Genomic DNA, 72089 nt, shown 5'->3' on the forward strand with positions numbered 1-72089 from the left:
ATTACATTGTCCCAGGGGGGACATCACTGTCATGTGACAGACATCATAGATCGCTGTGACAGATCAGCGATCTGTCACAGGCAATGCTGAAGGCTTCCTCATGCCGGCGCTTTGCAGGCATTGAGAAAACTAGCTCCCTGCAGGCCCCCGAAGGTCCCCACTGCCATTTTGGATCCGGAGACCAGCAGGGAAGGAGACCCCCGCAGCAGCGCTGCACATCACACTACTGTGGGGGTCACAGGGTAGCACGGAAGGAGCCCCCTCCCTGCCGATGTTTCCCTAAACCCCAGGTACACTACGATCGTGTTTGATTGCAGTGTGCCAGGGGTTAACGTGTCGGGGGCGGTTCGTGACCGCCCCTGACACATAGTGCCGGGTGTCAGCTGTGATAATCATCTGACACCCGGCCGCGATCAGCGTCACTCACCACGTGAGCACCGCCAATCGCTATGATGTACTATCCCGTCTATGGGCATAGGGGCCCGGGTCCCATGGATGGGATAGTACGTCAGATGGCAGAAAGGGGTTAAGCTTATAAGAGTGCAGCAAATACAGTGGCATGCAAAAGTTTAGGCACCACTGGTCAAAATTTCTGTTATTGTGAAGTTAAGCAAGTTGAAGATAAAATGATCTCTAAAAGGCCTAAAGTTAAAGATGACACATTTGTTTTGTATTTTAGGCTAAAAAGTAATACACATTGTAATTTTTTCACATTTTAAAAATTACAAAAAGAAAAATGGTCCGATGCTAAAGTTTGGGCACCTTTGGAGATTTGTGTGCTCAGATAACTTTGACCAAGGTTTCAGACCTTAATTAGCCTGTAAGGGATATGGCTTGTTCACCCTCAATGTTAGGAAAGGCCAGCTGATGCAGATTCCACAGGTTTAGAAACACATAGCCTCCTCTAACCTTGTGCGAAAAAACAGCCACCATGGGTTATTTTAAGCAGCTGCCTAGCACTCTGAAAATGAAAATGGTGGAGGCCCACAAAGCAGGAGAAGGCTATAAGAAGATAGCAAAGCGTATTCAAGTTGTTCTTTCCTCAGTTCAATATGTAATTCAGAAATAGCAGTTTACAGGAACAGTGGAGGTCAAGATAAGGTCTGGAAGGCCAAGCAAAATTTCAGAGAGAGCTGCTTGTAGGATTGCTAGAAAGGCATATCAGAACCCCCACTTGACTGCAAAAGACCTTCAGAAAGATTTAGCAGATTCTGGAGTTGTGGTAATTGTTCTACTGTTCAGAGACACCTTATCAAATATGGCCTTCATGGAAGAGTCATCAGAAGAAAACCTCTCCCGCACCCTCACCATAAAATTTAGCATCAGAGGTATGCAAAAGAACATCTAAACAAGCCCAATGCATTTTAGAAACAAGTCCTGTGAATCGTTGAAGTTAAAATAAAACTCTTTGGTCGCAATGATCAAAGGTATGTGCAGAGAAAAAATTGCATAGAATTTCAGGAAAAGAACATCTCTCCATCCATTAAGCATGGGGATGGATCAATCATGCTTTGGAGTTGTGCTGCAGACAATGGCACAGGGAACATTTCACAGGTAGAGGGAAGAATGGAGTCAATGAAATTTCAACAAATTCTTAATGCAAACATAACACCATGTGTAAAAAAGCTGAATTTGAAAACAGGATGCTTCTACAAATGGATAATGATCACACACATCAAAATCCACAATAGACTACCTCAAAAGGCGATAGCTAGAGGTTTTTCAATGGCCCTCATAGTCCCCCGATTAGATCATCATTTAAAATCTGTGGCTAGTCCTCAAAATAGCAGTACATGCAAGACGACCCAGGAATCTCACAGAAATGGAAGAATTTTCCAGGGAAGAATGGATGAAAATCCATCAACCAAGAATTGAAAGACTCTTGGCTGGCTACTAAAAGTGTTTACTAGCTGTGATATTTTAAAAGGGAGTGCTACTAGGTACTAACTATGCAGGGTGCCCAAACTTTTGCATTGGCCTATTTTCCTTATTGTAATTTTTGAAATGTAAAAAATGACAATATATAATTTTTTTGGCCTAAAATACAGAGAAAATGTGTCATCTTTAACTTTACCCCTTTTAGAGATCATTCCATCTTCAACTTGCTTAACTGGTCACAATAACAGTAATTTTGACCAGGGGTGCCCAAACTTTTAAATGCCACTGTATTCATTGCCTTAAGAAGCAGACACACGCAAATGCCCCATAACTGCAGGAAACCCGCTGCTGCAGCTAACAGCGTGTCCGCTATTAAAGAGAAATGGATATTCACTGTTCTCCATGCCCATGGGCATGGAATGCAGTGAATATTCATTTCTCTTTAGCAGCGTGCACAAGAGTTAGTTGCAGCCATCGGCTTCTGCCTCCTGTGACCCACTGCTCCGCCGCTGTCACTACCCCACCACAGCCAGAGCAGGTACATCCGGATTATAAAACACCCCTCACATTTTCCTCCACATTTTTTAAGGAAAAAAGTATGTCTTATAGTCCAAAAAATATGGTAACTTGGGAGGTCTTTTTTGCAACACTTGTTTAAATTATCAAATTGGAGATACATACATGCCACACTAATATTTTGGACAGGCTGATGTTGCATCAACCTTTATGTTCATCTCTAGGGAGGAGCAAATATGCTCAGAGTGTCACTTGGATATCACTCAAGTATCTGAGTACTCGGATGTGCTCTGTGAGCATTACCTGCTGCTTGATTTCAAACTGAAATCCTGGCCCCACGTGTTTGCAACCTATTACACAGCCAATAAGCATGAGGGGATTGGCGGTGAGTCACTGTAATCCCATAACCATCTTGGGAGTGACAATACTGTGATTGGCTGGCTGTATGACATCAGAGGTTATAAAAGGACAGGTGCCACCAGGCTCAGCACACTAAGGTCATTGCACAGCTCTGTGACAGCTCTTAATGGAGGGAAAGAGTGCTTGTTCTGGCATGTATGCACAGTTTAAAAAATCAGAGCACTGTAGTGTTGATACTAGTGCTGAAGCTGAACCATTATACTAACAGTCCTTGTAGGGGCTAATTTTGTGTTTTGCTATGTGTATCAGATACATTCTGCATTTAGCTTAAGGAGGGAGAGAGAGTTGAAGGAGCAGGGAAAGTGACTGAATACTGTCTTTAGGCAGGGATTACGGTTTTGCAGTCCGTTTGTAAATACAGCGGTGGCAAAAATTAAGAGACCTCTGCAAAATTTTCAGTTTGTCTGATTTTTGAGTAAAATGTAAATTGCTCTTTCTTTCTATAAACTACTGACAACATGTCTTCAAATTTCCAAGCACTAAATTTTGTATTTATTTTCAGAAAATGATTAATGGTCAAAAGAACAAAACAATTCTGTGCTTGGAAAAACAAGTTCATAATCTTTTAGAAACAATAATACTAATGTTTTAACTAAATCAATATTTTGTGGAATAACCATGATTTTTAATCACAGCTTTCATGCGTCTTGGCATGCTTTACAACAGTCTTTCACACTGCTTTTAGGTGACCTTATGTCACTCCTGGTACAAAAACGTAAGCAGTTCTTCTTTGGTTGATGGCTTGTGACTATCCATCTTCCTCTTGATTACATTCCAGAGGTTTTCTATGGGGTTCACGTCTGGAGAATGGACTGCCCATGACAGGGTTTTGATGTGGTAATCCTTCATCCACACATTGATTGACCTAGCTGTGTGGAATGGCGCATTGTCCTGCTGGGAAAACCAGTCTTCAGAGTTGGATAACCTTGTATGTGGCTTGATTCATGCGCCCTTTGCAAAGATTAACCTGCCCAATTCCAGCCTTGCTGAAGCGTCCCCAGATAATCACCGATCACCAAATTTCATACTGGGTGCAAGACACTGTGGCTTGTACGCCTCTCCAGGTCTCCATCTAACCATTAGATGACCAGGTGTTGGGCAAAGCAGAAAATTAGACTTATCAAGCAAGACTCTCCTTTGCTTCTCAATAGTGAAAGGCTTTTTTCTAGCTTTACATGACTATAGCCCTGCCTCTAGGAGCCTGTTATGAACTTTTCTTGCCATGCACTTCACCTCTGCTGCCATTTGCCATTCCTTTTGTAGGTCACTTGATGTCATCCTGCTGTTGCTGAGTGACATTCGACTAAAAGGATGGTTATCCCGGTCAGTGGAGAGTTGTTTTCGCCCTCTGCCAGTCTGTAGTTTTGTTGTCCCCAATGTTTGCTGCTTGATCTTGTTGTAATGGACAGCCATCTTAGAAATTTTAAGGTTGGAGATAACATGATGCTCACTGTATCTCTCTGCTAGTAAAGCCAGAATTGAGCCCTTTTCTCCTCATTCAAGACTTTTCTTTTCAAGTCCTCTGGCATGGTTAAAAGTTATGTTTTCATTCCTATTACTTTTGGGATATTACTAGCACTTGCTTTGCCATCCAGCTTGTCCTATTGCAATAGGATTGTGAACACCACAGCAGGGTTTTTCATTACTTTGTTAAATAAGATTTGGTTCAGGTGATCACTAGTGTTGAGCGATACTATCCGATACCGTGAAGTATCGGATTGGATCGGCCGATACCCAAAAAGTATCGGGTATCGCCGATTCCGATACTGGTAACCCTATTCAAGTCAATGGGACAGAAATATCGGAATTAAAAAAGCCCCTTTCTTTACTTGTACATCCAGTTCGGGAGGGGGGGAAGAGTGCAGGCGGACACTGTGCATGTCTGTGTGTGCGGGCGGGGTCTGTACGGGCCTCTCGGGGGTCTGTGCAGGCCTCTCGGGGGTCTGTGCGGGCCTGCCGGGGGTCTGTGCGGGCCTGCCGGGGGTCTGTGCGGGCTGCCGAGGGTCTGTGCGGGCCTGCCAGGGGTCTGAGCGGGCCTGCTGGGGGTCTGTACTGGCCTGCCTGGGGTCTGTGCGGGCCTGCCGGGGGTCTGTGCGGGCTGTCGGGGGTCTGTACTGGCCTGCCGGGGGGTCTGTGCGGGCTGCCGGGGGTCTGTGCGGGCCGCCGGGGGTCTGTGCGGGCCTGCCGGGGGGTGTGTGTGCAGGCATCGTCCGATGGGACTACAAGTTCCATCGGGCTATGCCTGCTACAATGACAGTGATTGACACATTAGCCAATGATGGGACAGTGGTAGTCTAACACATCCGGCTAATGTGTTGAATGTAAAAAAAAAAAACATACATACTACATACAATACATTCATACAATACATACATACTACAAACTACATACATACTACATATATACTACATTCATACAACATACATACATACTGCATACTACATACATACTTCATATACACTACAACTACATTCTTACAACATACATAATACATACTACTTACATACTTCATATATACTACATTCATACAACATACATACATACTACATACATACTAAATATATATTACATTCATACAACATACATACATACTACATACTACATACATACTTCATATATACTACATTCTTACAACATACATACATACTACATACTACTTACATACTTCATATATATAGTACTACATTCTTACAACATACATGCTACATACTACTTACATACTTCATATATACTACATTCATACAACATACATGCATACTACATATATACTACATTCATACAGCATACATACATACTACATACATACTTCATATATACTACAACTACATTCTTACAACATACATACATACTACATACTACTTACATACTTCACATATACTACATTCATACAACATACATACATACATACTACATACATACTAAATATATATTACATTCATACAACATGCATATATACTACATACATACTTCATATATACTACATTCTTACAACATACATACATACTACATACTACTTACATACTTCATATATACTACATTCATACAACATACATACATACTACATACATACTACATATATACTACATTCATACAACATACAAACATACTACATACATACTACATATATACTACATTCTTACAACATACATACATACTACATACCTCTTACATACTTCATATATACTACATTCATTCAACATACATACATACTACATACATACTACATATATACTACATTCATACAACATACATAATACATACTTCATATATACTACATTCTTACAACATACATACATACTACATACTACTTACATACTTCATATATACTACATTCTTACAACATACATTCATACTGCATACTACTTACATACTTCATATATACTACATTCATACAACATACATACATACTACATACTACATACATACTTCATATATACTACATTCATACAACATACATAGATACTACATACATACTACATATATACTACATTCATACAACATACATACATAGTACATACTACATATATACTACATTCATACAACATACATACATAGTACATACTACATGCATACATACATACTACATACATACAACATACATAAAACAAGCTACAGACATACAACATACATACTACATACAATACATTCACACATTCATACAATACATACACATAGACATACAATACATATAACATAGAGTACATACTCACCATCACTTGTCACTTTGATCCCCGAAGCCAGTGTCATCTTTAAAAAATATTAAAATAACAAACAACCGATATACTCCCTGATCCGCAGAAATCCACGAGTGTCCCACGACGATCTCCCATGGAGAACAGCAGCATCAGCTGATGTCACCGCTCTCTAGGGGCCCCAGGAATACAATGATGGGAGGTAGGTATCCTTCCACACTGTATTCCTCCGCCACTGTAAAAAAATAGTCCCTAGTCTCACTTTTGGCATTGCTGAGAAAGTTCCCACGCAGCTTTTGCCATAAAGTGAGACCAGTGAACTATAGTAACCTCTCAGTGATGCAGTGCAGGAGATCGTCATGGGACACGCGTGAATTTCTGCGGATCAGGGAGTATATCGCTTGTTTGTTATTTTAATAATTTTTACACTGAGATGACACTGGCTTCGGGGATCAAGGTGACAAATGATGGTGAGTATGTACTCTATGTTATATGTACTGTATGTCTATATGTATGTATTGTATGAATGTATGACTGTATTGTATGTAGTATGTATGTAGTATGTATGTTGTATGAATGTAGTATATATGTAGTATGCATGTAGTATGCATGTTGTATGAATGTAGTATATATGTAGTATGTATGTAGTATATATGTTGTATGAATTTAGTATATATGTAGTATGTATGTAGCATTTAGTATGTATGTATTGTATGAATGTATGAATGTATTGTATGTAGTATGTATGTATGTTGCATGAATGTAGCATATATGTAGTATGTATGTAGTATGTATGCATGTATGTTGTATGAATGTAGTATGTAGTATGTATGTATGTTGTATGAATGCAGTATATATGTAGTATGTATGTAGTATGTATGTATGTTGTATGAATGTAGCATATATGTAGTATGTATGTAGTATGTATGTTGTATATATGTAGTATGTATGTAGTATGAATGTAGTATGTAAGTAGTATGTATGTAGTATGTAGTATGTATGTTTTTTTTATTTTTTTTACATTCAGCACATTAGCCGGATGATGGGACTACTACTGTCCCATCATTGGCTAATATGTCAATCACTGTCATTGTAGCAGGCATAGCCCGATGGAACTTGTAGTCCCATCGGACGATGCCTGCACACACACAACCCCCGGCAGACCCGCACAGACCCCCGGCAGCCTGCACAGACCCCCGGCAGGCCCGTACAGACCCCCGGCAGGCCCGCACAGACCCCCGGCAGCCCACACATACCCCCAGCAGGCCCGTACAGACCCCCAGCAGGCCCGCACAGACCCCTGGCAGCCCGCACAGACCCCCAGCAGGCCCGCACAGACCCCCGGCAGCCCGCACAGACCCTCGGAAGCCCGCACAGACACCCAGCAGGCCCGCACAGACCCCCGCAGGCCCGCACAGACCGTGCATCATGATGCGCACAGACCGCGCATCATGATGACATCATTTCAGCAGCCAATCACAGCCACAACACTGGCTCATTGCATTATGGGAACTTCCGATTCCGGTATCCGATACTGTAAAAATATCGGTACTCAGTATCGGAATTCCGATACAGCGAATATCGGCCGATACCCGATATTTGCAGTATCGGAATGCTCAACGCTAGTGATCACTAGTGTTGAGCAATACCATCCGATACCCTAAAATATCGGATCGGATGGTATCGGCCCGATACGAAAGAAGTATCGGTATCGGCGATTCCGATACCGGAAGTCCCATTCAAGTCTATGGGACTTTCGGTATTGGAATAGGAAAAACCCTTTTCTGTCCTTGTACAGCCTCTCGGGGGTGTGTACGAGCCTTCTGGGGGTCTGTGCCTGCCTGCCGGGGGTCTGTGCTGACTGCCCGGGGGTCTGTGCGGACTGCCGGGGGTCTGTACCGGCCTGCCGGGGGGCTGTGCCGACTGTCCGGGGGTCTGCGCGGACTGCCGGGGGTCTGTACCGGCATGCCGGGGGGCTGTGCCGGCCTGCCGGTGGTCTGTGCCGACTGTCCGGGGGTCTGTGCAGGCTGCGGGGAAGTCCCATCGGGTGATGCCTGCTACCATGACGGTGATTGACACATTAGCCAATGATGGGACAGTAGTAGTCCCATCATCCGGCTAATGTGTTGAATGTAAAAAAAAAAATACATACTACATGCTACATACATACTACATACATGCTACATACATACTACATATATACTACATGCATGCAACATGCATACTACATATATACTACATGCATGCAACATACATACATACTACATATATACCACATGCATGCAACATGCATACTACATATATACCACATATATACTACATGCATACTACATATATACCACATGCATGCAACATACAGTATATAGAACATATATACTACATGCAACATACATACTACATATATACTACATAAATACTACATGCATGCAACATACATACATACTACATGCATACTACATATATACTAAATGCATACTACATATATACTACATGCATACTACATATACACTGTGTTCCAAATTATTATGCAAATTGGATTTAAGTGTCATAAAGATGTTATTTTTTGTTTTTCAAATAAACTCATAGATGGTATTGTGTATCAGGGCTCTTTGGATCACTGAAATCAATCTCAAATGCCTGTGATAATTTGTTTACCAGGTGAGCTCAATTAAAAGAAAACTACTTAAGAATGATGTTCTACATTATTAAGCAGGGCACAGGTTTCAAGGAATTTAGGAAATAAAAAGGATCTCTCTGCTGCTGAAAAGCATCAAATAGTGCAATGCCTTGGTCAAGAGATGAAAACATTAGATATTTCCCAAAAATGTAAACGTGATCATTGTACTGTTAAGAGATTTGTGGTTGATTCTGAGCACAGACATGTTTGTGCTGATAAAGGCAGAATGAGGAAGGTTTCTGCCAGGCAAGTTCATTGGATTAAGAGAGTGGCTGCTAAAAAGCCATTACAAACCAGCAAACAGATATTTAAAGCTGCTGGTGCCTCTGGAGTCCCTCGAACCTCAAGGTGTAGGATCCTTCAAAGGCTTGCTGTGCTGCATAAATCTACTATTCGGCCACCCCTAAACAGTGTTCACAAGCAGAAATGGTTGCAGTGGGTCCAGACATACATGAAGACTAATTTTCAAACAGTCTTGTTTACTGATGAGTGTCGAACAACCCTGGATGATCCAGATGGATGGAGTAGTGGATGGTTGGTGGATGGCCACTATGTCCCAACAAGGCTGCGACGTCAGCAAGGAGGTGGAGGAGTCATGTTTTGGGCCGGAATCATGGGGAAACAGCTGGTAGGGCTCTTTAAGATTCCTGAAGGTGTGAAAATGACCTCTGTAAAGTATATAGAGTTTCTGACTGACAGCTGTCTTCCATGGTATAAGAAGCAGAAACGTGCCTTCAGGAACAAAATCATCTTCATGCATGACAATGCACCATCTCATGCTGCAAAGAATACCTCTGAGTCATTGGCTGCTATGGGCATAAAAGGAGATAAACTCATGGTGTGACCACCATCTTCCCCTGACCTCAACCCTATAGAGAACCTTTGGAGTATCATCAAGCAAAAGATCTATGAGGGTGGGAGGCAGTTCACATCCAAACAGCAGCTCTGGGAGGCTATTCTGACTTCATGCAAAGAAATACAAGCAGAAATTCTCCCAAAACTCACAATTTCAATGGATGCAAGAATTGTGAAGGTGATGATATCAAAGAAGGGTTCCTATGTTAACAGGTAACATGGCCTGTTAAGCTATTTAACTCCAAAATATCCTTTTTGTTCAGTGAATGTGACCTCCTAATGCTGCAAATTCCACAAATGAGCATTTTCAGTTCTTTAAAATATATCAAATGTTTAGAAATTCTACTGTGCCTAATAATTTGGAACAGTGCAATTTGAGCTTTTATTCATTTTGGAGATTATACTGTTATTATTGGGAGGTTTCTTCAATAAAATTTGATGTATACTCTAACCGGTGATGACTTTTATTAGACTGACTGTCATTTGTACCGACTATTTAGGAAAATCAGAGAAAAATATCATTTGCATAATAATTTGGAACACAGTGTATACTACATGCATGCAACATACATATATACAACATATATACTACATGCAACATACATACTACATATATACTACATATATACTACATGCATGCAACATACATACATACTACATATATACTACATGCATACTACATATATACCACATGCATGCAACATACATATATACAACATATATACTACATGCATGCAACATGCATACTACATATATACCACATGCATGCAACATACATACATACTACATACATACTACATATATACTACATGCATACTACATATATACCACATGCATGTAACATACATATATACTACATATATACTACATGCATGCAACATACATACATACTACATATATACTACATGCATACTACATATATACCACATGCATGCAACATACATATATACAACATATATACTACATGCATGCAACATGCATACTACATATATAACACATACATGCAACATACATACATACTACATACATACTACATATATACTACATGCATACTACATATATACCACATGCATGCAACATACATATATACAACATATATACTACATGCATGCAACATGCATACTACATATATACCACATATACAGTTGTGGCCAAAAGTATTGACACCCCTGCAATTCTGTCAGATAATACTCAGTTTCTTCCTGAAAATAATTGCAAGCACAAATTATTTGGTATTATTTTCTTCATTTAATTTGTCTTAAATGAAAAAACACAAAAGAGAATGAAGCAAAAAGCAAAACATTGATTATTTCACACAAAACTCCAAAAATGGGCCAGACAAAAGTATTGGCACCCTCAGCCTCATACTTGGTTGCACAACCTTTAGCCAAAATAACTGCGACCAACTACTTCCGGTAACCATCAATGAGTTTCTTACAATGCTCTGCTGGAATTTTAGACCATTCTCCTTTGGCAAACTGCTCCAGGTCCCTGATATTTGAAGGGTGCCTTCTCCAAACTGCTATTTTTAGATCTCTCCACAGGTGTTCTATGTGATTCAGGTCTGGACTCATTGCTGGCCACCTTAGAAGTTTCTGGTGCTTTCTCTCAAACCATTTTCTAGTGATTTTTAAAGTGTGTTTTGGGTCATTGTCCTGCTGGAAGACCCATGACCTCTGAGGGAGACCCAGCTTTCTCACACTGGGCCCTACATTATGCTGCAAAATTTGTTTGTAGTATTCAGACTTCATAATGCCATGCACACGGTCATGCAGTCCAGTGCCAGAGGCAGCAATGCAACCCAAAAACATCAGGGAACCTCTGCCATGTTTGACTGTAGGGACCGTGTTTTTTTCTTTGAATGCCTCTTTTTTTCTCCTGTAAACTCTATGTTGATGCCTTTGCCCAAAAAGCTCTACTTTTGTCTCATCTGACCAGAGAACATTCTTCTAAAACGTTTTAGGCTTTTTCAGGCAAGTTTTGGCAAGCTTCAGCCTGGCTTTCTTATGTCTCGGGGTAAGAAGTGGGGTCTTCCTGGGTCTCCTACCATACAGCCCCTTTTCATTCAGACGCCGACGGATAGTACGGGTTGACACTGTTGTACCCTCGGACTGCAGGGCAGCTTGAACTTGTTTGGATGTTAGTCGAGGTTCTTTATCCAACATCTGCACAATCTTGCGTTGAAATCTCTTGTCAATTTTTCTTTTCCGTCCACATCTAGGGAGGTTAGCCACAGTGCCATGGGCTTTAAACCTCTTGATGACACTGCGCACGGTAGACACAGGAACATTCGGGTCTTTGGAGATGGACTTGTAGCCTTGAGATTGCTTATGCTTCCTCACAATTTGGTTTCTCAAGTCCTCAGACAGTTCTTTGGTCTTCTTTCTTTTCTCCATGCTCAATGTGGTACACACAAGGACACAGGACAGAGGTTGAGTCAACTTTAATCCATGTCAACTGCTGCAAGTGTGATTTAGTTATTGCCAACACCTGTTAGGTGCACAGGTAAGTTACAGGTGCTGTTAATTACACAAATTAGAGAAGCATCACATGATTTTTCAAACAGTGCCAATACTTTTGTCCACCCTCTTTTTTATGTTTGGTGTGGAATTATATCCAATTTAGCTATAGGACAATTCTTTTGTGTTTTTTCATTTAAGACAAATTAAATGAAGATAATAATACCTAAGAATTTGTGTTTGCAATCATTTTCAGGAAGAAACTGAGTATTATCTGACAGAATTGCAGGGGTGTCAATACTTTTGGCCACAACTGTATACTACATGCATGCAACATACATATACAGTCATGGCCAAAAGTTTTGAGAATGACACAAATATTAATTTTACAAAGTCTACTGCTTCATTTTTTCTAATGGCAATTTGCATATACTCCAGAATGTTATAAAGAGTGATCAGCGTAACAGCAATTACTTGCAAAGTCAATATTTGCCTAGAAAATTAACTTTATCCCCAAAACACATTTCAACATCATTGCAGCCCTGCCTTAAAAGGACCAGCTAACATCGTTTCAGTGATTGCTCCATTAACACAGGTGTGGGTGTTGATGAGGACAGGGCTGGAGATCAATCTGTCATGATTAAGTAAGAATGACACCACTGGACACTTTAAAAGGAGGCTGGTGCTTGGCATCATTGTTTCTCTTCTGTTAACCATGGTTATCTCTAAAGAAACACGTGCAGTCATCATTGCACTGCACAAAAATGGCCTAACAGGGAAGAGTATCGCAGCTAGAAAGATTGCACCTCAGTCAACAATCTATCGCATCATCAAGAACTTCAAGGAGAGAGGTTCCCTTGTTGCCAAAAGGGCTCCAGTGTGCCCAAGAAAGACCAGCAAGTGCCAGGACCGTCTCTTAAAAGTGTTTCAGCTGCGGGATCGGGCTACCAGCAGTGCAGAGCTTGCTCAGGAATGGCAGCAGGCATGTGTGAGTGCATCTGCACGCACAGTGAGGCGGAGACTCTTGGAGCAAGGCCTGGTCTCAAGGAGGGCAGCAAAGAAGCCACTTCTCTCCAGAAAAAACATCATGGACAGACTGATATTCTGCAAGAGGTACAGGGAGTGGACTGCTGAGGACTGGGGTAAAGTCATTTTCTCTGATGAATCCCCTTTTCGATTGTTTGGGACATCTGGAAAACGGCTTATTCGGAGAAGACCAGGTGAGCGCTACCACCAGTCTTGTCTCATGCCAACTGTCAAGCATCCTGAAACCATTCATGTGTGGGGTGACTTCTCAGCCAAGGGAATGGGCTCTCTCTCAGTCTTGCCTAAAAACACAGCCATGAATAAAGAATGGTACCAGAATGTCCTCCAAGAGCAACTTCTCCCAACCGTCCAAGAGCAGTTTGGCGATCAACAATGCCTTTTTCAACATGATGGAGCACCTTGCCATAAAGCAAAGGTGATAACTAAATGGCTCAGGGAACAAAACATAGAGATTTTGGGACCATGGCCTGGAAACTCCCCAGATCTTAATCCCATTGAGAACTTGTGGTCAATCATCAAGAGACGGGTGGACAAACAAAAACCTTCAAATTCAGACAAAATAAAAGCATTGATTTTGCAAGAATGGACTGCTATCAGTCAGGATTTGATCCAGAAGTTGATTGAGAGCATGCCAGGGAGAATTGCTGAGGTCCTGAAGAAGAAGGGTCAACTGCAAATATTGACTTGCTGCATTAACTCATTCTGTCAATATAACCTTTTGCTACTCATAATTAGTGTTAAGCATTCCGATACCGCAAGTATCGGGTATCGGCCGATATTAGCTGTATCGGAATTCCGATACTTAGTTCCGATACTTTTTTCATATCGAATACCGGAATCGGAAGTTCCCATAATGCTAGGAGCCCGCTCGATTTGATTCAGCCAATGGGGATCCTCAGAAGTGTGGGCACATCCTGTTAGGCATGTAGGCATGTTAACTACTGGCATGGCTGTGATTGGCTGCTGAAATGATGTCATGATGCACTATAAAAAGCGCTGCAGCCGCCATTTCTGGTTACTCTGCTGTGAATTCAGTTAGGGACAGGCTGCTGTTGAAGACTGTGAGGGACAGTTAGAAATAGCGATTCTAAAAACAATATTGTGCTTTATCCAGGCTACATAAACCACCACTGTAGCTTTCTTTTGCCTAGCAGCAGTGTTCACAGCTGTCTGCAAGGGCTGTGTGAGTGCAGACCCACGCTGTGTAGTGTGTCCTGCAGGCACGTCTGCTTGTAGGCCGGCCAGCGTGTGTCTCTGCCTCATACACATTTTTCTTTTATTGATGCTTTTTTTTTCCTCCTGTATAGTGTGCTTCCATACGTATCCATATACGTTGGTTGCAAACACTAAAGGAGTGGACAGCGGAGCCTTTCAGCAGCCTTTCAGTGCTATAGCCAATTTCTCTGCACTGTTTTTGGCTGTCTGATAGGTCTCTCTGTGTGTGAGTGCAGCTCACGTTGCAGTGTGTTCTACAGCCACCGCTAGCTGTAGTCCGCTCAGCGTGCGTCACTGCCTCATACATAGTCCTTTTTTTGCAGCTAATTTAGCCAGATTTTTGCTCCTATATTAGTGTGCTTCCAACCGCATCCATTGTCATTGGTTGGTTGCAAACACTATATAGGATTAGATAGAGGAGCCTTTTTGCTGGCTTGTGCCCTTCAGGGCCAGCCAGACTAGTATCACCCTATTTTTTGGAGCCTCATCAATTGCATTGTAGGTTAGCCTCCTGCATTGTAATCGCTCCAAAAAGTTTGTGATACTATAGCTTTCAAACTTTGGTCACATCCTTTTCTCCCCCCCCCCCCAAAAAAAAAAAAAGGAAATAAAGTTCACCAAACACTCCACTTTACAGTTGTCTAGGCCACATTAGATCATATTAAAGTGTAGTACACACACTCTTAGCCAAATTAGTGTTTCTTATACTGGTTAGCAGGTGTTCAGGAATAAGAACACTAAGCCACCCCTTTTTTACTTTTCTGCCTATCTTTATCAGTCTACCAAGATGAAGAAGGCAGGGAGTAAGGCACGTGGTCGTGGCCATGGAGTTTCAGCAGGGAGAGGACGGGGGGATTCAGCAGGGAGAGGACGTGGGGATTCGGTGTCTGCTGCGGCCACCAGTGACCCGGCATCCCCCACTTTTACCAGGCAACAGTCCTTCATGCGCAGCTTTGTAGGACCTCGCCGTACCTCACTGCTGCGTGACGAACAAATTGAAGCCGTTGTCGGATGGATGGCAGCTAACGCATCCACTTCAATGACTTCCGCATCCTCCCAAGGCCAGAGCACTGAAGAGCAACCATCTGTCTCTTCACCACCTGCCAAATTGCCCAGGCAGTCTGAGAGCCCTGGACAGGAGCCATCTCAATCTTTACTTCTGTTCTCAGAATCTGTTGGCTTGGAAAGAGGTGGCCAGCCAAGCAGCATTCTAGAGCGTGAAGAAGAGGGAGTATGCAGTGATGCGCAACTGCTTTGTCCCTCTGAATCTGAAGAGGCGGGTGGGCCAGTGCCTATTGTCAGCACACCTCAGTGCTCATCTGATGATGATGAGACTCAGTTGCCAATTTCTGGTGCGTACGGTGCTGGCGAGACAACCCAGGACCAGTCGGTGCTTGAAGAGGGGAGTGGAGATGATGAGGTCCTTGACCCATCATGGCGTCAGCCACAGGAAGGTGGTGGGAGCAGCTCTGAGAAAGAGATTCCCCGAACGGCCAAAAGAGGAGGGAGAGGGCGGGGGCAGACTTGGTTGCCTGTAGCCTCCACTTTGGCACCCGTGAGGAGCAATCCTCTTCCAAAACACAAAACGGGCGCTCCCAGGACTTGCAGTGCGTGGTCTTTTTTTGACACAGTTGCAGATGACATTTGCTTTGTCAAATGCAAGCTGTGTCATCAGAAAGTGAAACGAGGGAAAAATGTGAGCAACCTCAATACCACAAATATGTGGAAACATGTGCGTACCAAGCACGAGGTGGAGTTACACAGACACACTGAAGATGTAGGCCAACCTTCAGCAGCACCTACCACCTCTTCAGCTCGTGTTGGGGCCTCTTCCTCCAGCTCACACACAGCTGGTTCGGCTTCCTCACTGGAACGCCATGAAAGAACCACTGCCACTGCTGTCCAGAGACCCAGTGAAATTCCACCCACTGAACCACGTTCGCAGTCATCAGCACACTCCCAGGCCACTCACCAGCAATCGGTAGCACAGGCATGGGAGAAAAAGCGGCCATACTCAGCAAACCATCCCCGAGCACTGGCTCTGAATGCCGGCATTGCCAAACTACTGGCCCTTGAGATGCTGTCATTCAGGCTGGTGGAGACTGACACCTTCCGGAACTTTATGTCATTGGCAGTTCCACAATACAATGTGCCCAGCCGCTTTTATTTCAGCAGGCAAGCCGTCCCTGCCCTGCAAAAGCATGTGGAGGGAAAAATTAAAAATGCGCTACTAAATGCCGTCAGTAGCAAGGTCCACCTGACCACCGATGCGTGGACCAGTAGCCATGGACAGGGACGATACCTTTCCCTCACTGCCCATTGGGTCAATGTTGTGGAGCCGGGTACAGATCTGGAGAGTGGCTCTGTACGTATTCTGCCAACTCCAAGGATTGCAGGAATGCAGTCTGTACATATTGAGTCCTCCTCCTACTCTAGTTCCTCGGAATCACCACTGCGTGAGCCTGTTAGGCCAGATATGAGCACAGGTGTGGCCAAACGTCAACAGGCCGTCCTTAAATTAATTTATTTGGGGAATCGGAGCCACACAGCACAGGAGCTCTGGAATGCCATCAAGCAGGAGAGCGATGTGTGGTTTGTGCCAGCGAATCTCCAGCCAGGTTTGGTAGTGAGTGACAATGGCCGAAATCTAGTGGCAGCTCTGGGCCTAGGCAACCTCACTCACATACCATGTCTGGCACACGTGCTCAATTTGGTCGTGCAGAGCTTTCTGAGGGACTATCCGGATCTTGATGCACTGCTGCACAAGGTTCGCCTAGAGTGTGCTCACTTGCGGCGTTCCAGCATGGCAAGATCGCGCATTGCATCTCTGCAATGACGATTCCGCCTGCCAGAACATCGCATCATATGTGACCTCCCCACCAGGTGGAATTCAACGTTACATATGTTGGAGCGGTTGTGTGAGCAGCAGGCAGCAGTAATGGAGTACCAGCTGCATCAGGCGCAAACAAGTCGCACTGTGCGCCGGACACACTTCACCACCACTGAGTGGGCCACTATGAGGGACATCTGCCAAGTTTTGCGTGCCTTCGATGACTCCACGCGGATGGCCAGTGCAGATGATGCACTAATCAGCATGACTGTCCCCCTCATCTGTCTGCTTCAAAAAACCTTACAAGCACTAAGTGAGGAGGTTTTTGAAGAGGTCGAGGATGAGCAGTCAGAAATGCCATCTGCTTCTGGCAAATCTGCGCAACGTGCTTCCACACAAAGGCCCAGGCAGGGGACACTTAGTGAGGAGGATGACGAGGAGTCAATGGAGGAGGAGGAACACATCTCTCCAGAGGAGGGAGGTACACAAGGCTCTAGTAGTCAGTGTGTACAGCGAGGGTGGGGTGATGCTGAGCAGGCAGAGATGCTGCATGAAGCTGGGGACAGCGCTTCCGGTCCAGTTGGCAGTCTGCAGCACATGGTTGATTTCATGCTGCAGTGCTTGATAAATGACCGCCGCATCGCCAACATTCTCCACACGGCTGATTATTGGGTGTACACCCTCCTAGATCCTCGCTACCGGGACAACTTACAAAGCCTCATACCACAGTTGAACTGGGAGCGAAAAATGCGGGTGTACCAAGAAACACTTGTGCAGGCCATCATGTTCTCCATTCCCCCAGCAAGTGTTGCTGGTAGTGCTTTTCAAAGCAGCCATGTGGGTAGAGGCAGTGGAGGAAGCTCTGCACAAAGAGGTAGCAGAGGCAGTGCCGCAGGACAAGGCAAGGCCAGTATGGCCCAAATGTGGAAAAGTTTTGTGGGACCGCCACAAACGGGTACACCATCACAGACGGCTCCAGTCAGCAGGAGGCAACGTTTCCGTCAGATGGTGACAGACTACTTGTCTTGCCCTGTTAGTGTACTCCCAGACGGCTCTTCCCCGTTCAAGTATTGGGTCTCTAAGCTGGATACATGGCCAGAGCTTAGCCAGTATGCATTGGAGGTGCTGGCTTGCCCTGCTGCCAGTGTATTATCGGAACGTGTCTTTAGTGCTGCAGGTGGTGTGGTAACAGACCGTCGCACGCGACTATCCGCCGATAATGTTGACCGGCTTACTTTTGTGAAAATGAACAAGGCCTGGATCTCACCTGAATTTGCCAGTCCTCTTCCAGAATAAATAATTGGCTGGCAACAGGATCCAGGTCTCCTGTTGTGTTCATGTTTCTATGACCTGAACTTTATTTCCTGGGCAACAGCAACGCCCGTTGTTGCTCAGAAGTGCTGTGCGCACAGACAAAACACTCGCTCATGTGTAAGTGGGGTTCGGTAACGTCAGCTGATCCCCTGCTGTGTGTACGGCAAACTCTCCTGCTGCCTACAACTTCTGACTACCTCTGATTTAATATGTTCTCTGATTTGCCCTCTGTCTCCACTCTGTTTTGAGTATTTCCTTCGGCCTACAACACCGCCTGTTTCTGCTCTCAAGTGCCGTCTGCACAATCCACACTTGTTCCTGTGTTACCTGGGTCCTGTAACATCTGCTCATCTCCAGAGGTGAGCACGGCAATGTCTCCTGCTTTGTCTACATTCCCACTACTTGTAGTGGAAATGTGGACAGAGCAGGAGACATTGCCTGACTCACCTCTAGGGAGAAGCTGCTGTTACAGAACCCCAGTAACACAGGAACAAGTGTGGGTTGTGCAGACGGCATTTCAGAGCAGCAACTGGCGTGGTTGGAAGCCAGAGGAAATACTCGAAACAGAGTGAAGACAGAGGCCTAATTGGAGTACGTTGACAGTTAGTAGTAGTCTAGAAACAATCGCAAACTGCCACCAAGTAGGCCTCGGCCTACTACCTGATTTTCCCTGGGCTCCGACACCGCCAGTTGGGCTCAGAAGTGCTGTCCGCACAGACAAAACACTCGCTCATGTGTAAGTGGGGTTCGGTAATGTCAGCTGATCCCCTGCTGTGTGTATGGCAAAGTGTCCTGCTCCCTCCACAGTCAAACAACCTCAGATTTACACCTGGCTCCAAGTAGGCCTCGGCCTACTACCTGATTTTCTCTGGGCTCCGACACCGCCAGTTGTTGCTCAGAAGTGCTGTGCACACAGACAAAACACTCACTCATGTGTAAGTGGGGTTCGGTAACGTGAGCTGATCCCCTGCTGTGTGTACGGCAAACTCTCCTGCTGCCTACAACTTCTGACTACCTCTGATTTAATATGTTCTCTGATTTGCCCTCTGTCTCCACTCTGTTTTGAGTATTTCCTCCGGCCTACAACACCGCCTGTTTCTGCTCTCAAGTGCCGTCTGCACAATCCACACTTGTTCCTGTGTTACCTGGGTCCTGTAACATCTGCTCATCTCCAGAGGTGAGCACGGCAATGTCTCCTGCTTTGTCTACATTCCCACTACTTGTAGTGGAAATGTGGACAGAGCAGGAGACATTGCCTGACTCACCTCTAGGGAGAAGCTGCTGTTACAGAACCCCAGTAACACAGGAACAAGTGTGGGTTGTGCAGATGGCATTTCAGAGCAGCAACTGGCGTGGTTGGAAGCCAGAGGAAATACTCGAAACAGAGTGAAGACAGAGGCCTAATTGGAGTACATTGACAGTTAGTAGTAGTCTAGAAACAATCGCAAACTGCCACCAAGTAGGCCTCGGCCTACTACCTGATTTTCCCTGGGCTCCGACACTGCCAGTTGGGCTCAGAAGTGCTGTCCGCACAGACAAAACAATCGCTCATGTGTAAGTGGGGTTCGGTAATGTCAGCTGATCCCCTGCTGTGTGTATGGCAAAGTGTCCTGCTCCCTCCAAATTCAAACGTCTTATCTTAAACTGCCTCCAAGTTGGCCTCAGCCTACCAAATGACTATCCCTGGGCTCCAACATTGTCAGTTGTTGCTCGGAAGTGCTGTCCACACAGAAAAACACACTCGTTCATGTGAAAGTGGGGGTCGGTAACGTCGGCTGATCCCCTGCTGTGTGGAGGGCAAACTGCTGCTGCCTCCAAATTGTAACTACTTCAGATTTAAACATTCTCTGATTTGGCCTCTGTCTCCACTCTGTCTCTAGTATTTCCCCTGACCTCCAACACTGCCAGTTCCTGCTCAAAGTTGCCGTCCACGCATTCAACACTTGTTCCTGTGTTCCTGGTGTCTGTAACGTGAGCTGATCCCCCAATGTGTGTCCGGCACTGTCTCCTGTGCTGTCCACCTTCCCACTGCAAGTGGTGGGAATGTGGACAGAGCAGGAGACATTGGCAGACAAACATCAGGGGATCTGCTGACATTACAGAACCCCAGTAACCCAGGAACACGTGTGGATTGGGCAGACGGCTGCTGTACGCATAAACTGGCGGTGTTGGTGGTCATGTGAAATCCTGGAAACAGAGTGGAGACAGATGCCTAATTGGAGCACGTTGACAGTGTGTTGTAGCCTACAAACAATCTAAAACTGCCACCAAGTAGTCCTCGGCCTACACCATAATTCTCCCTGAGCTCCAACAACGCTAGTTGGTGCTCGGAAGTGCTGTCCACACAGAAAAACACACTCGTTCATGTGAAAGTGGGGGTCAGTAACGTCAGCTGATCCCCTGCTGTGTGGAGGGCAAAGTGTCCTGCTCCCTCCAAAGTCAAACAACGTCTTATCTTAAACTGCCTCCAAGTAGGCCTCAGCCTACCAAATGACTATCCCTGGGCTCCAACATCATCAGTTGTTGCTCGGAAGTGCTGTCCACACAGAAAAACACACTCGTTCATGTGAAAGTGGGGGTCAGTAACGTCAGCTGATCCCCTGCTGTGTGGAGGGCAAAGTGTCCTGCTCCCTCCGAAGTCAAACAACGTCTTATCTTAAACTGGCTCCAAGTAGGCCTCAGCCTACAAAATGACTATCCCTGGTCTCCAACATCGTCAGTTGTTGCTCGGAAGTGCTGTCCACACAGAAAAACACACTCATTCATGTGAAAGTGGGGGTCGGTAACGTCAGCTGATCCCCTGCTGTGTGGAGGGCAAACTGCTGCTGCCTCCAAATTGTAACTACTTCATATTTAAACATTCTCTGATTTGGCCTCTGTCTCCACTCTGTCTCTAGTATTTCCCCTGACCTCCAACACCGCCAGTTCCTGCTCACAGTTGCCGTCCACGCATTCCACACGTGTTCCTGTGTTACTGGGGTTCTGTAACGTCAGCAGATCCCCCAATATGTGTCCGCCACTGTCTCCTGCGCTGTCCACCTTCCCACTGCAAGTGGTGGGAATGTGGACAGAGCAGGAGACATTGGCAGACAAACATCAGGGGATCTGCTGACATTACAGAACCCCAGTAACCCAGGAACACGTGTGGATTGGGCAGACGGCTGCTGTACGCATAAACTGGCGGTGTTGGTGGTCACGTGAAATCCTGGAAACAGAGTGGAGACAGATGCCTAATTGGAGCACGTTGACAGTGTGTTGTAGCCTACAAACAATCTAAAACTGCCACCAAGTAGTCCTCGGCCTACACCATAATTCTCCCTGGGCTCCAACAACGCTAGTTGGTGCTCGGAAGTGCTGTCCACACAGAAAAACACACTCGTTCATGTGAAAGTGGGGGTCAGTAGCGTCAGCTGATCCCCTGCTGTGTGGAGGGCAAAGTGTCCTGCTCCCTCCAAAGTCAAACAACGTCTTATCTTAAACTGCCTCCAAGTAGACCTCAGCCTACCAAATGACTATCCCTGGGCTCCAACATCGTCAGTTGTTGCTTGGAAGTGCTGTCCACACAGAAAAACACACTCGTTCATGTGAAAGTGGGGGTCAGTAACGTCAGCTGATCCCCTGCTGTGTGGAGGGCAAAGTGTCCTGCTCCCTCCGAAGTCAAACAACGTCTTATCTTAAACTGCCTCCAAGTAGGCCTCAGCCTACCAAATGACTATCCCTGGGCTCCAACATCGTCAGTTGTTGCTCGGAAGTGCTGTCCACACAGAAAAACACACTCGTTCATGTGAAAGTGGGGGTCGGTAACGTCAGCTGATCCCCTGCTGTGTGGAGGGCAAACTGCTGCTGCCTCCAAATTGTAACTACTTCATATTTAAACATTCTCTGATTTGGCCTCTGTCTCCACTCTGTCTCTAGTATTTCCCCTGACCTCCAACACCGCCAGTTCCTGCTCACAGTTGCCGTCCACGCATTCCACACGTGTTCCTGTGTTCCTGGGGTTCTGTAACGTCAGCAGATCCCCCAATATGTGTCCGCCACTGTCTCCTGCGCTGTCCACCTTCCCACTGCAAGCGGTGGGAATGTGGACAGAGCAGGAGACAGTAGCAGACACACATCAGGGGATCTGCTGACATTGCAGAACCTCAGTAACCCAGGAACACATGTGGATTGGACAGACAGCTGCTGTACTCATAAACTGGCGGTGTTGGTGGTCACGTGAAATCCTGGAAACAGAGTGGAGACAGATGCCTAATTGGAGCACGTTGACAGTCTGCTGTAGCCTACAAACAATCTAAAACTGCCACCAAGTAGGCCTCGGCCTACACCATAATTCTCCCTGGGCTCCAACAACGCTAGTTGGTGCTCGGAAGTGCTGTCCACACAGAAAAACACACTCGTTCATGTGAAAGTTGGGGTCGGTAACGTCAGCTGATCCCCTGCTGTGTGGAGGGCAAAGTGTCCTGCTCCCTCCAAAGTCAAAATACCTCAGCTTTACACCTGGCTCCTAGTAGGCCTCGGCCTGCACCATGATTGTCCCTGGGTTCCAACAACGCTAGTTGTTGCTCGGAAGTGCTGTCCACACAGAAAAATACACTCGTTCATGTGAAAGTGGGGGTTGGTAAGGTCAGCTGATCCCCTGCTGTGTGGAGGGCAAACTGCTGCTGCCTCCAAATTGTAACTACTTCATATTTAAACATTCTCTGATTTGGCCTCTGTCTCCACTCTGTCTCTAGTATTTCCCCTGACCTCCAACACCGCCAGTTCCTGCTCACAGTTGCCGTCCACGCATTCCACATGTGTTCCTGTGTTCCTGGTGTTCTGTAACGTGAGCTGATCCCCCAATGTGTGTCCGGCACTGTCTCCTGCGCTGTCCACCTTCCCACTGCAAGTGGTGGGAATGTGGACAGAGCAGGATACATTGGCAGACAAACATCAGGGGATCTGCTGACATTGCAGAACACCAGTAACACAGGAACACGTGTGGATTGGGCAGACGGCTACTGTACGCATAAACTGGCGGTGTTGGTGGTCACGTGAAATCCTGGAAACAGAGTGGAGACAGATGCCTAATTGGAGCACGTTGACAGTCTGTTGTAGCCTACAAACAATCTAAAACTACCACCAAGTAGGCCTCGGCCTACACCATGATTGTCCCTGGGCTCCAACAACGCCAGTTGGTGCTCGGCAGTGTCTTTTGCACGGGGACTCCCTGTTGCCCAGCCTGGTTCCAGCACGCCTGCTGTTTCCGGGTAGTGTCAAGGTCACTATGCCACCAATCCGTTGTCCTGTCGTCTTGAGGCCGGGTTAGCCGACTCTACGGTGCCTGCAGTTTAGGTGACTCCTATGAGGGCTGCGGGAACTGGCAATGAAGGCTGGATCCGTAGTGCCAATGGGACATGGACCCCCTGTAGGACTGTGGGTTTCGGTAACTGCGGCCGGCTTGCGGCCTGGCTACTTTGCTTTGAATGGGTACCTTCTGCTACCCACCCGGGTTCCAGCACTGCCTGCTGGTTCTCGCCAGAGCCTTTGGCCTAGGTGCCTCCATCTCGGTAACCGAAGTCCAGCACCGTCAGCTGGTCCTTGGTAGTGCTTTCTAGCACAGGTACCTCCTGCCTAGTAACCGTGGTCCAGCACCGTCAGCTGTTCCTCGGTAGTGCCATTGGCTCTTGTAGCTTTTGCTACCCATCTGGGTTCCAGCACCGTCAGCTGGTTCTCGGCAGTGTCTTTGGCACGGGTACTCCCTGTTGCCCAGCCTGGTTCCAGCACGCCTGCTGTTTCCGCGTAGTGTCAAGGTCACTATGCCACCAATCCGTTGTCCTGTCGTCTTGCGGCCGAGTTAGCTGAGTCTACGGTGCCTGCAGTTTAGGTGACTCCTATGTGGGCTGCGGGAACTGGCACTGAAGGCTGGATCCGTAGTGCCAATGGGACATGGACCCCCTGTAGGACTGTGGGTTTCGGTAACTGCGGCCGGCTTGCGGCCTGGCTACTTTGCTTTGAATGGGTACCTTCTGCTACCCACCCGGGTTCCAGCACTGCCTGCTGGTTCTCGCCAGAGCCTTTGGCCTAGGTGCCTCCATCTCGGTATCCGAACTCCAGCACCGTCAGCTGGTCCTTGGTAGTGCTTTTTAGCACAGGTACCTTCTGCTTAGTAACCGTGGTCCAGCACCGTCAGTTGGTCCTCGGTAGTGCCATTGGCTCTTGAAGCTTTTGCTACCCATCTGGGTTCCAGCACCGTCAGCTGGTTCTCGGCAGTGTCTTTGGCACGGGTACTCCCTGTTGCCCAGCCTGGTTCCAGCACGCCTGCTGTTTCCGGGTAGTGTCAATGTCACTATGCCACCAATCCGTTGTCCTGTCGTCCTGCGGCCTGGTTAGCCGACTCTACGGTGCCTGCAGTTTAGGTGACTCCTATGTGGGCTGCGGGAACTGGCACTGAAGGCTGGCTCCGTAGTGCCAATGGGACATGGACCCCCTGTAGGACTGTGGGTTTCGGTAACTGCGGCCGGCTTGCGGCCTGGCTACTTTGCTTTGAATGGGTACCTTCTGCTACCCACCCGGGTTCCAGCACTGCCTGCTGGTTCTCGCCAGAGCCTTTGGCCTAGGTGCCTCCATCTCGGTATCCGAACTCCAGCACCGTCAGCTGGTCCTTGGTAGTGCTTTTTAGCACAGGTACCTTCTGCTTAGTAACCGTGGTCCAGCACCGTCAGTTGGTCCTCGGTAGTGCCATTGGCTCTTGTAGCTTTTGCTACCCATCTGGGTTCCAGCACCGTCAGCTGGTTCTCGGCAGTGTCTTTGGCACGGGTACTCCCTGTTGCCCAGCCTGGTTCCAGCACGCCTGCTGTTTCCGGGTAGTGTCAAGGTCACTATGCCACCAATCCGTTGTCCTGTCGTCTTGCGGCCGGGTTAGCCGACTCTACGGTGCCTGCAGTTTAGGTGACTCCTATGTGGGCTGCGGGAACTGGCACTGAAGGCTGGATCCGTAGTGCCAATGGGACATGGACCCCCTGTAGGACTGTGGGTTTCGGTAACTGCGGCCGGCTTGCAGCCTGGCTACTTTGCTTTGCATGGGTACCTTCTGCTACCCACCCGGGTTCCAGCACTGCCTGCTGGTTCTCGCCAGAGCCTTTGGCCTAGGTGCCTCCATCTCGGTATCCGAACTCCAGCACCGTCAGCTGGTCCTTGGTAGTGCTTTTTAGCACAGGTACCTTCTGCTTAGTAACCGTGGTCCAGCACCGTCAGTTGGTCCTCGGTAGTGCCATTGGCTCTTGTAGCTTTTGCTACCCATCTGGGTTCCAGCACCGTCAGCTGGTTCTCGGCAGTGTCTTTGGCACGGGTACTCCCTGTTGCCCAGCCTGGTTCCAGCACGTCTGCTGTTTCCGGGTAGTGTCAAGGTCACTATGCCACCAATCCGTTGTCCTGTCGTCTTGCGGCCAGGTTAGCCGACTGTACGGTGCCTGCAGTTTAGGTGACTCCTATGTGGGCTGCGGGAACTGGCACTGAAGGCTGGATCCGTAGTGCCAATGGGACATGGACCCCCTGTAGGACTGTGGGTTTCGGTAACTGCGGCCAGCTTGCGGCCTGGCTACTTTGCTTTGCATGGGTACCTTCTGCTACCCACCCGGGTTCCAGCACTGCCTGCTGGTTCTCGCCAGAGCCTTTGGCCTAGGTGCCTCCATCTCGGTATCCGAAATCCAGCACCGTCAGCTGGTCCTTGGTAGTGCTTTTTAGCACAGGTACCTTCTGCTTAGTAACCGTGGTCCAGCACCGTCAGTTGGTCCTCGGTAGTGCCATTGGCTCTTGTAGCTTTTGCTACCCATCTGGGTTCCAGCACCGTCAGCTGGTTCTCGGCAGTGTCTTTGGCACGGGTACTCCCTGTTGCCCAGCCTGGTTCCAGCACGTCTGCTGTTTCCGGGTAGTGTCAAGGTCACTATGCCACCAATCCGTTGTCCTGTCGTCTTGCGGCCGGGTTAGCCGACTGTACGGTGCCTGCAGTTTAGGTGACTCCTATGTGGGCTGCGGGAACTGGCACTGAAGGCTGGATCCGTAGTGCCAATGGGACATGGACCCCCTGTAGGACTGTAGGTTTCGGTAACTGCGGCCAGCTTGCGGCCTGGCTACTTTGCTTTGAATGGGTACCTTATGCTACCCACCCGGGTTCCAGCACTGTCTGCTGGTTCTCGCCAGAGCCTTTGGCCTAGGTGCCTCCATCTCGGTATCCGAGGTCCAGCACCGTCAGCTGGTCCTTGGTAGTGCTTTTTAGCACAGGTACCTTCTGCTTAGTAACCGTGATCCAGCACCGTCAGTTGGTCCTCGGTAGTGCCATTGGCTCTTGTTCCTTCTGCTACCCATCCGGGTGCCAGCACTGTCTGCTGGTTCTCGCCAGAGCCTTTGGCCTAGGTGCCTCCATCTCGGTATCCGAGGTCCAGCACCGTCAGCTGGTCCTTGGTAGTGCTTTTTAGCACAGGTACCTTCTGCTTAGTAACCATGGTCCAGCACCGTCAGTTGGTCCTCGGTAGTGCCATTGGCTCTTGTTCCTTCTGCTACCCATCCGGGTGCCAGCACTGTCTGCTGGTTCTCGCCACAGTCTTTGTCCTAGGTGCCTCCATCTCGGTATCCGAGGTCCAGCACCGTCAGCTGGTCCATGGTAGTGCTTTTTAGCACAGGTACCTTCTGCTTAGTAACCGTGGTCCAGCACCGTCAGTTGGTCCTCGGTAGTGCCATTGGCTCTTGTTCCTTCTGCTACCCATCCGGGTGCCAGCACTGTCTGCTGGTTCTCGCCACAGCCTTTGGCCTAGGTGCCTCCATCTCGGTATCCGAGGTCCAGCACCGTCAGCTGGTCCTTGGTAGTGCTTTTTAGCACAGGTACCTTCTGCTTAGTAACCGTGGTCCAGCACCGTCAGTTGGTCCTCGGTAGTGCCATTGGCTCTTGTTCCTTCTGCTACCCATCCGGGTGCCAGCACTGTCTGCTGGTTCTCGCCACAGCCTTTGGCCTAGGTGCCTCCATCTCGGTATCCGAGGTCCAGCACCATCAGCTGGTCCTTGGTAGTGCTTTTTAGCACAGGTACCTTCTGCTTAGTAACCTTGGTCCAGCACCGTCAGTTGGTCCTCGGTAGTGCCATTGGCTCTTGTTCCTTCTGCTACCCATCCGGGTGCCAGCACTGTCTGCTGGTTCTCGCCAGTTTCTCAGCCTTCTTGTACCTTCTGCTACATTTCCAAGATCAAGCTTTTTGAAATTGTCTTTGGTAATCCTTATTGATCTCCATGACGACGACCCTGATGATGACGACCCTGAAGACCACACCAAAGAAGACCAGAAATATGACCCTAAATAATAAGACCAAGAGGACAAAGAACATGAAGACAACCACCAAGATACAGAACAAAAGACAGAAGAACAAGAAGCAGAATAAGCTGAATCAGAAGAACAGAAATTAGAAGAACATTAAGCATAAGACTAAAAATCAGCATAGAAGAAATCAAAATTATAAGCAGAAGAAGACTAAGCAGTAAATGGGGGTGAGTCCGTTCCTCCTCATGGTGCCCCTGGAAAATGCCTGCTGCTGCAGGCCAAACTGAACGCGGACAAATCCTGTTGTAAATCTTTTGTGACAGGCAGAACGTAAGGTGTAATCTTATAACTTTTATAGATAAGTACTACAGGAATGCCTGTCACCATAAGAAAATGAAGACAAAGAAGAATAGGAAGAAGATGAAGAAATAGCATATTAAAATTAATAATAGCTGAATAAGAAGAATATGAAGAATGGAAAAAAAAATTAATGGGGAGAAGATGAAGAAGAAGAAGATGAATAAGGTGAAGAAAAAGTTTATGAAAAAAATGCTACTGCTGCGGATCATGAAGGAGAAAGTGTGGGAGAAGTACAAAAGAAGGTGAAGAGCATGGAAGTTGTGAAACATACAGTACATATCTGACAAAATATAAAAAAGGTTAACATAGTCAATATATTTTTAACTCCGAACGTATTGAAAAAAAAAATTGGAATTAATGCTATGCCATATGATTTTAATTAACCACTATGCTTTTAATGTCTCCTCCACCTCCCACAATACATTCTACATGATTCTTATTTGTTTTCAATTATGTAGAATTAGCCAACAAGGAAATAAAGGGCTTTTTTTAATTCCGATACCGGAAGTCCCATTGACTTGAATGGGACTTCCGGTATCGGAATCGGCGATACCCGATATTTTTTTCGTATCGGGCGATAACATCCGATACGATATTTTTGGGTATCGAATGGTATCGCTCAACACTACTCATAATATGAATGCAATTATATTTCTGTATATGATAAAAACATCTGACAAACACACATAAAAACCAGAGGGCAGCAGATCATGTGAAAATATAATATTTGTGTCAATCTCAAAAATTTTGGCCATGACTGTATACTACATATATACTACATGCAACATACATGCTACATATATACTACATATATAGCACATGCATGCAACATACATACTACATATATACCACATATATACTACATGCATACTACATATATACCACATGCATGCAACATGCATACTACATATATACCACATGCATGCAACATACATATATACTACATATATAATACATGCAGGCAACATACATGTATACCACATATATACTACATGCATGCAACATGCATACTACATATATACCACATATATACTACATGCATACAACATACATATTTACTACATATATACTACATGCATGCAACATACATATATACCACATATACTACATGCATGCAACATGCATACTACATATATACCACATATATACTACATGCATGCAACATGCATACTACATACATACCACATATATACTACATTCATGCAACATACATATATACTACATATATACTACATGCATGCAAGATACATACTACATATATACCACATATATACTACATGCATGCAGCATACATACATACTACATGCAACATACATACTACATTCATACTACATATATACCACCCGCATGCAACATGCATACTACATATATACTACATGCATGCAACATACATACTACATATATACCACATGCATGCAACATGCATACTACATATATACTACATACATACTACATGCATGCAACATACATATATACTACATACAATACATTCATACAATACATACATATAGACATACAGTACATATAACATAGAGTACATACTCACCATCACTTGTCACTTTGTTCCCCGAAGTCATTGTCATCTGTGGAATAAATATTAAAATAACAAACCACCAGTATACCCTGATCCGCAGAAGTCCACGAGTGTCCCACGACGATCTTGCGTGGAGAACAGCAGAATCAGCTGATGCTACCATTCTCTACGGGCTCCAGGAATCCAATGACGGGAGGTAGGTATCCTTCCGCACTGTATTCCTCCGCCACTGTAAAAAAAAAAGTCCCTAGGCTCACTTTATGGCATTGCTGTGTGAGAAATTTCCCACGCAGCTTTTGCCATAAAGTGAGACTAGGGACTTTTTTTTTTACAGTGGCGGAGGAATACACTGCGGAAAGATACCTATCTCCCGTCATTGGATTCCTGGAGCCCGTAGAGAACGGTAGCATCAGCTGATGCTGCTGTTCTCCACGCAAGATCGTCATGGGACACTCGTGGACTTCTGCGGATCAGGGGTAAGTATATTGGTGGTTTGTTATTTTAATATTTATTCCACAGATGACAATGGCTTCGGGGAACAAAGTGACAAGTGATGGTGAGTATGTACTCTATGTTATATGTACTGTATGTCTATATGTATGTATTGTATGAATGTATTGTATGTAGTATATATGTATGTTGCATGCATGTAGTAGATATGTAGTATATATGTAGTATGCATGTTGCATGCATGTGGTATATATGTAGTATGTATGTTGCGTGCATGTAGTATATATGTAGCATGCATGTTGCATGCATGTGGTATGTATGTAGTATGTATGTTGCATGTAGTATATATGTAGTATATTATGTGGTGTAATGACCACTGTGTCCACGAGGGGGCGCTGTGTGGATGTCCCAAGAGTGTGAGTGGTTGAAGAGCCATTATGTATCTCAAGGTGGGTGACCTTGAGATAGAGACATATGTATGTTTATGAATGCTATTGTAAAGTATATATGTCTGTGTGAAGGACCTGTGGTGAGGTCATAGTCATGTGACCCGGTGGGCGTGGCTATGGACCATATAATGTGGCCAGGTTAGGTCACATGGAGTGAATGCTGGGACCTGATTGGTCCAGTTTGGAAGGTCCCGTGAGGAGAAGGATCTCCTCACTAACAGCAGCCTGTGGAGCGGCTGTGTGTGTAATGGCGTCCAGTATCTGAGAGTCCCTGAGGAGTGAGTGGACTTCTGCGGCCTGGAGAAACAGCCATATGGGAACCCTGACGTGGGTGAGATAACCCTGGGGCTAAATAGCCTGTATAATGGACGCTCTCCTGTAATGCTGTGTATATTGCTGCTGGAGGTTTATGAAGGATGAATAAACCTCATAGACTATGATTTGTTGGAAAATCCTGTGCCGGATGTGTTTTTCGATCGCTGCAAGCGAGAACCCCTTACTTACATGACAGCGCTACCTCACATATGGTGGAGAATGCGGGCAATATTGTAGCCTTGTTGCTAGGGGCAACGGAAAAGGACTGCAGATTCGGTTGCTGGGGGCAACGCTGAGCCAGGAGGGCTGACGGTCTTAAAGCCATGTGATGTGCTGACAGGAGTCAGTGGCAAAGACTTATAGGATACCTCTGCGGTAGAGAGGTCCGAGAACCTGCGCGGCCAGCAGGTGCCGGTCGGGAAAGAAGGAAAAAAAAAAAAAAAGTGTTTTACTGACCTGGGTCAGTGGTAAAGACTGTGTTCCTGGAGGGTTCAGTGAGCAAGGTCCTGGAGGGTCAGTGTTGGGAAGAGCCCTGGAGCACATGGTAGGACCTTGGACCTGGTGAGGCTTAAGTGTTGGGCAGTCTCAGGCCGAGACGGATGTCCTGAATAGCACCCGCTGAGCCCCTGGACCTGGTGAGGCCGGTGTGTGGGGAGACCCTGGGAGGAGGGTCGCTCCCTGAATCTCACCCGGTGCGCCCTGTGTGTTGGACGGTCTCAGGTGGAGACAGGAGCGTCCTGAATAGCGCACAGTCAGGACACGTGAGTTTTTTTTGTGGTGTGTTTTTTTTTCTTTTTTCTCGACTCAGCCTGCGGTGGCTCAGTGGGAGTCAAGAAGGTGACAAGCGGCTTGATGTGGCTCAGTGGGGTCACGAAGGTGACAAGCGGCTTCCGGTGGATCGGCGGGTCCATGAAGACGGCGCAGCAGGAGCTGCAGTGACTCCAGCCGCTGTGTGTGTGAACAGCAGCCGGTGGTGCCAGTGATCAGTGACAGCAGGAGCTGTGGTGGTGCCAACAAGGACTTGTCTGGTATCGTGAGAGACATAAACTGTGTGGTGTGAACTGTGGTCTGAGAAGACCGGTATAACAGACATGGGGAGATCCCGAAAGAGGGTGGAGTCCCAAAAGGGGGCGGTGACCCAAATTGGGGTGGTAGCCCAAAAGGGGATGGAGTCCCAAATGGGGGTGGTAACCAAAAAAGAGGTGGAGTCCCAGAAGGGGGCGGTGACCCAAATTGGCGTGGTAACCCAAAAAGGGGTAGAGTCCCGGGAGGGGGCGGCAACCCAAAGTGGGGTGGTGGTCCAGAAAGGGGCCAAGTTTGAAGAAGTGACAGCACTGGGTGACTCAGTGGGTATGTCTGGGAAACTGCAGTGTACGTGTATGTCGTTTCCAGAATGTGGGATATACTTTCCGGAGCATGACGGGCCGCAAGTGTGTACAGTGATGCTGCACCGGGAAGGAATCTCGGGACGGTTGGACTCCAAGAGTCAGGTGACTCTGATAGGAACTCCTCTCACTTTCTGTCTGACCGAGAAAATGGCCCAGGTTCGCTGTAAACATGGGGTCACGGTGAACTATATGCTAGACAGAGTGGTGTTTGAGGGGCCTGGAGGCAGTGAGTGCCAAGGTGGCGGGATACCACCAGACTTGGTGTATACCTTGGAGGGCGGCCGGGACTTTGTCATGTTGGATGACCTATGGTACGAGGAGGGAGACGTTCCTATAGTTGGGCTAACAGATATTAAGACGGTGACGGTTCCTGACGGGGAGAGGTCAGAGGTGGAAGTGACTGGGAAAAGGGGTATGTCAGCCCAACGGACGGACCTGACATCTCGTGACAAAACTGACGCTGACCTGGTGGGTAAGACGGCGGAAGTAGTCACACGGTTAGTGAGTAACTGGAGGGATGACTTAATCTCTGGGGGTGACTGTGGCTCTGAGAAAGAAAGGGAGCACAGAATAGAAGGGCTAGAGAAAGAAGTCTCTGAGCTCAAAGGCCACATGGTAACGTGGCAAGGACTGAATAAGGCCCTCAGAGAGGAGGTGGATGAATGTGTCAAACAAGAAAGAGGCCTGAGACAAACAGCTGAGCACAGAGTGGATGAGCTGGAGAAGGAAGTCTCTGAGCTCAGGGGTCACCTGTCAGCGTGTCAAACTATGAACAAAGCTATAGTGAAGGATATGGAGGTGCTCAGAGAGGCCCAAGAGAAGCATCAACAGGAGATTCTCAGGAGAGAGGATGAGCGTCGCTACCTGGCAGAGGAGCGAGATAAAGTTCTGCAAGAACTCAGTGGAGTAGTAAAAGGTCTTCTGTGGGAGAAGAAGTGGATGGGCGAAGACGTACAGCGGCCGTCCCCGACTGATAGCAAGGCAGAACTGACAAAGCCCATCTTGGAAAAGGGTCCTGAAGACTGTAAATTTCAGGAAGATGGTGAGCCAAGAGCTGCACAAGACAGTCATCCGGTCATGACAGATATCTTGAGGGAAGTGTCCGTGGGGAACCCAGAGCCATCTGTCCAGGATGAGAGCAAGTCCACGACCTTCAAGGTTGTAATTGATGTACCAGAAGACATGCAAGAAGCCTGTGCTGAGGAAGGTGTGCATGAGGCTTTCAAAGAGGCGGTCAAAGCGTGTAAGGTGCACTGGGCACCTGAGACTCGGCAGTTGGTGATAGTATCAGCTAGGGAAAACACATCAAACCGAGTAGCTGTCCTGAAAGAGATGCATTTGCAGTGTCTACGTGTCAAACAATTGGTTAGGCGGAGTAATATGAAGGCTGCTCGACGCCAAGAGATAGCAAGAGAGGCTATGGATCGGTTGGGTTTGAGGAAAGATGTGGTTCCGGTACCCAAAGCTCTGATTGGGAGAATCATTGGAAGGTCCGGGAAGGTGATGCAGGACCTTGTGAATGTCTCCGGTGTGGTGAGGGTGAGGATCCCTCCTGATGACGAAGACCAGGTGTCTGGTGAAGTGGGAAGGATTCCCATGATGGTGGTTGGCTCCATGGAAAGCCTGAGGAACTTTCAATTGCTCTTGGAGTATAGAGTGGGGTACCTGCAAGAGATTGAACAGTTGAAGCTGGACCGCCAGCGGATTAATAAAGAAGTGCGGAATACCAGGTGGCGGCCGCCTTCATACCAAGATGTAAGGACCCCAGGGGTACCGCCAAGAAGTGACATGGCAGATGGCCGAAGAATGTCAGCGAGTGGCAATTCGACAGACCGTACGAGGTTGAAGGGCTGTAGTTCCTGTGAGACGTTGACTGAGTCAGACTCGTGCCAGACAGCAGGATCGACTAAGACTTATGACCGCACCAACCGAGAGAGACGGTCAATGAGAGAAATATCAGGTGACAAGGGGCACTGTAACAGTGTGGTGACTAAACAGTGTCTGATGATGCAGACAGACCGTGACTGGAGGGTCAAAGACAATGACCGGTATTATGACCGCTGGGGGCGGGGGAGGCCTAATGTAGAGATGAGGCCGTATGACAAATGGAGACAGTTCTCTCGACCTGTGGGGCAAGGTGCAATACGTGCCGGGTCTCGAGACCCTGGTGTGATGTTGTGTGTTCAACCCCACAAGTTTGAACATAGGGGGGAGGTATGTGTTGTAATGACCACTGTGTCCACGAGGGGGCGCTGTGTGGATGTCCCAAGAGTGTGAGTGGTTGAAGAGCCATTATGTATCTCAAGGTGGGTGACCTTGAGATAGAGACATATGTATGTTTATGAATGCTATTGTAAAGTATATATGTCTGTGTGAAGGACCTGTGGTGAGGTCATAGTCATGTGACCCGGTGGGCGTGGCTATGGACCATATAATGTGGCCAGGTTAGGTCACATGGAGTGAATGCTGGGACCTGATTGGTCCAGTTTGGAAGGTCCCGTGAGGAGAAGGATCTCCTCACTAACAGCAGCCTGTGGAGCGGCTGTGTGTGTAATGGCGTCCAGTATCTGAGAGTCCCTGAGGAGTGAGTGGACTTCTGCGGCCTGGAGAAACAGCCATATGGGAACCCTGACGTGGGTGAGATAACCCTGGGGCTAAATAGCCTGTATAATGGACGCTCTCCTGTAATGCTGTGTATATTGCTGCTGGAGGTTTATGAAGGATGAATAAACCTCATAGACTATGATTTGTTGGAAAATCCTGTGCCGGATGTGTTTTTCGATCGCTGCAAGCGAGAACCCCTTACTTACATGACAGCGCTACCTCACAATATGTATGTTGCATGCATGTAGTATATGTGGTATATATGTAGTATGCATGCTGCATGCATGTAGTATATATGTTGCATATATGTATGTTGCATGCATGTAGTATATATGTATGTTGCATGCATGTGGTATATTTGTAGTATGCATGTAGTATATATGTGGTATATATGTAGTATGTATGTTGCATGCATGTAGTATATATGTAGTATGCATGTTGCATGCATGTAGTATATATGTTGTATATATGTGTGTTGCATGCATGTGGTATATATGTAGTATGCATGTAGTATATATGTAGTATGTATGTAGTATGTATGTATGTTGCATGCATGTAGTATATATGTAGTATGTCTGTTGCATGTAGTATATATGCAGTATATATGTATGTTGCATGCATGTAGTATATATGTGGTATATATGTAGTATGCATGTTGCATGCATGTAGTATATATGTTGTATGTATGTTGCATGCATGTAGTATATATGTGGTATATATGTAGTATGCATGTTGCATGCATGTGGTATATATGTAGTTTGTATGTATGTTGCATGTAGTATATATGTAGTATTGCATGTTGCATGTAGTATATATGTATGTTGCATGCATGTAGCATATATGTGGTATATATGTAGTATGCATGTTGCATGCATGTGGTATATATGTAGTATGTATGTTGCATGCATGTAGTATATATGTAGTATGCATGTTGCATGCATGTAGTATATATGTTGTATGTATGGATGTATTTTGCATGCATGTTGTATATATGTAGTATGTATGTATGTTGCATACATGTAGTATATATGTAGTATGCATGTTGCATGTAGCATATATGTAGTATATATGTATGTTGCATGCATGTAGTATATATGTGGTATATATGTAGTATGCATGTTGCATGCATGTGGTATATATGTAGTATGTATGTTGCATGCATGTAGTATATATGTAGTATGCATGTTGCATGTAGTATAAATGTAGTATGCATGTTGCATGTAGTATATATGTAAGTTGCATGCATGTAGTATATATGTAGTATGCATGTTGCATGCATGTGGTATATATGTAGTATGTATGTATGTTGCATGCATGTAGTATATATGTAATATGCATGTTGCATGTAGTATATATGTAGTATATATTTATGTTGCATGCATGTAGTATATATGTGGTATATATGTAATATGCATGTTGCCTGCATGTGGTATATATGTAGTATGTATGTTGCATGCATGTAGTATATATGTGGTATGCATGTTGCATGCATGTAGTATATATGTTGTATGTATGTATGTTGCATGCATGTAGTATATATGTAGTATGTATGTAGCATGTAGCATGTATGTAGTATGTATGTAGCATGTATGTAGTATGTATGTAGCATGTAGTATGTATGTTGTATGTATTTTTTTTTTTTACATTCAACACATTAGCCGGATGATGGGACTACTACTGTCCCATCATTGGCTAATGTGTCAATCACCGTCATGGTAGCAGGCATCGCCCGATGGGACTTGTAGTCCCATAGGACGATGCCTGCACAGACCCCCGCAGCCTGCACAGACCCTCGGACAGTCGGCACAGACTACCGGCAGGCCGGCACAGCCCCCCAGCAGGCCGGTACAGACCCCCGGCAGTCCGCACAGACCCTTGGACAGTCATCACAGACCATCGGCAGGCCGGCACAGCCCCCCGGCAGGCCGGTACAGACCCCTGGCAGTCCGCACAGACACCCGGACAGTCGTCACAGACACCCGGCAGGCCGGCACAGCCCCCCGGCAGGCCGGTACAGACCACTGGCAGTCAGCACAGTCCCCCCGGAAGGCCCGAGATGATGGTGCATCATGATGCGCACAGACCGCGCATCATGATGATGTCATTTCGGCAGCCAATCAGAGCCACAACAGTGGCTCATTGCATTATGGGAACTTCCGATTCCGATATCAGATATTGAAAAAATATCGGTACTCGGTATCGGAATTCCGATACAGCGAATATCGGCCGATACCCGATATTTACAGTATCAGAATGCTCAAACCTAGTGATCACCTAATCAGAAGCACATTAAGTAGAATGAGGTGTACTCTGGTTGGAATTCAACTGACACTGGAATGGAATGGCCGTCAGACATGTAGAGAAGCTAATTTTTATAAAACTGTGCAGCAGTCTATTAATTTTTGTCAGAGCTGTATGTTTATATTTAAAACAAAATATATAAAACTTTTTTTAATTTTTCACCTTGTTCGAGTATATGACATCAACTTTCGCTGCTCCGATAACCTATCTACTACTCTGCAATGCTTTTGCATTGCAGGGCATTAGAAAAGTGAATCAGACACGGGCAGAAGGCATATCAGCTCCTACTCTGAGCAGGAGCTTAGAGACCATCGTACCTGGGTGACCCCACGGCAATCTATTGGCCCAGGGTCACTGTTATGAATGGGTCACCGAAGAGGAAAACAAGACCAAGCTAAGTCACAGAAAACCAGAGAGGTTGGTAACTATGCAGATTGCAGACCCCTGATCCTAACCACACAACTAACAGCAGCCGTGGAGCATACCTACGATGATTCTAGACGTCTCGTCACAGCCGGAGGACTAAATAAGCCTAAAGCAAGAAAAGGGGAAATCTAAACTGCCCCAGAGCAGACCCCAAAGGAATAGACAGCCCCCACACATGTATTGATGGTGAGGCAAGATGAAAGCACAAATACAGGTAGGAAAATAGGCTGAGCAAACGATGGGGCCCACACTAACTAGAAAGGACAGGAAAGGAAAGATACTGTCTGCAATCATGCCAAAAAACCCTGCAAAAATGTCCAACACTTCTGATAGCAAAAAATACCCTGAAGTCACTAGACTTCTCCCACTATATCAGCACTCTGGCATATTCTAAGAACAGAGCAAAAAGAGGCCAATCTAATAAGGGACAAAAAGCAAACTGGCACATACAATGACATAAGAGTGGAAATTCAGCACAGCCCCAGCCGGGGCTGGCTGACCAACCAAAAAACTGAATAGACCAAACCAAATCAAATGTGAACATAAGCAGAGACAACTTAGCTTGAGAAGGCAGGAACTGAGCTGGAAACTAAGACCTCAGGAGGCAGGAAAAAATCACCAGCATGGGAATAGGGAGTCGGCTGTCTTAAATCCAGTCTGAGACTTCAGATGTCCACTCCTCATCCTCATTATCAGGTGGCAGGTCTCTGTTAATTAGATCAGCTTCAGTACCTCCTGCCACCACCAGAGGGAGCCCGGAAAGAGAACTCACAACTCCTCTGTCAGCACAACCAGCTCCCTCACCAGAAATCAGAAGCAGACAAGAAAATGAGTTCACAACAGGTCACCATGGAAACCACTGGCACAATGCAATCTCAATTGCATTGTGCCATTCGGAGCAAAGAGTGAGCACTCGCCCTCTGCTATGCTGATCAATGTCACTGTCACTATTAAGAGCGGCATCAGAGGGGTTAAACACCTGGAATTAGCGTTAGCACCAATCATGAGCACAGCTCTCAAACAGCACGGGCTCCTGCTTTTGATCACGCCCACGCTTGGATTGAAGTTTCATACACCTCTCACAATGGTGTACCTGTATAGTGGGTGTTATGAAGGTGTTAAGCAAATTCTCACAAAAAAAAGTTCTAGCTGTCAATAGTTTAAAGTACTGGTATACTCTACTACATAAAAAAGTTATCATATCTGCAACATTATTTTGTTTCACATACTGAGAGCAATCTATCTACTATAAATTATGTTAAACTTTAGTGGAATGTAAAAGTTTTTGCACCCCTGATCAAAATGACTGTTATTGTGAAATAAAGCATGAAAAAATAGTGAAAAATCATTTTGCCACCAAACACACAGCTTTTTGGTAAGACTAAAAATAATGAAAAAAGTACACATACTAGGTATTGCTATGTCAAGAACGATCCAAATTGTAAAACTGTCACATTTTTTCTGACACTCGAAAAATCGAATAAAAAGCAATCAAAAGTCATATGTAAATAAGTATGGCATAATTAAAACTATCACAATGTTCAGTAAAAAGATAAGCTTTCAGATGGGTCTGTTGGCAGGAAAATAAAACATCACAGCTCTCAGAATATGTTGATGCAAAAAGAAATATGTATTAATATACTCACATATTGCTGTTCTCTTGGCTGTCCAGAACAGTTCTTTTTTGCTTTTCTGTGAATTAACTGCAATTCTCACTAGCTGGCTCATTATATGCTCTACATGAGCTGGGAGTTTTTTTTACCATGTAAAACTATGGAGCTTTGTTCCGCTGCTTCATGGGCTTTCATTGTAAAACCACTTCCGGATCAAACAGTGTGCTTCAAGACCAAACTAGTCTGCAGAGCAGTGATGTCACTGAGAAGCTGAGCATAACGATGCTGGTCTCTGGAGAAAGCAGTGGTAGGTGAGTATATTAATACAGTACACTCACGCTACATAACATAGAATCATAGAATCAAAGAGTTTGAAGGGACCTCCTGGGCCATCTGGTCCAACCCCCTGCTCAAAGCAGGATTCGCTAAATCATCCCAGTCAGATGTCTGTCCAGCCTCTGTTTGAAGACTTCTATTGAAGGAGAACTCATCACCTCTCATGGCAGCCTGTTCCACTCATTGATCACTCTAACTCTCAAAAAGTTTTTTCTAATATCTAATCTGTGTCTCCTCCCATTCAGTTTCATCCCATTGCTTCTAGTCTTTCCTTGTGCAAATGAGAATAAAGATGAGCCTTCTACAATGTGACAGCCCTTGAGATATTTGTAGATTGTAGCTATTAAGTCTCCTCTCAGTCTTTTCTTCTGCAAGCTAAACATTCCCAAATCCTGCAACCTTTCCTCATAAGACAGGGTTTGCAGACCGGTCACCATTCTGGTTGCTCTTTTCTGAACTTGCTCCAGTTTGTTGATGTCTTTTTTAAAATGAGACACCCAAAACTGGACACAGTATTTCAGATGTGGTCTGACCAAAGAGGAGTAGAGGGCAATAATGACTTCACGTGATCTAGTCTGTATGCTTCAGTTGATACATCCTAGAATTGCATTTGCTGCTGCATCACACTGTTGACTCATATTCAGTCTGTGATCTATTAGTATACCCAAGTTTTTTTCACATGTGCTGTTGCTTAGCCCTATTAATCCCATTCTGTATTCTCTATTCATATGCTTTTTTCATTTTTAATGCCCATATGTATTACTTTGTATTTTTCCCTGTTAAAAAACATTCTGTTAGTCGCTGCTCCAGTTTATTTACATCTTTTTTGATCCTCTCTCTCTTCTCTAGTATTAGCTATCCCTCCTAGTTTTGTGTCATCAGCAAATTTAATCACATAAACACATACATTTAACCCCTTAAGCCCCAAAGGTGGTTTGCACGTTCATGACCGGGCCAATTGTTACAATTCTGACCACTGTCCCTTTATGAGGTAATAACTCTGAAACGTTTCCATGGATCCCGGTGATTCTGACATTGTTTTCTCGTGACATATTGTACTTCAGTTGTAAAATTTCATTCAAATAACTTGCGTTTATTTGTGAAAAAAACGGAAATTTGGCGAAAATTTTGAAAATTTTGCAATTTTCCAACTTTGAATTTTTATGCCCTTAAATCACAGAGATATAGCACACAAAAAACTGAATAAGTAACATTTTCCACATGATTACTTTACATCAGCACAATTTTGAAACCAAAATTTTTTTTTGTTAGGAAGTTATAAGGGTTAGTTGACCAGCGATGACATATTGTACTTCATGATAGTGGTAAAATTTAATTTCAATAACTTGCACTTATTTGTGAAAAAAATGGAAACTTGGCAAAAATTTTGAAAATTTCGCAATTTTCCAACTTTGAATTTTTATGCCCTTAAATTACAGAGATACAGCACACAAAAAACTTGATACGTAACATTTCATACATGTTTACTTTACATCAGCATAATTTTGGAACCAAAATTTTTTTTGTTAGGAAGTTATAAGGGTTAAAATTGACCAGCGATTTCTCATTTTTGCAGCACCATTTTTTTTTTACAGACCACATAACATTTGAAGCCACTTTGTGGGGTCTATATGATAGAAAATACCCAAAACTGACACCATTCTAAAAACTGCACCCCTTAAGGTGCTCAAAACCATATACAAGAAGTTTATTAACCCTTTAGGTGCGTCACAGGAATTTTTTGTATATTTAAAAAAAATGAACACAACTTTTTTTCACAAAAAAATATTTCAGGTTCAATATTTTTTATTTTACCACCAAGGGTAACAGGAGAAATTGGACTGCAAAAGTTATTGTGCAATTTGTCCTGAGTACGCTGATACCTGATATGTGGGGGGAACCACTGTTTCTGCGCATGGCAGAGCTCAGAAGGGAAGGAGCGCCGTTTGACTTTTTCAATGCAAAATTGGCTGGAATTCAGATCGGACGCCATGTCGCGTTTGGAGAGCCCCTGATGTACCTAAACAGTGGAAACCCCCCACAAGTGACACCATTTTGGAAACTAGACCCCCCAAGGAACTTATCTAGATATGTGGTGAGAACTTTGAACCCACTAGGGCTTCACAGAAGTTCATAACGTACAGCGGTACAATTAAAAAATCATATTTTTTCCACAAAAATGATCTTTTCACCACCAATTTTTATTTTCCCAAGGGTAACAGGACCCTATAAGTTTTTGTGCAATTTGTCCTGAGTACGCTGATACCCCACATGTGGGTGTAAACCACTATTTGGGTGCATGGCAGAGCACGGAAGGTAAGCAGCGGCATTTCACGTTTTTGGCTGGAATTGAGATCGGACACCATGTTGCGACTGGAAAACCCCTGATGTACCAAAACAGTGGAAACCCCCCACAAATGACTCCATTTTGGAAACTAGACCCCCCAAGGAACTTATCTAGATGTGTAGTGAGAGCTTTGAACCCCCAAGGGCTTCACGGAAGTTTATAACATACAGCCGTACAATTAAAAAATCATATTTTTTCCACAAAAATGATCTTTTCACCTTCAACTCTTATTTTTCCAAGGGTAACAGGACCCTAAAAGTTATTGTGCAATTTGTCCTGAGTACGTTGATACCCCACATGTGGGGATAAACCACTATTTGGGCGCATGGCAGAGCTCGGAAGGGAAGCAGCGCATTTGACGTTTTTGGCTGGAATTGAGATCAGACACCATGTCGCGTTTGGAAAGCCCCTGATGTACCAAAACAGTGGAAACCCTCCCCACAAATGACACCATTTTGGAAACTAGACCCCCAAGGAACTTATCTAGATGTGTGGTGAGAACTTTTTAAACCCCCAGTGCTTCACAGAAGTTTATAATGCCTGGGCATGAAAATAAAAAATCGTATTTTTTTTACAAACATGATCTTTTAGTCACCATTTTTTTATTTTCCCAAGGATACCAGGAGAGATTGGACCCCAAAAGTTGTTGTCCAATTTGTCCTGAGTACGCTTATATCTCATATGTGGGAGAAAACTACTGTATGGGCACACGTCGGGGCTCGGAAGGGAAGTAGTGACGTTTTGGAATGCAGACTTTGATGGAATGGTCTGCGGGTGTCATGTTGGTTTTGGAGAGCCCCTGATGTACCTAAACAGTGGAAACCCCACCAAAAGTGACCCCATTTTGGAAACTAGACCCCCTAAGGAACTTATCTAGATGTGTGGTAAGCACTTTGAACCCCCAAGGGCTTCACAGAAGTTTATAATGCCCCGGCATGAAAATAAAAAAATTGTATTTTTTCAACAAGCATGATCAATTAGTCCCCAATTTTTATTATTTTCCCAAGGGTAACAGGAGAAATTGGACCCCAAAAGTTGTTGTTTTCTCATTTTTTCCTGAGTTCGCTGATACCTCATATGTGGGAGAAAACTACTGTATGGTCACAGGTCGGGGCTCGTCAGGGAAGTAGTGACGTTTTGGAATGTAGACTTTGATGGAATGGTCTGCGGGTGTCATGTGCGTTTGAAGAGCCCCTGATGTACCTAAACTATTGAAACTCCCCACAAGTGACCCCATTTTGGAAACTAGACCCCCCACGGAACTTATCTAGATGTGTGGTGAGCACTTTGAACCCCCAAGTGATTCACAGAAGTTTATAACGCCGGGGCGTGAAAATAAAAAAAATTGTTGTTTTCCACAAAAATGATATTTTTGCCCCCAATTTTTTATTTTCCTGTGGGTAACAGGAGAAATTGGACCCCAAAAGTTGTTTTGCAATTTGTCCTGAGTAGGCTGATATCCTATATGTGGGGGTAAAACACTGTTTGGGCGCATGGCAGAGCTTGGAAGGGAAGGAGCACCATTTGACTTTTTCAAGCAGAATTGGCTGGAATTAAGATCCGACGCCATGTTGCATTTGGAGAGCACCTGATGTGCCCAAACAGTGGAAACCCCCAATTCTAACCCCAACCCTAACCACAACACACCCCTAACCCTAATCTCAGCCCTAGCCCTAACCCTAGCCCTAACCCTAGCCCTAACCCTAACCCTAATGGGAAAATGGAAATAAATACATTTTCTTTTAATTTTATTATTTTTCCCTAACAAAGGGGGTGATAACGGGGGGTTTGATTTACTATTTATAGCGGGTTTTTATGTTTGGCAGCTGTCATAGGCTAAAAGATGCTTTTTATTGTAAAAATAGTTTTTGCATCACCACATATTGAGAGCTATAATTTTTCCATATTTTGACCCACTGAGTCATGTGAGGTCTTTTTTTTGCGGGACGAGTTGACGTTTTTAATGGTACCATTTTCGGGCACGTAACATTTTTTGATCGCTTTTTATTCCAATTTTTGGGACGCAGAATGAACAAAAACCAGCATTTCATGAATTTCTTTTGGGGGTTGCATTTACACCATTCCGCGTGCGGTAAAATTGATAAAGCTCTTTTATTCTTCGGGTCAGTACGGTTACAGCGATACCTCTTTTTTTATGTTTTGCCGGTTTTATGCAATGAAAACTATTTTATATAAAAAATAATTATTTTTGCATCGCTTTATTCTGCGAGCTATAACTTTTTTATTTTTTGCTGATGATGCTGTATGGTGGCTCGTTTTTTTGCGAGACAAGATGATGTTTTCAGCGGTACCATGGATATTTATATGCGTCTTTTTGATCGCGCGTTATTGCAGTTTTTGTTCAGCGGTATGATAATAAATCATAATATTTTGCTTTGTTTTTTATTTTTATTTTTTAAGGGGTTCGCTAAAGGGGTTAACTAATGGGACAGTTTTATAGGGCAGGTTGTTACGGACGCGTCGATACCAAATATTTGTACTTCTATTGTTTTTTTCTTTATTTATTTCCAAAAAAATGAATTTATTGGGAATATTTTTTTTTCTAATTTATTTAGCGATTTTTTTAAAGTTATTTTTACACTTTTTTTTAACTTTATTAGGTTGTCCCAGGGGGACATCACTGTCCTGTGACAGATCGCTGATCTGTCACATCACAGATCACTGTGACAGATCAGCAATCTGTCATAGGCATAGATGCAGACTTCCTCATGCCTGCGCTTTGCAGGCACTGAGGAAGTCAGCTCCCTACAGGCCCCCGAAGGTCCCCGTCGCCATCTTAGATCCGGGGGCCTGTAGGGAAAGAGACCCCCGCAGCAACGCTGCACATTGCGCTGCGGTGGGGGGCTCAGGGAAGCACGGAGGGAGCCCCCTCGCTGCCAATGCTTCCCTTTAACCTCCAGATCGTGTTTGATCGCGGTGTGCAAGGGGTTAACGTGTCGGGGGTGGTCCGTGACCACCCCTGACACATTGTGCTGGGTGTCAGCTGTGATAATTAGCTGACACCCGGCCGCGATCAGCGGCGCTCACCACATGGGCGCCACTGATCGCTGTGACGTACTATCCTGTCCCTGGGAATTAAGTCCCAGGGAACATGGACGGGACAGTACGTCACATGGGATTAAGGGGTTATTGCATAAAATGTTGGCAGGAGAGCTTCTTTATAATAATTCTTCCCGTTCAGATAATGTTCTACCCCAAATGCAGTTTGTTAAAAAATAAAAAACTATGCACTATATTTGCATTTCCAAGTCCACACGTGAGTCTTCAGTGCTGCTCTTGGTGTCTGACATTGGCTTCGGTGCTTGCATCATGTTGACAGCACGGCAGCCTATCAGTGAGTTCAGGTCCTCTGCCGGTGAACACAGATTGACTCCTTCACAGCTGCTGAACTCAAGGATTGGCTGTTACATTGCAAATGTGGTATCAGCATTGAAAAATTACCAATGGACCAGGGATGGTGAAGACAGTGCCGATTCGTTTGTTTTTGTACAAGTCGTAGAGGCCAAACGGTGCCTAAAAGACGTAAACCCCTTTCAGCTCTAAAGGTTATAATTCATATACAATCCTCCTACAGTAGGGTGTCATGCAGCATTTCCAAATGAAATAAAAAGCGCACACCAAAGGTAAAAATGAGAATGTTGTAAAGTTTATGCCAAGACAGAACATAAGGTTATCCATCAATACTAAAAAGGGAAAATCGTAACTATGTTAATATTGAAGTTGTAAACTTAGGATAATTTGTAAGCTACAATAATTGTCAAAAAGTTTCATAATGACATGCACTGTTTCACAGCAGGAATAAAAGTTTCTGAATAGAATACTCAGGAAGAATGGCTAGAGATCTGAAGAATAAATGACACAATCATTGTATTTCACTGACACTGAACACTGTCATTATACTTTGAATAGGAAAAAAATCTGTAGTATAATAGAGAAGAAATATCCAGCCGTGCTGCATTTTTTTGTGTAATTTTATGCAACCAATGATATTTAAGAAACACAAAGAGCAAAAAAAATATAAAAAGAAATATGTTATTTGAAAATTCAATAAAGTAACATTTTTTTGTTTGAAAGAAGCCAATATGTAAGAGAAGACTTCACGTGTGACAATAGTCTTTAATTTGGTCATTTTAAGTCCCAATCATAAAATAATTATCTGACATTGTGCAGACTGGAATTTAGAATATTTTACCCTGTTAAGGGTGCCAGGAAATTATAGCTGTTCACCAATTTGTATTCAGTGCAATATAGAGGAGAACAGTAAAACTTGTTTTATAGTGAGAAGAAAAGGCATACACTGTACAACTAACGTTGTCAAGTAATGTCAAATAAAAATATAGTTCACCAGTAGAATGAAAAAAGCAGTACTATTCTATCTTTTTAGAAATTTTTTTTGCTGCATAAAACCATAAAAAATAAAATAGTTAGTATTTTAAATGTAAGAAACTATAAACATTTTTAATACTATTGAGAGTAATTCAGCATCTTCTCAATGCCAAAAATTCATTATCAAAAATTAGCATGTAAAATTCATTGCAAGTAATATTTTGTGACATTTTGCCTTTTTTCCACCTGCTACTGAACTTTTTTAAATATGGGTGGGCTTAGTAGTAGGAGCAAGTTCTCTTTTCAATAGATAATTTACTGTATTGTAGTCAATAAAACTGATGCAGAAGGTGGCTAAACCTGTCATTTCAGGGCTATTATATATTTCATCATATGGCACATAGGCAGCCTATAGATGCTTCAAACTTACTTACCCCTACATCCCGAAGCTTGTCTTTACCTTCCTGACCAGGACAAATTTTACAATCCTGAGGAGTGTCGCTTTATCTGATAACTAGCTGAAGAGCCCGGCGTTGCCTGGGCATAGTAACCAACTGCTGTTAGTTATAACAAATTATAATTATTATATTGCACCTAAAAACCGCGCATCTAATCATATCCTGTATGATACTGACTGCTGAGCCGTGTATCTAATACTATTCTGTGTGACACTGTCTGCTGAGCCATGTATCTAATAATGTTCTGTGTGATACTGTGTGCTGACCTGCATATCTAATCCTATCCTGTGTGATACTGACTGCTGAGCTGTTTATCTAATCCTATCCTGTGTGATACTGACTGCTGAGCCGTGTATCTAATCCTATCCTGTGTGATGCTGACTGCTGAGCCATGTATCTAATCCTATCCTGTGTGATACTGACTGCTGAGCCGTGTATCTAATCCTCTCCTGTGTGATACTGAGCTCCACATGGAGTCTGTGTCAGAGGGTGGTCTGTGTAGGCATGGTAATAAATTGTGTTATTTCCAGCTTTACAGAGGGACGATAACACCATAGAAATGATAAGAATAATAGGCCTCAGTTGCCACAACTATCTACAAAGAAAACTGTTGCTGATAGCAACCAATCACAGCTCATTTTTCATCTTTTAAACAGCTCTGGGACACCGTGGTGAGTTTTGAGTGGCGACTTTTGTGTTCGACTTTTTATGTGGCGAGGTTGGTGTATGTGTGGTGGAATGTGTGCTGAGGGTGGTATATGTGTTGAAGCACGTGGTAGTGTGTGGCGCATTTTGTGTATGTGTTCATATCTCCACGTGTGGTGAGTATCCCATGTCAGGGCGCCACCTTAGCAACTGTACGGTATATACTCTTTGGCGCCATCGCTCTCATTCTTTAAGTCCCCCTTGTTCACATCTGGCAGCTGTCAATTTGCCTCCAACTCTTTTCCTTTCACTTTTTCCCCATTATGTAGATAGGGGCAAAATTGTTTGGAATGCGCGGGGTTAAAATTTCACCTCACAACATAGCCTATGACTCTATCGGGGTCCAGACATGTGACTTTGCAAAATTTTGTGGCTGTAGCTACGACGGTGCAGATGCCAATACATACATACACTTTTTCCCCATTATGTAGATAGGGACAAAATTGTTTGGTGAATTGGAACGCGCAGGGTTAAAATTTTGCCTCACAAGATAGCCTATGATGCTCTCGGGGTCCAGACATGTGACTGTGCAAAATTTTGTGGCTGTAGCTGCGACGGTGCGGATGCCAATCCTGGACATACATACATACACACCCACATTGACCTTTATATATTAGATAACTCTGTAACGCTTCACGGAATCCCAGTGATTATGAGCCCGGGATTACACTACCGCGTGTGATGCGAGAAACTCGCACGAGTCTCTCGCATCAACACCCGGCGCTGCCGCCGGCACTCAGGACCAGAGCTGTGGCTTACAAATACATGCCGCCTGATGTTGATGCGAGAGACTCGTGTGAGTTTCTCTCATCACACACGGTAGTGTGATCCCGACCTGAGACTGTTTTTTGAGACACATTGTAGGTTATATTAGAGATAAGTTTAGGCAAAAAAAAAGTTTGCATTTATTTGTGAAAACTTCAGAATTTTTGCAAAAATTGTGAAAATTTTGCAATTTTTAAACTTTCAATTTTTATATCCTTAAACCAGTTAGTCATGCTGTACAAAATAATGTATAAATAACTTTTCTTATATGTTTGCTTTACATCAATATCATTTTTGGCTAAAAATGTAGAAGGGCTAAAAGTTTATTAGCAATTTCTTTTTTCCAACAAAATTTACAAAAAACAATTTTTTGAGGGGCCGCATCATATGACTCTGCGAGGCATATATGACAGAAAATACAAAAAAAGTAAAATTGTTTTAAAAACTTCACAACTAAAAATGATCAAAACCACATTCAAGAAATTCAAGAAGTTCATTAAGCTTTAGGTACTTCACAGCAATTAAAGCAATGTTGAATAAAAAATGATCTATGAACTAAATTTACATTTTTCCCCACAAAAATATTCATATAGCCTCAATTTTGCATTTTTGTAAGGGTAACAGGAGACAATGAACCATATAATTTGTTGTGAAATTTCTTCTCAGTATGCTGATACCCCATATGTGGAGAAAATCTACTGTTTGGGTGCACGACAGGGTTCAGAAGGGAACACCATTTGACTTTTGGAGCTCAAAATTGGCTGCAATAGATAGAAGACACCATGTCACGTTTGGAAAGCCCCTGTTATGCCTAAGCAGTGGAAATCCTCAAAATTGACTTCATTTTGGAAACTACCACCTATCAAGGAATTCATATAGAGGTGTGGTGAGCACCTTGAAGGCACAGGTGCTTCACAGAATTTTATAACGTTGAGATGTGAAAATATATTATCACAAAAATGATGCTTTAGCCAATACCCCATAAGTGGAGGAAAACTACTGTTTTTGCACATTGAAGGGATTGGAATGAAAGGAGCTCCAGTTAACTTTTGGAGCAGATAACTGACTGGAATAGATAGCGGACACCATGTTGCATTTTCAGAGTCCCTGATGTGCCTAAACAGTGGTACTCCCCTTTAAGTGACCCCACTGGGAAAATACATCTCTTGAAAAATTAATCTAGTGATGTAGTGGGTATTTTTAATCCCCAGGTGATTCACAGAATGGTTTAATATTGGGCTGAGTCATTGGAAAATTACCATTTTTTTCCAGTAATAACCATTTAGGAAATGACAACTCTCAATGAACTTATCTAGAAGTTTAAGGGTGTGTGTCCATGTTGTGTTTTTTATGCATTTCTGCCTCATTTTTGTGGCCACGGAAATGCTTAAAATACGCTTCAAAAACGCATCCCCATGCAATCCTATGGGATTCTGCAGTTGCTGTGTCAATGCTGCTGATTTTACCACTGCGGAATCGCATAGCGGTAAAATCCACAGCATGTCCAATATTTCTGCAGATTTGCGGCGATTCCGCCGCCATAGGATTGTATTGAAACACTCACTTTAAGCATGTGGCTTTGCCCACCATGCGTGAAGTGAGCGCTTCATGTGCGGATGGTACCCAGGGTCTGGAAGAGAGGAGACTCTCCTCCATGCCCTAGGTACCATATTCCAGTAAAAAATAGAATTAAAATAAAAAGTAGGGATATACTCACCTTCTGTCAGCCCCCGGAGCCCTACCGCCTGTCAGCCATGCTGCCAGCATCTTCCGTTCCCAGGGATGCATTTTCATTTTCATGTGAAAATGGATCATACAATTTGTTGAGCCATTTGTCCTCAGTATACTGAAACCCCATATGTGGTGAAAAACTACTGTTTGGGCGCACAACATGGCTCGGAAGTGTAAGAGCGTCCATTGAATTCTGGAGTGCAATTTTGGCTGGAACAGATTATGCATGACAAGTCACATTTGCAGAGCTCTTGATGTGCCCAAACAGGAGAAACCCACACAAGGGACCCCATTTGAGAAAATACACCTTTTGAGGAATTCATCTAGTGGTGTAGTGAGCATTTCTAAGCCTCAGGGGATTGACAAAATTGTGTAACATTGAGCTGAGTCAATGGAAAATTATTTTTTTCCCATTGAAATGTTACTTTGACCCCAAATTTTCAATTTTTAAAAAAGGGAAAGAGATAATGGGAGAAAATTGATAACAATATATATTGCACAATTTGTCTTGAGTATGCCAATACCTCATATGTGGTCGAAAACAACTTTTGAGGCACAGTGCAAAGCTCAGAAGAGAAGGAGTGCCATAGTGGAGTACACATTTTAACTGGAAAGGCTTGTGGGTGCCATGTCACCTTGGCAGAGCCCCTGAGATGTGAGATGTGTCATGGCATCAGAACTCCTCCATAAGTGACCTAATTTTACAAACTATAGCTCTAAACAAATTCATTTAGGCTGTGCAGTGATCATATTGACACCACAAATGCATGAAAGAATTTTGTAGCATTGATGGTGAAGAAAAAAATAATTACCTTTTTACCATGAAAATGTTGATTTAGCCCAAGATTGTTACACATGGAAATGGGTAAAAATGGCATTAAAATTTGTCAAACAATTTATGCTGAAAGTCGCAATATCCTATATGTGGCTGCACAGTACAGCTTAGTCACACAGCGTGACTCGGAACTGACGGAGCATTATTTGACTATTGGAGAACAAATTATTGTAAAATTGTGGACCACATATTCAGAGACCCTATGTGCTAAAAGGACAGGATCTCCAATCAAGTGACTCCTTTTTGGAAACTACACCACTCTGGTAATTTATCTACAGGTTCAGTGATGATTGTGAGTCTATGGACGCTTGCCAGAAACAAGCAGCAGTGAATGTTGAGGAGTAAAAATTGCAAATCTGCCGCTGGACTGCCCTTATATTGCAGTTCCCAGTATGTTGTAGTGCCCATACATTGTAGTGCCCAGTATATTGTGTCCAGCTCATGCTTCTGAAAACACACACTGCGTAAATTAAGCAGGCTAGCATCAGTACAGAAATGCCAAACGTGCATGTTAATTGTGTTTTAGGCCCACTCTGGTGCTCAGAAAGGAGGGGGCATTTGGATTTGAGAAGGCAGAATTAACTCGATTTCTTTTATGGGGTGAGAAGCCACAGAGATTATCCAGAATCTTTGCGCTGTCAGTAACGTGAAAGCCCCTCCCCATATTTCCACTGAATGATGATGAACCTGAGTGCTTGTTTTGTGAACTGAGTTAAATCTTTCATTGGAAACATTTTACATAACATTTTAGATCACATTTATCTTGCGCTCTACGTTGATAACTTACAACAGGGTTTCTATTTAACTCTCCAAATGACATGATTCTGATGAAACACTGGTAAACAATGACAGAAATATCTACAGGGCTAAGCCCTGGTACCTTCTTACATAAGCGCTCAATGTAGGGTGCCGGATAAATGTTTGCCAAGCCTTTCTGCAATTTTTGCAAGGTGGTTTCTTATGTTTGGTTGCTATCACATAATAATAAACTCTTCTTTTGCATAACAAAGTGTTTGCATCACCATAATATGAGAGCTATAAATTTTCAGTATTTCTGCCAACAGTGATGTTAGGACTTATTTTTTGTGAGCCGAGCTCAGGTTTTTATTGGTGACATTTTTGGGCAAATGACATTTTTTGATTGCTTTCTATTCCAATTTTTGGGAGGCTGAAAGAACAAGAACCGGCAATTCAGGATTTTTTTTAATGCCGTTCATCATGTGGTAAAAGTGATAAGACAATTTTATTCTTCAGGTCAGTTTGATTTCAGCAATACCACATTTATATATTTTTTATGTTTTGTCACCTTTACACAATAAAAAATATTTTACAGAAAATTATTTATTTTTGCATTCCTCTTTTCTGAGAGCTATAGCTATTTTTTCCCACTAATGTAGCTGTATCATGGCTTGTTTTTTGGTGGGTCAAGACGATGTTTTCAGTGATACCATATTTATTTACATTCAACATTTTGATTGCATCTTATTCCACTTTGTGATCAGTGGTTTGATGAAAAAATATAGTTTTTTGCCTCTTTTTTTACGTTGTTCACTGAAGGGTTAACTAGTGGGACAGTTTGCAATATATGTATTTGCTAGATTAATATTTTTCTTTATTTGAGATTTTTTCAAATATTTGTACAATAATTTTTGCATTTTTTTCTTTACTTTTTTACCTTGCCCCTTAATAGGACAACAACTTTCCCTGCCCTGATCACTGATCTGGTACTCTACAAAGCTTTATTATTGTCAGGGATTATAGATTATATCAACGTCTTGCACACAGAGAGGAGGCATGTAAGCTCCTGCTCTGAGCTTACAAGCAACCGTACCTGGGTGACCCACATCCCATGGCCCGGGGTAACCATAAAGACCATTGGCTCAACGCAATTGCGTTGTACCGATTAGAGCAGAGAGGTAGCTCTCGTCCTCAGCTATTGCTATGCTAATCGAGTCATCACTTTTGACACCGTAATCAGGTTATTAATCGCCCGCCATCTGTGCTAGCATCAATAGTGGGGTATCACCTCACATAAAGTACTGACACCCGCTTTTTATTGCACCAGCACTCGTAGCAAGCCTGCAGGATTGTCAAGCCATGCATTTACAGTGGTTTGCAGGTACTCACTACCTTTGTACAGTTTTTCTGATTAGTTATATCTATTTCCTCATTTGCAATCATTGCAGGACTTAAGGGCCTGTCACACTAAGCGATATCGCTAGCAATATCGCGATAACGTCACAGGTTTTGTGACGTTATGGCGATATTGCTAGCGACATCGCTATGTCTGATACTTACCTCTGACCCGCTCCCCCGCTGCTTATCGCTGATCGCGCGAGAATGTCCTGGACCATTTCTCGTCGTCAGCTTCCTGCTAAGCTTCCTGTGGAGAGACGAGCGACGAGCGTGGACACGGGCGGGAGGACATCAGGATCGCCTCGTCTGACAGGTAAGTAGCGACCCCCGTCCTCTGCAATGTCGCTGGTGAGATCTGCCTGTGTGGCAGCTCACTAGCGACCACTTAGCGATGCACCAGCGATCCTGACCGCGTCATATCGCTGGTCGGGATCGCTGGTGCATCGCTAAGTGTGACAGTACCATTAAGGTATCCATTGTTATGACCATTCATATAGTGACAGTTAGTTAGCTAGCTGTTAGTGGTTGTAACTAAAGTTGAGCGAAACGGGTCTGTCAAATTCATAAGAGTCGAAACCCAACCATAGCGTGAGGTCAGCTATGAGGTCGCCGACCCGCGCGCCAAAGTCACATTTCCCATAATGCTTCCAGCGCCTTTTCTCTGCCAATCATCAAGGACGCACACTGTGGGCAACGCGATGACATGGGCAGCGGCCACCACTATCTTAGAGAAGGGCATTTGTGTGATTGGCTTGCTTTGTGTGGCATCACAGTGGCTATAAAAGCCCTGACCAATGACCGCCATTTTACTTCTGCCGATCTTGGCATAGGGAGAGGTTGCTGCCGCTGATTCTCAATAGGGAGAGCATTAGGCAACAAAGAAAAAAAAAATCTGTGCTTCTTCTGATAGCAATTTCAACTGTACAGTTAGTATGCAGTGGCAGGGGAGGATTTCTGTGTGCAGCAGCGCTGGTGGTTATTAGGCTGCCTTATAAGACTACCTGATAGTTGCATTGATGTGCACACTGCTGTGCAGACTGCTTTTTTCAAAGCAAAAAACTTTTCTTCTGATTTTCTGCACAGTTACAGAGAATTCATTTTTTCACACATCGTATAGGAGGTGTACGCTCCTCACACACTACCATGTACCGGCTGGTATCACGGACATATACAGTACATGCTATCTGTGTGTGACTCCGTAAAAAAATAGATGGAGATTTTAAATTTTCTATACATATACACCGTATAGAGCTGTCTGCTTTTCAAACAGTATTGTATATCTGTTGTTTGTATTGCGGTAAAAATTTAAACAAAGACAGCGTGTGTGTGAGACTCCGTAAATACATATACGGACATTTCAATTTTTCCATACACCGTATAGAGCTGTCCGCTTCTCAAACAGTATCACATATCTGCTGTTTGATTATGGTCAAATGGATACAGAGGCAGCGTGTGTGTGTGATTCCGTAAAAAAATAGACGGAGATTTAAAATTTTCCATACATACACCGTATAGAGCTGTCCGCTTGTCAAACAGTATCGTATATCTGCTATTTGATAACGGTCCAATCTATACAGAGACAGCGTGTGTGTGTGACTCCATAAAAAAAATGGAGATTTAAAATTTTCCATACATACACTGTATAGAGCTGTCCGCTTGTCAAACAGTATCATACATCTGCTGTTTGATTATGGTCAAATCTATACAGACACAGCGTGTGTGTGTGACTCCGGAAACATTTAAAAATATCCATACATACACCGTATAGAGCTGTACGCTCCTCACACACTATCTTGTACCGGCTGGTATCACGGACAAATACATGCTATCTGTGTGTGACTCCGTAAAAAGATAGATGGAGATTTTAATTTTTCTATACATACACCATATAACATTCATACTGAGACAGCGTCTGTGTGTGACTACGGAAAAAAATAGGCATAGATTTTCATTTTTCCATACATACAACGTATAGAGCTGTACACTCCTCACACACTACCGTGTACCGGCTGGTATCATGGACAAATACATGCTGTTTTTGACTTTGTAAAAAAATAGATGGAGATTTAAAATTTTCCATACGTACACCATATACAGCTGTCCACTTCTCAAACAGTATTGTATATCTGCTGTTTGTATTACGGTCCAATCTATACAGAGACAGCACCTGTGTGTGAGTCCGTAAATACATAGACGGACATTTCCATTTTTGCATACATCGTATAGAGCTGTCTGCTTCTCTAACAGTATCATATATCTGCTGTTGACTCCATAAAAAAATAGACGGAGATTTAAAATTTTCCATACGTACATCGTGCAGAGCGGTCCGCTTCTCAAACAGTATTGTATATCTGCCATTTGTCTTATGGTCAAATCTAAACAGATGTGGACGGAAAAGAAAAATTGACAAGAGATTTCAACGCAAGATTGTGCGGATGTTGGATAAAGAACCTCAACTAACATCCAAACAAGTTCAAGCTGCCCTGCAGTCCGAGGGTACAACAGTGTCAACCCGTACTATCCATCAGCGTCTGAATGAAAAGGGACTGTATGGTAGGAGACCCAGGAAGACGCCACTTCTTACCCCGAGACATAAAAAAGCCATGCTGGAGTTTGCCAAAACTTACCTGAAAAAGCCTAAAACGTTTTGGAAGAATGTTCTCTGGTCAGATGAGACAAAAGTAGAGCTTTTTTGGCAAAGGCATCAGCATAGAGTTTACAGGAGAAAAAAAGAGGCATTCAAAGAAAAGAACACGGTCCCTACAGTCAAACATGGCGGAGGTTCCCTGATGTTTTTCGGGTTGCTTTGCTGCCTCTGGCACTGGACTGCTTGACCGTGTGCATGGCATTATGAAGTCTGAAGACTACCAACAAATTTAGCATAATGTAGGGCCCAGTGTGAGAAAGCTGGGTTTCCCTCAGAGGTCATGGGTCTTCCAGCAGTACAATGACCGAAAACACACTTCAAAAAGCACTAGAAAATGGCTTGAGAGAAAGCACTGGAGGCTTCTAAGGTGGCCAGCAATGAGTCCAGACCTGAATCCCATAGAACACCTGTGGAGAGATCTAAAAATTGCAGTTTGGAGAAGGCACCCTTCAAATATCAGGGACCTGGAGCAGTTTGCCAAAGAAGAATGGTCTAAAATTCCAGCAGAGCATTGTAAGAAACTCATTGATGGTTACCGGAAGCGGTTGGTTGCAGTTATTTTGGCTAAAGGTTGTGCAACCAAGTATTAGGCTGAGGGTGCCAATACTTTGTCTGGCCCATTTTTGAAGTTTTGTGTGAAATGATCAATGTTTTGCTTTTTGCTTCATTCTCTTTTGTGTTTTTTCATTTAAGACAAATTAAATGAAGATAATAATACCAAAGAATTTGTGTTTGCAAACATTTTCAGGAAGAAACTGAGTATTATCTGACAGAATTGCAGGGGTGTCAATACTTTTGGCCACAACTGTACACAGTATAGAGCTGTACGCTCCTCACACACTACCGTGTACCGGCTTTTATCACGGACAAATACATTCTATCTGGGTGTGACTCCGTAAAAAAATAGACTGAGATTTTCATTTTTCCATACATACACCGTATAGAGCTGTCTGTTTCTGATACAGTACCGTATCTGCTGGTTGGATTATGGTCAAATACATACTGGGAGGGCGTCTGTGACTAATGAAATATGTACAGAGATTTACAATTTTACCTACACCTTATACAGCTATACATTCCTCATACAGTACCATATATCTGCTTGTATTTTTGCTACATTTTCACAAACATGCGGAAGTATGGTGGAAGAGGCCGCGAACATGGGTGGGGTGGGCAGTTGGTACTGATGATGGCGGTGGTGCATCTGCTGGTTATGCCAAAAGCACAATAGCAGCTAAGGCAGGAGGTGTTGAGCCTGCATCATCGTCTGGCACAAGAAGGCCTGTAAGATTCCCTTTTCTGGGAGTAGGAAAACCGCTTTTAAAGCCGGAGCATCAGGAACAGGTTTTGGCTTACATTGCCGAAACAGCCACCAGCTCTTTTGCCTCCACTTCTGAACTGTCAAAACCTGCAAGCACTGATTCATCAGTGCAGAGTTCTGGTCAGGAAAAACACCTTTCCTGGTGTCCTTCACCCCCACCAATAGAGAAGGATGTGGCAGCCCACATTTCAGATTACTCCATGGAGCTCTTGTCACATACCATGCCTGGGTTATCCAGTCAAATCCTGAATTCCCAAGTCCAAGATGAATCTGACATGGAGTGCACTGATGCACAGCCACTGCTAGATGATTCTACTGGTTCATTGACTCACAGCACTACATTGCCCTCGCAGTCTACTGAGACAGAATTTGACCCTGATGAAACTCAGGTGCCCCTTCCCACATACTATACCACCTTACACGGTGACACAGAGGAAGGTGCAGATGAAATTGAAGAGGAGGTGATGGATGACCCAATTGTTGACCTGGATTGGCATCCATTGGGGGAAGAGGGTGCCGCTGGCAATAGCTCAGATAAGAAGAAAGATCCAGCAGGCATCGACATTGCAGCAGCGGTTATCTGGCAGGCCCGTAGCTGTCCAAAAATGTGGAACAAAAACCAAAAGAGTTGCAGGACTTGGCCACACGGTCAAATTAGCAAAGCGTGCAAGCCCTGAAAATTTATACTATAGTAGGAAGAGGGCAGTGTGGCACTTCTTTGTCCAAAATCTTACTGAGGAGGCAAAGGTTATCTGTAAGAAGTGCGGAAGGACCTTTAGCCGAGGGAAAAATCTCAGACATTTGAATACCAGTTGCATGCTTAGACATTTAACCACCATGCACTTGCAAGCATGGACAGACTACAAAACCTCAGGTACCACATGTGCACCTGCTATGACAGAAGGTAGCCAGCAACGCTCCATCGCTTCCCCCACTGTAAGACCACCACCACTGGTAAGCACACCACCAGCAATAAATTTTGAGGTGTCGTTGCAAGGCCAAAGCAGTCAGGGAATCACAATGGTTTTGCAACAAAACACTGAATCTAGGCCATCACTACCAACACCATCACCATCACCAACCCCCTCTCAGTCCGTCCGATCCACCGCTAGTTCCCCCATATGCAGCTCTCAAGTCCAGCTCACCCTAGCAGACAATCTGAGTAGGACAAGAAAGTACTCATCCTCTCATCCGCGTACACTGGCTTTGAATGCCTACATTGCCAAACTTATCTCATTGGAGATGATGCCCTTCCGTTTGGTTGAAAGCGAAGCTTTCTGAGAGCTCATGGCCTATGCTGTCCCACGCTATGACCTACCCAGTCGGCACTTCTTTTCTCGAAATGCCATCCATGCCCTCCACCTGCATGTGTAAGACCGCATTGTCCATGCATTCAAACAATCAGTGTCTGGAAAGGTGCACCTCACAACTGATGCATGGTCCAGAAGGCATGGCCAGGGCCGTTACATGTCCATCACTGCACACTGGGTTAATGTGGTGGATGCAGGCTCCACAGGGGACAGCGGCGGTGGAACAGTGTTGCCTAGCCCACGGTATAGGAAACAGTTGGCTGTAGGCGTTCGACCCTACTCCTCCTCCAGAAGCGAAAGCTCATCAACAGAGCGCAGTCGCACGAGCACTCCATCCGCAGCTGCAAGTGTTGTACACGAGGTGTCCCACTACCGAACAGCTAGTGGTAAGCGTCAGCAGGCTGTTTTAACCCCTTTAGCCCCAAGGGTGGTTTGCACGTTAATGACCAGGCCAATTTTTACAATTCTGACCACTGTCCCTTTATGAGGTAATAACTCTGAAACGCTTCCATGGATACCGGTGATTCTGACATTGTTTTCTCGTAACATATTGTACTTCAGTTGTAAAATTTCATTCAAATAACTTGCGTTTATTTGTGAAAAAAACGGAAATTTGGCGAAAATTTTGAAAATTTCGCAATTTTCCAACTTTGAATTTTTATGCCCTTAAATCACAGAGATATAGCACACAAAAAACTGAATAAGTAACATTTTCCACATGATTACTTTACATCAGCACAATTTTGAAACCAAAATTTTTTTTTGTTAGGAAGTTATAAGGGTTAGTTGACCAGCGATTTCTCATTTTTGCAACACCATTTTATTTTTACGGACCACATCACATTTGAAGCCACTTTGAGGGGTCTATATGATAGAAAATACCCAAAAGTGACACCATTCTAAAAACTGCACCCCTTAAGGTGCTCAAAACCACATTCAAGAAGTTTATTAACCCTTTAGGTGCATCACAGGAATTTTTTGAATATTTAAAAAAAAATGAGCATTTAACTTTTTTTCACTAAAAAAATACTTCAGGTTCAATTTTTTTTAATTTACCAAGGGTAACAGGAGAAATTGGACTGCAAAAGTTATTGTGCAATTTGTCCTGAGTACGCCGATACCTGATATGTGGGAGGGAACCACTGTTTCGGCGCATGGCAGACCTCAGCATGGAAAGAGCGCCATTTGACTTTTTCAATGCAAAATTGGCTGGAATTCAGATCAGACGCCATGTCGTGTTTGGAGAGCCCCTGATGTACCTAAACAGTGGAAACCCCCCAAGTGACCCCATTTTGGAAACTAGACCCCCCAAGGAACTTATCTAGATATGTGGTGAGAACTTTGAACCCACAAGGGCTTCACAGAAGTTTATAACGTACAGCGGTACAATTAAAAAATCATCATCTTTTCACCCCCAATTTTTATTTTTCCAAGGGTAATAGGTCCCTAAAAGTTATTGTGCAATTTGTCCTGAGTACACTGATACCCCATATGTGGGTGTAAATGACTATTTGGGCGCATGGCAGAGCTCGGAAGGGAAGCAGCACCATTTGACGTTTTTGGCTGGAATTGAGATCGGACACCATGTCGCGTTTGGAAAGCCCCTGATGTACCAAAACAGTAGAAACCCCCCACAAATGACACCATTTTGGAAACTAGACCCCCCAAGGAACTTATCTAGATGTGTGGTGAGCACTTTGAACCCCCCAGTGCTTCACAGTAGTTTATAACGCCCGTGCGTGAAAATACAAAAATCGTATTTTTTCCACAAACATGATCTTTTAGTCACCAATTTTTTTCATTTTCCCAAGGGTACAAGGAGAAATTGGACCCCAAAAGTTGTTGTCCAATTTGTCCTGAGTACGCTGATACCTCATATGTGGGAGAAAACTACTGTATGGACACACGTCGGGGCTCGGAAGGGAAATAGTGACGTTTTGGAATGCAGACTTTGATGGAATGGTCTGCGGGTGTCATGTTGCCTTTGGAGAGCCACTAATGTACCTAAACAGTGGAAACCCCCCCACAAATGACCCCATTTTGGAAACTAGACCCCCGAAGGAACTTATCTAGATGTGTGGTGAGAACTTTGAACCCCCAAGGGCTTCACAGAAGTATATAATGCCCAGGCATGAAAATAAAAAAATCGTATTTTTTCCACAAACATGATCAATTAGTCTCCAATTTTTTTTATTTTCCCAAGAGTAACAGGAGAAATTGGACCCCAAAAGTTGTTGTACAATTTGTCCTCAGTTCACTGATACCTCATATGTGGGAGAAAACTACTGTATGGGCACACGTCGGGACTCGGAAGGGAAGTAGTGACGTTTTGGAATGCAGACTTTGATGGATTGGTCTGCGGGTGTCATGTGCATTTGGAGAGCTCCTGATGTACCTAAACTATTGAAACTCCCCACAAGTGACCCCATTTTGGAAACTAGACCCCCCACGGAACTTATCTAGATGTGTGGTGAGCACTTTGAACCCCCAAGTGCTTCACAGAAGTTTATAACGCCTGGGCGTGAAAAAAAAAAAAATCATTTTTTTCCACAAAAATGATAATTTTGCCCCCAATTTTTTATTTTCCTAAGGGTAGCAGGAGAAATTGGACCCCAAAAATGTTTTGCAATTTGTCCTGAGTATGCTGATACCCTATATGTGGGGGTAAAACACTGTTTGGGCGCATGGCAGAGCTTGGAAGGGAAGGAGCACCATTTGACTTTTTCAACGCAGAATTGGCTGGAATTGAGATCAGACACCATGTTGCATTTGGAGAGCACCTGATGTGCCCAAACAGTGGAAACCCCCCAATTATAACTCCAACCCTTACCCCAACACACCCCTAACCCTAATCTGAGCCCTAATCCTAGCCCTAACCCTAGCCCTAGCCCTAACCCTAACCCTAGCCCTAACCCTAACCCTAGCCCTAACCCTAACCCTAACCCTAATGGGTAAATGGAAATAAATACTTTTTTTTAATTTTATTATTTTTCCCTAACTTAGGGGGTGATAACGGGGGGTTTGATTTACAATTAATGCGGTTTTTATGTTTGGCGGCTGTCGCACGCTAAAAGACGCTTTTTATTGTAAAAATAGTTTTTGCATCACCACATATTGAGAGCTATAATTTTTCCGGATTTTGACCCACCGAGTCAATTGAGGTCTTATTCTTTGCGGGACGAGTTGACGTTTTTATCGGTACCATTTTTGGGCATGTGACATTTTTTGATCGCTTTTTATTCCAATTTTTGGGACGCAGGATGAACAAAAACCAGCGTTTCATGAATTTCTTTTGGGGGGGTGCGTTTACACCGTTCCGCGTGCGGTAAAATAGATAAAGCGCTTTTATTCTTTGCGTCGGTACGGTTACAGCGATACCTCATTTAGGTCGTTTTTTGATGTTTTGTCAGTTTTTTGCAATGAAAACTATTTTATATAAAAATAATTATTTTTGCATCGTTTTATTCTGCGAGCTATAACTTTTTTATTTTTTTGCGGATGATGCTGTATGGTGGCTCGTTTTTTGCGGGACAAGATGACGTTTTCAGGTGTTCCATGGATATTTATATGCGTCTTTTTGATCGCGCGTTATTGCACTTTTTGTTCGGTGGTATGATAATAAATCATTATTTTTTGCTTCGTTTTTTATTTTTATTTTTTAAGGGGTTCGCTAAAGGGGTTATCTAATGGGAAAGTTTTATAGGGCGGGTCGCTACGGACGCGGCGATACCAAATATGTGTACTTTTATTGTTTTTTTTTATTTTCAAAAAGTGAATTTATTGGGGAATATTTTTTTTTTTTTACTAATTTATTTAGCGATTTTTTTTAAATTATTTTTACACTTTTTTTTATTTTTTTTTAACTTTATTACATAGTCGCAGGTGGGACATCACTGTCCGGTGACAGATCGCTGATCTGTCACATCACAGATCACTGTGACAGATCAGTAATCTGTCACAGGCAGTTCTGCAGACTTCCTCATGCCTGCGCTTTGCAGGCAGTGAGGAAGTCAGCTCCCTACAGGCCCCCGAAGGCCCCCGACACCATCTTGGATCCGGGGGCCTGTAGGGAAAGAGTCCCCCGCAGCAGCGCTGCACATTGCGCTGCCGTGGGGGGCTCAGGGAAGCACAGAGGGAGCCCCCTCCCTGCCGAAGCTTCCCTTTAATTCCCGGTACACCGCGATCGTGTTTGATCGCGGTGTACAAGGGGTTATCATGTCAGGGGCAGTCCGTGACCGCTCCTGACACATTGTGCCGGGTGTCAGCTGTGATAATCAGCTGACACCCGGCCATGATCAGCGGCGCTCACCACGTGGGCGCCGCTGATCGCATTAGACGTACTATCCCGTCCTTGGGAATTAAGTCCCAGGGCACATGGATGGGATAGTACGTCTAATGGCAGAAAGGGGTTAAAGATGATGTCTTTGGGTGACAACTAGTGTTGAGCGATACCATCCGATATTGAGAAATATCGGATCGGATTGGATTGGCCCGATACCCAAAAAAGTATCGGGTATCGCCGATTCCACTCCCGTAAGTCCCATTCAAGTCAACGGGACAGAAATATCGGAATGAAAAAAAACCCTTTCTTTATTTGCACATCCAGTTCGGGAGGGGGAAAGAGTGTGGGCGGTGCGTGGGCGGACACTGTGCATGTCTGTGTGTGCGGGCGGGGTCTGTGCGGGCCTGCCAGGGGCTTGTGCCAGCTGCCGGGGGTCTGTACGAGCCTGCCGGGGCTTGTGCCGGCTGCTGGGGTTCTGTACGGGCCTGCCAGGGGCTTGTGCCGGCTGCTGGGGGTCTGTACGGGCCTGCCGGGGGCTTGTGCCGGCTGCCGGGGGTCTGTATGGGCCTGCCAGGGGCTTGTGCCGGCTGCCGGGGGTCTGTATGGGCCTGCCGGGGGTTTGTGCCGGCTGCCAGGGGTCTGTACGGGCCTGCCGGGGGCCTTGTGTGTGTTCAGGCATCGTTCGATGGGACTACAAGTCCCATCGGGTGATGCCTGCTACGATGACAGTGATTGACACATTAGCCAATGATGGAACAGTAGTAGTCCCATCATCCGGCTAGTGTGTTCAATGTAAAAAAATATATATATATATACATACTACATACATACAACATACATACAACATACATACTACATGCAAACATACTACATATATACAACATTCATACATACTATATACATACTACATATATACAACATTCATACAATATACATACATACTACATACAAACTTCATATATACTACATTCATGCAACATACATACATACTACATACATACTATATATATACTACATTCATACAACATACATACATACATACTACATATATACAACATACATACATACTATATACATACTACATATATACTACATTCATACAACATACATACATACTTCATGTATACTACATTCATACAGCATACATACATACTACATACATACTACATATATACTACATTCATACAGCACAGCATACATACATACATACATACTACATACTACATACATACTACTTATATACAAAATTCATACAACATACATACATACTACATACATACTTCATATATACTACATTCATACAACATACATACTACATTCATACAGCATACATACATACATACTACATATATACTACATTCATACAACATACATACATACTACATATATACTACATTCATACAACATACACACATACTACATACTACATACATACTACATATATACTACATTCATACAACATACATACATACAACATATATACTACATTCATACAGCATACATACATACATAATACATATATACTACATTCAAACAACATACATACTACATATATACTACATTCATACAGCATACATACAAACATACATACTACATACATACTTCATATATACTACATTCATACAACATACATACATACTACATATATACTACAATTATACAGCATACATACATACTACATACATCCTACATATATACTACATTCATACAACATGCATACTACATATATACTACATTCATACAGCATACATGCATACATACTACATATATACAAAATTCATACAACATACATACATACTACATACATACTTCATATATACTACAATCCTACAACATACATACTACATATATACTACATTCATACTACATACATACTACATATATACTACATTCATACAACATATTGTACAAACATACTACATACTACATATATACTACATTCAAACAACATACATACATATATACTACATTCATACAACATACATACTACATATATACTACATTCATACAACATACATACTACATATATACTACATTCATACAACATATTGTACAAACATACTACATACATACTACATATATACTACATACATACATACTACATACATACATGCATACATGCATACATACTACATACATACTACATATATACAAAATTCATACAACATACATACATACTACATACATACTTCATATATACTACAATCATACAACATACATACTACATATATACTACATTCATACAGCATACATAACATATATACTACATTCATACATACTACATACATACTACATATATACTACATTCATACAACATATTGTACAAACATACTACATACATACTACATATATACTACATTCATACAACATACATACATACTACATATATACTACATTCATTCAACATACATACATGCATACTACATACTTACTACATACATATAACATGCTACAGACATACAACCGACATACAACATGCATACTACATACAACATACTACATACAATACATTCATATATTCATACAATACATACATATCGTCATACAGTACATACAGTGGGGAAAAAAAGTATTTAGTCAGTCAGCAATAGTGCAAGTTCCACCACTTAAAAAGATGAGAGGCGTCTGTAATTTACATCATAGGTAGACCTCAACTATGGGAGACAAACTGAGAAAAAAAAATCCAGAAAATCACATTGTCTGTTTTATTTTCATTTTATTTGCATATTATGGTGGAAAATAAGTATTTGGTCACAAACAAGCAATCAAGATTTCTGGCACTCACAGACCTGTAACTTCTTCTTTAAGAGTCTCCTCTTTCCTCCACTCATTACCTGTAGTAATGGCACCTGTTTAAACTTGTTATCAGTATAAAAAGACACCTGTGCACATCCTCAAACAGTCTGACTCCAAACTCCACTATGGTGAAGACCAAAGAGCTGTCAAAGGACACCAGAAACAAAATTGTAGCCCTGCACCAGGCTGGGAAGACTGAATCTGCAATAGCCAACCAGCTTGGAGTGAAGAAATCAACTGTGGGAGCAATAAAGGACTTTGACTTTTGGGCCTGTAAACTGGACACCTGGCCTGAATTGGCACAATATGCCTTACAGAAGCTCGCTTGCCCTTCTGCTAGTGTGCTATCTGGAAGAGTCTTCAGTGCTGCTAGATAAATCCTGACAGAAAAAAGGACCTATATACAAGTAATGAAGCAAACCCCGGCATTCAAATGAGGACAAAGGAATAGATGCATAAGTGAATTTATTGACACACTGCAAAGGGAGCCTAAGGCCTCTTTCACACTTCAGTTTTTTGCATCAGTTATAATCCGCCAAAAAGGCGAACAAGCGGATCCGTTGTCAACTGATGTGAACGGATGGCACAGGATCCGTTTTGAGACGGATCCTGAAAATGATGAAATTTAAAGGAATCGCTGGCTAGGAAGGAGAGAGAGAGAGAGAGAGAGAGAGAGAATTTTTTTTTTTTGTCCGGCACCCAGAAAGAATTTCGGGTTAAATCAGTGTCTGGAGGATCCGCCACAGAAAAAAACGTTACAAGCTCCGTTTTGAAATCTTTGAGGATGGTGACGGACAGCAACTTTTGGCGGATCCTCAAAAAAAACGGATGCAACGGACAGCAATCCGTCACAATCCGCCATTAATGCAAGTCAATGGGGAAAAAAACGGATCCTCAAAAAAAATTGAGGATCCGTTTTTTTTCAAAACCTGGCGGATTGTGACTGATTGTAAAAAACAGAAGTGTGAAAGAGGCCTTACCAGTGCAACAGCACCAACGTTTCGGCATAAAGCCTTTCTCAAGCATACATCTGCTGGTATTTGGGTACATTTTCACAAAAATTAGTAAGTATGGTGGAAGAGGCCACGGACGTGGGTGTGGGGGGCCAGCTGGTACTGATGGTGGTGGTGGTGCATCTGCTGGTAGTGCCAAAAGCACAATAGCAGCTAAGGCAGGAGGTGTTGAGCCTGCGTCATGGTCTGGCTCCGTAAGGCCTGTAAGGCTCCCTTTTTGGGGAGTAGGTAAACTGCTTTTAAAGCTGGAGCATCAGGAACTGGTTTTGCCTTACATTGCTGAAACAGCCTCCAGCTCTATCGCCTCCTCTTCTGAAGTTTAAAAAAATGCGAGCACTGAGTCGTCAGTGCAAGCTTCTGGTCAGGAGCAACCCATTTCCTTGGGTCCTTCACCCACACCAAAAGTGAAGGATGTGGCAGCCCACACTTCAGATTACTCCATGGAGCTCTTTTCACATACCATGCCTGTGTTCATTCTAAATGGGGCACATTATATATGGAGCATTATTTGGGCCCATAAGATGCTGGAGCATCATCCATGGGGCCCATCATATACTGGAGCATTCTAAATGGGGCAGATTATATATGGAGCATTATTTGGGCCCATAAGACACTGGAGCATCATCCTTGAGGCCCATCATATACTGGAGCATTCAAAATGGGGCAGATCATATATGGAGCATTATTTGGGCCCATAAGACACTGTAGCATCATCCATGAGGCCCATCATATACTGGAGCATTCAAAATGGGGCAGATTATATATTGAGCTTTATTTGGGCCCATAAGACACTGGAGCATCATCCATGAGGCCCATCATATACTGGAGCATTCTAAATGGGGCAGATTATATATGGAGCATTATTTGGACCCATAAGACACTGGAGCATCATCCATGGGGCCCATCACATGCTGGAGCATTCTAAATGGGGCAGATTATATATGGAGCATTATTTGGGCCCATAAGACACTGGAGCATCATCCATGAGGCCCATCATATACTGGAGCATTCCAAATGGGGGACATCAGACACTGGAGCAGAATTTACGGGGCCCATTATACACTGGAGCGTTAGAAATGGGGCTCATTATATATGGAGCATTATTTGGGCCCATAAGACACTGAAGCATCATCCATAGGGCCCATCATATACTGGAGCATTCTAAATGGGGCAGATCAGACACTGGAGCAGCATCTATGGTGCCTATTATACACTGGAGCATTAGAAATGGGGCCCATCATATACTGGAGCATTCTAAATGGGGCAGATTATATATGGACCATTATTTGGGCCCATAACACACTAGAGCATCATCCATGTAGACCATCATATACTGTAGCATTATGTGGAGCTCATCATATACTGTATGGAACATTATATGGGACCAATTATTCTGAATGGAAAAATATATGGGGCTCATTTTTCTGTATGGTGCACCATGTGGTGGCCATAGTACTGTATGGAGTAATATTCTGTCCGTTTTTTGAGCTATTGTAAAATTTAAAATAGATATCATTCATGTCATGTAAGAAGTGAAGTATTTTTCATTGTACTATACCTATATTTCTGTGCCGTATCAGAGCATCATGAATTGTGGTTTGTGTTAAAGGGGCGCACTTACACTCTTTGGCCCGGGGCACACGAAAACCTGGAGCCAGCCCTACCCCCCCACAACTTTAGCCAAATAACCCCCAGTTTTCAATGCATAACTATTATTATAAAGTAAATTAAGGTTGACAAGCTTAAGTATAATAAGAATTGATGTTGTTGGCATTGAAATGGGCACTGTAGGTGTGTTTACTGTCCTCCACTCCTTGACGACTTTTCTTCCCCATTGACTTGCATTGGGTTTCGTGTTTCAGTCGGACCTCCGTCTTTTCCCTATAGTCGGCCGATTTCGTTCGACTCGACTTTTGAGCAAGTTGGGTTTCATGAAACCCGACTCGACCCTAAAAAAGGCAAAGTCGCTCATCTCTAGTTGTAACCATGGATACCTAAGGTCCTGCAATATGTAACAACCCTGCTGGCATCGCGGCATGGCCTCCCATTCCCCACTCACCAACTTTCTCACTGCTCCAGGCCATGCTGTGATTTCTGTCTACTGCCAGCTCCATGCTCTGTCTCCTGTCTGCTCTGTGCATGTTTCCTGGTTGTGTGTATAGGGGGGCGGCGCCAGAACTCTCTGGTTCTTATGGAGTCAGGGTGCACCTGTCTAATGTGTCCTTGACCAATTACCATGAGCCCTCTAGTATTTAGGGCAGCTACACCCACTGGAATCTTGCCTGTGCAATGTGTTAACTCAGTTAGTGTCTTGCTACTGAGCTGCCAGGTCTTGCTTGGTGTTTCTCCTTCTCTGAAGGTCTTACTGCTAGCTTTGCTTGGTACTCTTTGTCTGCCCTCCAGGAGGCAGAATATCCTGGTTTCCATGTCTTTGTCCTAGCCTTGCCTTGCACCTGTCTTGCCGCCCTCCAGGAGGCAGTATTTCCTGGTTACTGTGCTGTAGCTCCTAGTCTTGTTTTGTATCTGTGTGTACTCTGGTCCCTGTGTCCTTGGTCCTGTTCCTTGTCTTCCACTATTACCTAGTCTGAACTCTGTCCTACCTCTGTCAGTCTGTCTCCCTGTCTTTGCCCTTAAATCAGAGAGTTATGTCACAAAAAATACTTAATAAATAAATAACATTTCCCACATGTCAGCTTTACATCAGCACAACTTTGGAACCAAAATTTTTTTTGTTAGGAAGTTATAAGTGTTAAAAGTTGACAGGCGATTTCTCATTTTTACAACAAAATTTACAAAACAATTTTTTTAGGGACCACATCACATTTGAAGTCACTTTGAGAGGTCAATATGGCAGAAAATACTCAAAAGTGACACCATTCTAAAAACTGCACCCCTCAAGGTGCTCAAAATCACATTCAAGAAGTTTATTAATCCTCTACGTGCTTCAACTGAAGCAATGTGGAAGGAAAAAAATTAACATTTAACTTTTTTTTACAAACATTTTACTTCAGAACCAATTTTTCTATTTTCACAAGAGTAAAAAGAGAAAATGAATCACAAACCACATATGTGGGGGTAAACCATTGTTTGTGCGCACGGCAGGGCTTGAACAGAAGGAGCAACGTTTGACTTTTTCACTGCAGAATTGGCTGGAATTGAGATCGAGCGCCATGTTGCATATGGAGAGCCCCTGATGTGCATAAACAGTGGAAACCTCCAACAAGTGACCCCATTTTGGAAATTAGATCCCTTAAGGAACTTATTTAGATGTGTAGTGAAAATAAAAAAAAATTTTTATCCAAAAAAACTATTTTTTTAGCCCGCTATTTTTTATTTTCACAAGGCTAACAGAAGAAACTGGACCACAAAAGTTGTTGGGCAATTTGTCCTGAGTACTCTGATACCCCATATGTGGGGGGAACCACTGTTTGGGTGCATGGAAGAGCTCAGAAGGGAAGGAGTGCTATTTTGGAATGCAGACTTTGATGGAATGTTCTGCGGGTATCATGTTGCATTTGCAGACCTCCTGATGTGCCTAAATAGTAGAATCCACCCACAAGTGAACCCATTTTGGAAACTAGACCCCCCAAGGAGCTTATCCAAGGAGCTGTAAAAATAAAAAATTATAAAATAAATCATTTTTTTCCTCAAAAATGATTTTTTAGCCGACTATTTTTTATTTTCCAAGGGTAACAGGAGAAATTGGACCACAAAAGATGTTGTTCAATTTGTCCTCCTGAGTACGCTGATACCCTAAATGTGGGGGGAACCACTGTTTGGGCACATGGGAGAGCTGGGAAGGGAAGGAGCACCATTTTGGAATGCAGACTTTGATGGAATGCTCTGCGGGTGTCATGTTGCATTTGCAGAGCCCCTGATGTGCTTAAACAGTAGAAACCCCCCACAAGTGACCCCTTTTGGAAAATAGACCCTCCAAGGAGCTTATCTAGATGTGTGGTGAGCACTTTGAACCCCCAAGTGCTTCACAGAACTCAGAGCTGTGAAAATGAAAAATCATTTCTTTTCCACAAAAGTGATTTTTTAGCCCCCAATTTTTTTTATTTTCCCAAGGGTAACAGGAGAAATTAGACCGCCAATGTGGGTGTGCAATTTGTCCTGAGTACGCTTCTGCCCCATAAGTTGGGGTAAACTACTGTTTGGGCACATGTCTGGGCTCGGAAGGGAGGGAGCACCATTTGACTTTTTGAAAGCAGAATTGGCTGGAATCAATGGTGGCGCCATGTCGAGTTTGGAGACCCCCTGATGTGCCTAAACAGTGGAAACCCCTCAATTCTAGCTCGAAACCTAACCTTAACACACCCCTAACCCTAATCCCAATACTAACCCTAATCCCAACTCTAACCCTAATACTAGCCCTAAACCCAAGCTAACCCTAATCCTAACTCCAACCCTAATCCTAACCCTAATTCCAACCCTAACCCTAGTTCTAGCCCTAACCCTAATTCTAACCCTAACCCTAATTCCAACCCTAACCCTAATTCTAACCCTATCCCTAATTCTAACCCTAACCCTAACCCTAGTGGAAAAATGAAAATAAATATATTTTCTTTATTTCATTATATTTCCCTAACTAAGGGGGTGATAAAGGGGGGGATATTTACTAGTTTTTATTTTGATCACTGTGATAGAGTTTATCACACTGATCAAAATGTATGTTCAATGAATGAATGGAATCTGCCGGCCAGCAGTTTCGGCGGGTGCACTGTGCATGACCCACCATTTTCTTCAAGGAAGAAGATGGCGGTGTCCACCGGAGGATGCAGGAGGGCCCGAGGACCACCGGGAGGGACCCTATTTCTCCTCTGATGTGCAATCACATCAGAGGAGAGAGAAAGTTAAGGCAACATTGCTGCTTTTTTGTGGCCACCGTTATACGGTTAATATCGGCGATTGCTAAAGCGGGGTCAGTAAAAACTGACCCGAATCATGTTCTCTGTGGTCTCGGCTACCCCCAGCAGCCAAGACCCCGGAGAAAATTCGACTCTGAGGGGTGCTATACACTTTTTCCGCAGCGCCGTGAATTTACGGCGCTGTGGTTTAAGCAACCTTAACTACCGCCATTGAAAGGCGTATCGGCAGTCGTTAAGGGGTTAACCCCTTAAGGACAAATCACGGATAAACAGGTGCTCACAAAATTAGAATATCATCAAAAAGTTAATATATTTCAGTTCTTCAATACAAAAAATGAAACTCATATATTATATACATTACAGTCATTACAAACATAATGTTTTTTCTGTTAATGTTGATGCCAATGAAAACTCAAAAGTCATTATCACAGTAAATTAGAATACTTTATAACACTAGCTTGAAAAATTATTTTAAAATCCAAAATGTTGGCCTACTGAAATGTTTGTTCAGTAAATGCACTCAATACTTGGTCTGGGCTCCTTTTATAGCAATTAGTGCA

Source organism: Dendrobates tinctorius, unplaced genomic scaffold, assembly GCF_039654945.1.
Source record: "Dendrobates tinctorius isolate UK_male_01 unplaced genomic scaffold, ASM3965494v1 ptg000064l, whole genome shotgun sequence".
In the NCBI taxonomy this organism is placed as follows: domain Eukaryota; kingdom Metazoa; phylum Chordata; class Amphibia; order Anura; family Dendrobatidae; genus Dendrobates; species Dendrobates tinctorius.